The 72,089-nt window shown below is 33.4% G+C and overlaps 2 protein-coding genes and 1 long non-coding RNA gene across 3 annotated transcripts; 1 reads left to right on the forward strand and 2 right to left on the reverse strand.

The window, feature by feature from the left end:
- Positions 1–10,400: 10,400 nt before the first annotated feature.
- Positions 10,401–15,667, forward strand: LOC108467627 (TIP41-like protein; the record flags this gene model as incomplete). The annotated part of the gene is made up of 7 exons (XM_053032106.1): positions 10,401–10,540; positions 10,922–11,035; positions 12,247–12,379; positions 12,845–12,939; positions 13,514–13,557; positions 15,184–15,280; positions 15,416–15,667. Coding segments are annotated over 4 exons (429 nt in total), but the record flags the coding sequence as incomplete, so codon positions are not given.
- A 12,899-nt stretch (positions 15,668–28,566) lies between these two features.
- Positions 28,567–29,847, reverse strand: LOC128296563 (uncharacterized). The gene is made up of 2 exons (XR_008287195.1): positions 28,736–29,847; positions 28,567–28,673 (listed from the first exon to the last, which is right to left on the reverse strand). It is a non-coding gene; the product is annotated as an uncharacterized LOC128296563 (long non-coding RNA).
- Positions 29,848–29,888: 41 nt separating this feature from the next.
- On the reverse strand, positions 29,889–53,078 carry LOC108468643 (probable galacturonosyltransferase 6). Its single transcript, XM_017769517.1, has 9 exons — positions 52,967–53,078; positions 52,653–52,663; positions 52,510–52,566; positions 52,275–52,422; positions 52,108–52,184; positions 51,294–51,526; positions 31,804–32,161; positions 30,934–31,455; positions 29,889–30,164 (listed from the first exon to the last, which is right to left on the reverse strand). Exons 1-9 carry the CDS (start codon positions 53,076–53,078, stop codon positions 29,889–29,891), a joined length of 1,794 nt encoding a protein of 597 aa, XP_017625006.1.
- Positions 53,079–72,089: the final 19,011 nt, after the last annotated feature.

Below are 72,089 nucleotides of genomic sequence, written 5' to 3' on the forward strand. Positions count from 1 at the left end.
AAACTCTTTTTTACTTACATTTTAATCATGTTAATGTTGTTGAATTTCTTTAATTTCTTCTATTCAAAATAATTTCTTTAGTATTCTAGTTTATTTTTCTTGCCTCCATTGTTGTGCTATCCTATCTTTTGCAATAAAGCTTGGATTTTTGCTACTTTTCTTACGGTTTAAGATAATATTCCTTTCATTTAATTTCTTACTGTCAATGGGTTTTAATACAAGCACGAGTGACTAAATATCTAAGGGCTGGTAGATGGAAATGTTGGGTATATTTTTGGGTTTGGGGACTAAATTACAAAATTGGACTAAATCAAATAGACTTAAAAACTTAGTATTGATGCCCCTAAGGAGAAATCAAGATAAGTGAGACTGATACAAGATCTTATTAGGCATCAATTTGGTAAGTCTCGTGTTAGTTGGTGAGCTCAAGAGATAAACCAGACTAATTTATCGAAATTAGTAAAGTTGAGGCCAAGAGGTAAAATGAAGCCAATTTAGAAGTGTAACACCCCAAACCCGGCCTAGACGTTATGGTCGAATCTAGCACCGTCACATGATAGTGCTTTAAAAATCATAATGATGTTAAGAACATTTCTCCGTATGTACTATTTTTCATTATCTTATGCTATCTTCTAAAACGTGTCATTTGTTTTCAATCATTATCCATTTTCAAAACTATATGCTTTGCGGAAGCTTTTAAAACCATTTTCGTATGTGTGGTATTTTTGTAAAACATTCGATTCTTTTGAAAATCAGAGTTTTCCCACTACTAGTAGTAAAAACCGTAAAACATTGCAAAATCCCAAATTAAGCAAAAATCGGTAAAATCCTTAATTACATCAAATTTTCCCCAAACATAAATTAAATCATAAGTAAACAGAAAATAGTCCAAATGGAAAACCGTGTGGCCACTGCTGAGTCCTCCACTGCTCCGATCCGTCTAATGCTGGGGATTACCTGAACAGATAAAATAGAAGTGAGTTTTCGCAAACTCAGTGTGTAATCCCCACAGATAAAACATGCAGATAACATACATCAAAATATAGTCTGGGGCCGGTGCCCATTACAGAACTAGTCTGGGCCATAGACCACTAAGATATAGATGCATAACAGATCATCAAAGCCCTACCCATCAACCTCTACACACCATCTCCGTCCAACCCTACACACCATGTGGGGATAAAATCAACCCATCCATCCCTACACACTAGGCTGTACAAAAATACGGCACATAATCAGATAATTACAGCTGAGCTACCAGATATCAGACTTAAAAGCCTATCAGAATACTTCCTCCAAATAACATCAACTCAACCCCGACGCAATGCAACATACAAATATGACATGTTAATATGCAATTTATCAGATCATATACTCAATTCAGTACAGATATCATGCTCAGTCGAACACCATATGTTCAGATCACATAAATAGGGGTCTAAGTAACACTTAACGACCCTACGGTAGGCCCACAGTCGTCTAAGGTGACCCGTGCAACCTTATAGAATATTCTAGAAAAATGGGCTCACACGCCCATATGGCTTGCCCATGTAGGCCCACATGCCCATGTGGCCTACACGACCCAAATTGGCCTTGGTTGTGTGGATCACACGGCCTGGCCCAGAATCCCACAAGCTCGTGTGGCCCACACGACCCAAATTGGTCTAGCTCGTGTGTCACACAGGGCCTACTTGGCCATCACACGGTCAAGTCTAATGCGTACGACCTAGCCCCGTCATTCACACGATCGTGTTGTCGCACACGACCTACCACACGGGCGACCATACGCCCGTATGGCGTTGATAAAAATATTTTTTGGCTTTTTTGTTGAACCCCGTTTTCTACAATTCAGGTACACATCTGATTTCATTTGATGTGAATATAGTCCCCGAGCACTCTGAAACCTAATATTGACCAAGAAGCGTGGATTAATAGCTTAAAGATTCAAATTAAAACGAACCCCCAATCGAGATACTTATCAATTGATTGACAACCACTTACCCTCGTTCGAACAATCGAAGTTCTACCCCCCTTAAATCACTGAGGAACGATCACCAGCCCCTTGGTTGATACCTACAAACCAACCGGAACCTCTTTTTAAACAATATACAAAAGAACAGTCTAAATCAGTAGAATACCAAAACTTATCAAATTCGTAAAACAGTCGTTAACTCAGAAAAAAGCAGAATAGAATCGAAATAGGAAAGAAATTGAAAAGAACAAATGAGGACAAGATAGAGATTCGGCAAGGAGAAAGGAGAATCAAACGTCAGAATTTTGGTAGAAATGAAAGAATGTGTTGAATTTGTCAAAAAGAAAATCAATCAGAAAAAAATATTCTGATAACTCCTATTAACCATAATCTCTTAATTTTCTCTACGAGCTCCACATTACTTAGAATTCTAAAGCCACTCAAACTCCTCCCCACAACCACTCAAAAATAAAGTCAAAGCAAGGAATCGAACACAGGATCTTCAGCACACTTGACACTCCACTTAGCCACCAGACCAGCAGGCCCGTTCTGATATGAAATTACAAATAATTTAATATAAACCTTCTAACCAGAGGTTAAAGCTTAATTCAGGAAAAAATCAAAATTTGCCAAAGACATGGTTTGAACTTAGGACCTCTTACACACACCCAGAACACTTAACCACTAAAGTAAATACACAATTGTGTTAAAAATTCACAGAAATGAATTTATCAAATTTGGGGCGTTACAAGAAGTAATAGCAATTTAGATCCCTAATTCGAAAGTCAACCAACCACATGGAAACTAACCAACTATTTTTTATTATCGTATTTGCTCATATTTGATAATTGTGTAGTTTGTTTTCTTTACAAATTAGTCATTTTCTCATTTTAGGTAATTAATTGGTATAATCAAACTTTTGAATGGTCTGTTGTACTATAGTATTTAGCGAGTAGTTAATTATACCCCTTGATTCACATATCATTAGTCTAGAAATTTACTTAATGACCAACTCTTGTGGGTTCGATTCGTAGAATACTCGAGTGTTTCATTGAACATTATGAATATTACAACTGACTTTTCACATTTGTAGATACTGCTATATTATTGATTGTTGTAGTTTTGATTATCAGCCCTGATGCATGCACGCTGGGGCATAGTCAGTGTAGAGAGGATTATGAAAGAAAAATATCAATTAAAAATGCACACTATTTATTTCGAAAGGATCAATACAATGGGGAACGAGCATAAAAAAGGAAAGATAGGAATTGGAGAACTTTACAAAGGCTTAAAATTCCTTTCAAGCTTGTAATGTTTGGAAAATTTTGTAAGAATTGTTTGGCCATAAGAGTAGATTTCATGAAGAGAAAAGTGAGATGCCCTCTATGTCAGTGTAGCCTAGAAAAACCTAAACATATTTTTTTGTGTAATGTCCCTCTACAAAAACAGTTTGGTATGGTAGTTAGCTAACAATGCGAATTAATCTTTTAAGTATGACTTGTTTACTAGATTAGATCTCTTAATGGCTACAAATTAAGGATATTGATAGTTAGGAGGAAAGGAATTTTGTATACAGTCACATTCATCTTTTTTGTAATTTGGAGGGCCATGAATGAAGTTATTTTTAACAAAACAAACCTTGGTTCAATGGGTGTGATTTGAAGGCTTAGTGATCTATATACCTTAATAATGGGTTCTTTTGGTAGAGAGGGTTCGTGCACATAAGGACGAGAGTCATACCAAGAGGAGACTAATCTACCTATACATTCAGCTGTAATAGGGATGGTACAGATTGGAGAATATGTCTTTATATTGTCCAAAGCAATGAACGAGAATGGTTTAGCGGAGAAACCATTATTCAAAGTAGGGTGGGAAGTCAATTCATAATTTGCTGATGTTTTAAGTTCTCACTAAGCTATAGGTAAGAATTCTTATTCTTCGACTTGCTTTACTCCTCTTGAGGAAACAACAAATTTAGGTATTTGATATCTCTAACTGGGAAAAGGAATGGACCAATATCATTTAAGGAAAATCAAAACTGGGATAGAAATTCTTCCTTGCATTCAAAGGTGTCTAATCGATGTTATCATGGATTAAACTCGTCCACGGCAATAACCTCGAATGGGCACTAAAATGCAATACCAAGAAATGGGCGATTTGTGTGATAAAACCCAATATATCCTTTACGCGACCTTAAGTATTGTGTTCATTTTAGTACTAAAAGATATCCCTGGAAGTTGTTTTATTTATAACTTTGAATATAGTCTAGAATGTCTCTTAAGGCCAATAAAGCAGTAATATATAATACATGCATGGATGGAGTGAAATTTATTAAATTTTATTCACCAAAACTGTCAATTTTCAAGTTTGAAAAATCAGTCGACTTGCAATAAGTTCTTGGATAGGATCTAAACATTTCTAGGTTGAGATGTCTCATAACGTTCGAAGATATATCTCTTAGCTTTGAAATTCACTTTAAATCACTCGATTTCGAGAGCATAAGTTATGACCATGTTAGTGAAGACTGCGGAGCAAAATTTCTGGATGGGATTATTATGGAAATTACGAGTTTCGAGCTTTTAATTCAAGTTTAAATCATATTAGCTCTGTTTTTAGACTTAATTTTTATTATATATGATCCCAATATTGTATTTCTTAGGTATTATTATTTCATTATTTATTTATTCCGAATTTTGGATATATTTTAAAATATTTTAATTTATTTAAGAATTTTATGTCAACAAGAAAGTTTAATTTAAAACTATTTATTGTTTAGGTTAATTAGAGTTTCAGTATACTTAAGAGTTTTATTTGGATTTACTTAGCTAGTCTATATAAAGACCTTTTCATTGTACACAATTCATAATTCATTCAACAATTTCTCTCTTTGAGTTAATAAAATTCTCTTTGAGTTTTTCTTTTTAATAATTTCTCTTGAGTTTTCTTTTAGAAGAGTTTTAACAATCTTTTTAGATTTTGGGAATCATCTTCAAGCTTTTTCTTTTCAAGTTTTCTTTCTTGGGGAGAAAATTAGAGTCGATTAAAAGGAGTTGTAGATTCATCTGGGTTCCAAGGCTCCTTAGGACTTTTACACGGCACTTTCCATCTTTTCCATCTATCTTCTTTCATTTTTTTGTTTTTTGTTCTGTTTTGTCTTTATTTAATTGTTTTTAAACTTTAATTTGGATTCATTGTTCTTTTTCTATATTTTATTTTCTATATTTTATTACTTATTTTAATTGCTATCCTTTCAATTCTTAAATTTAACTTGGATTTGTTTGCGTTTCAGGTTGGGTCAAACTCCAAGATCCCATTCATTCGTTTAGTACCCTAGACCAATCCGCGACTTGTACAAATTTATGATCCTATTCCACACTCCTAAACAACTTAAAATACTTTAAAAATCAAAATTTAGAATAAATAAATAAATAAATAATAAGACCTAATAAATACAATATTGAGCTTATATATAATAAAAATTAAGCCTAAAAATCTGACCCAATATGATTTAAACTGGAAATAAAAGTTTGAACCTCATAATTTCCGTAATAATCTTGTCTAAAAATTCTACGCTACAATATTCACTAAAACGGTCATAACTTGAGTCTCAAACTCAAAATTGATTAATTCAAAGTGTGTTTCGAAGTTAAGAGATCTCAACCCAGAAATGCTTAGATTCTATTCAAGAAGTCGTTGCAAGTCGGCTGATTTTTCAAACTTAAAAATTGACAGCTTCGGTGAATGGAATTTAAAAAATTTCACCCCATCCGTGCATGTATCAATATGTTTCGAACCTAGCAACTAGAGTTTAACATCACATCATGCACTATCATTCCTCAAGTGACAAAAATTCTCACTTTTCAGTGGCTTTAAGAGATAACTATAAAATCTCTTTAAAGCCAAAAACAAAACAGAAAGAATATGGTAATTTTTCAGTGCACTCGAAGAATACGACACATTCACATTAAGTGTACAATATGCACTAATAAATTCATTAAAAAAATTAGGGTAAATTACACCAACAACCACTCAACTTTGATGTAGATGAAAAAACAGTCACTTTAGTTTTAATTTAGCCACTCAACTTTCGAAAAATAACAAAATAGTCTTTTTAACCATTTTCCATTACAGACATAATAGAAAAATGACATGGCATTTAACAGAGTCCTTGTTGTCAATAATAGACTAGTTGGACGGTTAGCACCAATTTAAATAGCCCCTTTTAGCACTAGTTTAAGGTTTAGGTAGTAGAAGAAAACGAAGAGAAGAAAAAAAAGAAGAAGAAGAAGAGAAAAAGAAGAATAAGAGGGAGGAGAAGAAATAGAGATGCCAACCCTGTGACTTGATTCAAATCCCTTTCTAAGGACTGGGCTTACCTCACCTCGACCCCAGCTTTTGTTGCCAACTATCTCCGCTACTCTTCTTTTTATTTATATCTCATCCTTCTTTGCTACAATACCTAGTCTGATTTCGATTTTGGGATCTCGTTAATACTGACCCGACCCATAATTTCACTTGTCAGCATTTGGTTGTCCCTTTGGAGGAATTGTTTCCTTTGTTCCCAAAAATTATAGGTTCAATCGATTGTTTGGTTTGTCCGAATATTCCCCTTGTTTTGCTTTTGACTTTTTTATGCAACTTGATAATGTTGGAAATAGAGTTTCTCCTCTTTTTTTTTTCTTCTTCTGATTTTGTTTTGATTTTGATTTTGTCTAGATGTTCCCCTTTTGTTTATATCATATCATATCCCAGACTTGATAATGTTGCTTAGGAGGATTTTCCTCTCAACAGTTTTGTTTTGGGTATTGATAATTTGACCCTAAATTGTCTCCAATCTCATACTGATATGGTTTTTTCAAAGTTAACGACTTTAGGCAGCAGAGAAAGATAATCAGATCCCAACCATGGTGGCTCCTTTATTGGGGGGTTGAAAAAGAAAAAGAAGAATAGGGTGGTGGCAGTTTGGAGGTCAACGATGGTGACGCCAAAGATGGTTATGGTGGAAGCATTGACGACAAGATTCATTGGATGGAGAATAAGCATGAACATATTGGGCCATTTAAGCAAAAAGTAACAAATATTTGGTTATTTATTAAAAAAGGAAAATGCGTGACGAAAAAAGACAACCACTCAACTTTGCCTTGTCCAACGTGGCAAGTTAACTGGCACATCACCTGTCCCATTAGGCCTGTAACGAAAAATTTTAATGGGTGACTGCTTTGTCACTTTTCAATAACGTTAGTTACTGTTTTGTTATTTTTTGAAAGTTAAGTGATTGTTGGTGTAATTTACCCAAAAAATTATTCCAATAGGTAATGGAATAAAACAAATAGCTAAACCAATTGTCTGTGACCATAGTTGCTTCGAACTCTAAATCTTTTCAGGACAATGTCATTAGTTTTAATTTGGTAAAGTTAAAATTGAGTAGTTTGAAATTCAAAATTCAAATGTTGATCTTTTGTAGTTATACAAAATTCTAGTATGAGTTATATAAGAAGAGAATCAAAATCTTGCATTCTTTCCTACTTAAATTGCTTGGTAGCTAAAAAGAAAAGGTACCAATTGATGAATTATGCCATTGTTAAGAGTAGACTGCGAGAAGCCAAATTTTCTACAAGAACAATAGAGACGGAGGATGACCTTAAGAAATTGCTAAAGAGAAGTATAAGGCCCTCACAAAAAAATACAAACTGGACATGAAGAAGGTAGTTTTACTGCATTCATTGGAAGATGATATTTGCAAAACAACATCAAAAGGAAGTAAGGTTTGGCTTAGAGCGACAATTTAGATCCTTCATCTTCATCAATGAAGGAAGTGTAAACAATGTAAAAAATCCAAATCAGACTGAAGAGACCCAATAGGATCCATCTAAGCAGGTTGCTACTCATACCAAATAGAAGTCCAATTTCTTTTGTGGACATTCGATCGTCCATCAGACCCATGACTGGGCTTGACATGGTAGTTGCAGACACTGCTGCCAACAATGAAGCACTCATCCCCATACTTGTTAACCCTTTCTACTAGGTACAAGCCTTCTTCTGTATGGAACACATCACTTTCCCCTTCTATGCCATTGCCGACAACCCTGAAAATCGATTTCAGTTTCAAATGAAAAAAAAAAGAAAAGAAAATGACCCATTCATTATTTTAACATAAACACTACAGCAAAACAGGTTTTTAGCAGCGTTTGAATGAAAAACGCCGCTATAGATCGAGCATTAGCGACGCTTTTCTTAAAACGTTGCTAAAAAACGAGCATTAGCTGCACTTTCTAAAAAACGCCGCTAAAGATCAAGTATTAGAGGCGCTTTTTAAAAAACGCCGCTAATGCTTGATTTTTAGCGGCGCTTTTCATAAAACGCCGCAAAAAATTTTGCACTTTTTAGTGGCTTTAGTGGCTTTTTTAAAAACGCTGCTAAAGATCGAGTATTAGCAGCGCTTTTTAAAAAACGCCGCTAATGCTTGATTTTTAGCGGCGCTTTTCAAAAAACGCCGCAAAAAATTTTGCACTTTTTGGTGGCTCTAGTGGCGTTTTTTTTAAAAAGCCGCAAAAACTTTTGCAAAACGACATCGTTTTATATTGAGCTTTTAGTGGTTGTAGCGGCGCCTTTTTTAAAAACGCCGCTAAAGATCAAGTATTAGCTACCTGGAAAAACATTTCATCATCTATATATAATTTAACTGGTTTATTTATATTAAAATACAATTTATTTTAATTGAATATTTAAATTCTTCAAAAAATAATGACACATAGAAAAATTTTGAAAGTAAAAACATAGAAAATATTTGTTAAAATGAAAAAATTAAAATGCTATTATTTAAAATAATTTTAAAGATTTTTGGTATATGACTGATTGTTTTTAATTTATATGTTAAATATTTTCTTATATGTTAAATATTTTCTTATATAATTGTAAAAGGGATAGTATTAATTTTAAAATATTGAATTAATTATCATTATAGTTTAGGGTTTACAGTTGAGGGCTTATGATTAAGGGTTTAAGGTTTATAAGTTACTATTTTAAGGTTTATGGATTATGGGTTTAGGGATTATGGTTTAAGGGTTGAGGTTTAAGATTTAGGGTTAGGGGTTTAGGGCTTATATTTTAGGATTTAAGGTTTATGGTTTAGGGATTAGGAGTTTAGGGTTTAGATTAATTAATTAATTATAATTATGGTCACATAAAATTACAATAATTATTAAAAATTATGGTTATACAATAGAAACACATTGTTTACACAATAATGTTTATTATTTCGAGTTTATGGTTTTGTGTTTTAAAGTTTATGATTTAGGGTTTATGATTTGGGATTTAGTGGTTGATAGTTAGGGTTTTAGTGTTTATGGTTTATGGTATTGTAAATTATTAACACAATTATTGATATAACATCATTTTATATTTATATATTGCATACATAAATATTTATATTTATTCAATATAAAAATATATTGATGTATTTATTTTTAAAATGTGTATGATTAAATAAAATTAAAGTTTTAACTATACATTTAAACCACAATTATAACTTCATGTCTACAATTACACATTAAACCAAAATTCATATATAATTATGAGATGTATCTCTATCAAAATTTAGGTGTATACATATAATTAAATGCCATTTATATAAAAATCTAAACAACTAATGCGACCATACTTAAAAGAATATGCTTGTATTCTTTGTGTCATTTTGTATTTTTTTAATTCATCGATTCCATTTTATTTATGTTAAAGTTTCCTTTTATATTTTGTATGTTAATTTAAAAATTATAAAATCCTCAAAAAATTTAAAATTTAAAAATAAAAAATAAAAATAAAAATTAAAATAAAAATTAAAAATTAAAAATTTAATATTTTAATCCGTATTTCAATTAAAAATTTAATATTCAAAATTAAAAAATTTCAAAAATATAATCTCAGCAGAAAAATTTTAAAAGAAAAATGAAAGAAAAGGTTAAAAATGAAAAAAATTTAAAATTAGACAACAGTGACGTTTTTGAAGAAAACATAACAAAAAATAAAGCTATAGCGGCATTTTTCTTGAAAACGCCGCAAAAGGGAAATCAAAATCCCGCTCACTCCCCCCCCAAAAAATTTAGTTGCCCGCTTTCCTCCCTGTTCTTCTCATCTCTGTCCCTTTTTACTCTCAAAGTTTGCTTCCAACAACACCAAGTCAATACAATCACACTTCTTTTTCATTTTCATTTCACTGTACTAAATTCACCCACCATAGCTACTGCTTTTCTCTCGATCTGTTAGGGTTTCTTTTAATTCTAGGCTTTCAAGGGAACGTACAGTTTCCTTTTAATTTTCCCCAATTCCCTCTCTTCTCCTATAATCCCTAAATTTTCATCCCCAAGTTCCCAACCCATTTGCCACCGAAGACTCCGACCGGACCACCTGGTGCATCGCCCTCGACTAACCACTCTGCTACGTCGCCGTCGCCGTCACTGTCGGTCTCTACTGCCACAACTGTCGTAATGCATTAGATGCTTTTTACGGTTGGAAACATGAAGGTTTGCCTCCTGTTAAAGTTCCTTCTGCTGCTCAATGGAAATTCAGAAGGTAAAAAGAAATGTCAATTATTTTATTTAACGTTTTTGGTGATTTAAATTCAGTTTTACGATCATTTAGTTTGATTTTATTTTACTTTTGAATATTAAACTAAAAGTGAAGCACAATTGATTGTTTGGATGTTTCAGTAAACCGTTCCAGCATGATATTGGACTATGACTGTGGAAGTGACATGGTTGAGCTTGATTCAGACAAGTTGTATTTTCTTTTAAAGGATCTACTAGAATTAGGCTTTTGTTCTATGTCATGCATTAGCTATTTTTGTTTGAGAATTTAGAGACTAGGAAACTTTGCAAAGGTTTATTTTTGTGTCCTAGGATATTTAGGATAGTGATTGATGATGATTTTGTTGTCATTTTAAATTGCAATCAGAACCCAAGGGAAGAAATTTCAGAGGGGAGCTCAGGCCTCCATTAGGAGGATTGCACACTGCAGCTTGATGTCGCTGCGCTCACATGAAAAGAACCAATTCTTTTCTGTGATGAGGTCAGTGTCTTAAACTATAAACATTGTATGAAAAACGATACATTGTATTTTGTATGCTTTTCTTAACATTCTTAAGTTTGCATTTAGGGAAGTATTCATGTTTATTACGCAGGTTTTTCTTGAATGCTCCTCCTAAAATTACATTTACCTTTCTTTTAAAACTTCTTCATCTTCCCAACTTCAATCTTCTTTCATTTTATGTCCTTGGAGATGAATGGAAACATTTGGTTTTGGGGCAAAGCAAAGAAAACAAGTAGAATTAGGGGGAAAAAAAGAGAGTAGGTTGGGATCAACTATGAATATGAACACCGACATAGACAGATTCCTGTTCCAGTCTTGTAGTGGTACTAAAACTAAACTAATACTATGCTTACCGACTATGTATTATTGCATGGTCTATGAATGATCATATAAAATTGCTCCACATCCTTACGCTCTCTAAATCCGCCGATAATCTGCCTTCAGGTAATTGCACTCTATTTTTTACTTTGAATATTTCCTGCATCATTTTCTGGTATTTGGCTAAGTAATAAATTACAAGCGAAAACAAAGAACACTGATTTTTGTTTTAGCTAAATATGCTGGAGAATAAGAAAAACATAATAATATCCTTCTTTATTTATTGCTGAAAGTGCATGTATATTGACGAGAAAGAAAAGAGCAAATTTTGAAGAACCCTATTCTTTTTTCTCGCATTCAAATACTAAAGGAGCATTGTCTTCATCCCTTTCTATTTTATAAGAAATTATCCTGCTTCTTTGATCTCCTGTCCTTTTTCTTTAATTTCTGCTATTACACTTTTATTTTATCACTTTTTGAATTCATCAATTTTAATCACCATACTGTAAATACACTGTGAAAGTGGTAACTTAGACAAGTTTTGTTTTTTTACAATGGGTATAATCTTGGAAAGGTTAGAATGGAAGGCATCTAATTGCATTATTTTCTTTTGTCAAAGAGTCATGCCAAGTTCTTGGTTTCTTTTACAATTTTGGGTAAGTGGGTGACTACAAAATGCTTTTGATTATGCAAATCTTTGTGGTTGACATTTTCTTAACCATCTCTTCATTTTTTTTCCCCTTTGTATCCTGGAAGAAATGCTAATTTCTGGTTCATCTGGTTGCTTGAAAAACTCTTAATACATATGCCACTACACTCTTTTTTTTCTCCTGAATTGATTTCCCCTTTCAGCCACTTGCTCAGTTTTTCTAATTACTTTTGGTTGATAAAGTGCTACTTAGATTGTGGGACACCCGCATCTATTGTGTTTTTGATGGGAGTGCACATCCTGCCATTCTTCGAGATAGATGTTGGAAGGAAAGCACATATCAATCTTTATCTACTGTAAGTATATAATCATTGACTTCCTCTCTGGTTTTTCGTGTTTGCCTATGCCAGACTAGCATGTTCACTTTTATATGACGTGGGAATATTATCTGTCATACTTGTTAATTTCCTTGTAAGTTAAAGTGACAAATCATATTTCCTTGTTACTGCAACTTTAAAATGTACCATTTTAAGTAGCTACTCTCCCCTTCTCCTTTTGGTATGATTGGGGGTCAAAGAGTATACCCTTAAATTTAATCTCAAGTTAAAATTCTATTCCTCGAGAGGCAGTGTGAATGCATACATATATTTTAATGTTTGATTGTTTTCTCAATATATCATGAATTGATAGGTTCAACCACTCTTCTTCTATTGCTTCAATATTGCTATCTTCGTTAACCCTTAGCTCGCTTTGTTGTTTAGTGGATCTACTTTCAGTTTCAGCTCCTTCACTTTGGAAAACCATTTTTTCCCCTTTTGAAGGTGAAAGAATACAAGGGATTTTCAAAATTTGGTATGGTTTGAAGAGTTGGATTAAACTGGGAGAAGTGGAATAAATGGAAATTGGAAAGTATGAGGTATGATGTTTAGCCTTTTCTAACTTTATTTTCTATCACATTTCATTTCTTAGACCCCATATTGCCTGCAATACTTTGGGATTTGACAAATGCTTATATCATCTTCACTGTTGCCACTTACCAACGCTATAGGATTCGCCACTTTTATTATCTTTCTGCAATGAGAACACCTTTACATGGATTCCTTTTGGAGTTGAGTAAGAAATTCAGAGTTGACATATCTAATAAGTGCTAACATTCATGGTCAAAATTATCATACAGTCTTCCAACGTACTGCTTATAAGTTACTGTCACATGTTAAAATTTTTAATATTATGTGCTTGTTTTTAAGCTTTTTTAACGAGATATATGCATTTATTCACTGTTAAGAGTATAGATTTATATACCGACAGTATGAAATACAGACTCATCATCACAAGCTTTGGTGACTTTCTCCCTAGCTGATTACCAGAGTTTGAAGCAGATAAGACGCATATATTCACAGAATAAAACGAACTTTTTACTTGCCAGTAAATCTACCTAATACTTTTCATTTACATTTCATTAAATTCCTGTTTTTGGGGATTTTTGGCAGATAGATTCCTAACTGCTGGGAAACCAGACTACAATCACTTACAGGTTTTTTTTTCTTCTTTTTTTCTTGTGGTGAAATTTCAAGATATTTATTTTTTATGATTGAGTTTGAACTTTTAAGCATGTAATTCTGATATATTGTTTTTCAGTCTAAAAGTAATTTGCTATTTCATATGAGTAATAAATATAGTTGGTAATCTGCTTTAATCATGTGTTTGTTTGTTGAACCCAGAAATCAAAATATAGAAGCTTTATACCATTGAACTTTCCTGTTTAGTTAGTTAGTTAGTTAGTTAGTTAGTTTGTTTGTTTATGATGCGAAAAATTGTGTTTTCTACTTTTCTGTCTGCATAAATTACCATACGTTAGGAAGTAAAATGTTCAAAAATTTGCATCCTTGTTCAGTGATAGAGGTGTGCATGGGCTGATGTGGGAGGGTTTGGGCAAAAATATAGTCCTGAAAAATAGGCTTGGGAAAAAAAGTAAGGCCCGTTTAAAAAATGAGCCGGGCCTAGGGTAAGGCATTTTTGGCCCGGGCCTGGCCCGAATTTACTAAATGAAAAAAAAGCTATTTTTTTAATATTATTTTCTCCGTATTTTGCTACTATTTTAGTATTATGTTGCTACTAATTTTTTTATTATTGTTTGTATATTATATAAAACTTATTTTATTGTTAAATTTTTATTATTTTAAAGATATTTGCTAATTTTGTTATTATTTTAGAGGTATTTGCTTGTTAAATTGCATCTATTTTAATGTTATTTAAGTATACATATTTTTAAATTTATTTTCAATTTGTTGAGAAATATTTATTTTGATTTTTAGTATTTTGATGGTTTACATATATTTTAAAATTATATAAAAATAATATAAAAATTAATATAAATGGCTGAGTCGGGCTTGGGTTTTAACATTTGTATTAGGGCTGGGCTTGGGCAAAATTTTAGGCCCATTTTTTGGGTCGGGCCGGGCTTGGGCCTAGCAAATGGGCCTAAAATTTTAGTTGGGCCCGGCTTCAGTGAAAAATGAAAATTGCTTGATTTAATGTGTTCTGTTTAGCTTTATTTACTATTGCCTTCCGTTTTTTTTTTGAATTTTTCAGATCTCGTCTATAGGCTATTTTCCAGCAGGAATTTTCCCTTTTTTTTAATATTAAAATCTATTTATCTAACAATTAATTATTTGAGAAGCTCTATCAACAGTCCTTTTAATATGTATTTATGATCTGAAATTTAAATAATTCATTTGGATGAACAACTCATGTAATTGAGGTGTATAAATGTTGTTAATTGAGATGTTAAAGTGCTGCAAATTGAAGTGTTAAAGTGCTGCAAATTGAAGTGTTTGAATGCTGTAAATTAAAGTGTTTAAATGCTGTAAATTGAAGTGCTTAAATGTTGTAAATTGAAGTGTTTAAGTACTGCAAATTGAAGTGTTTAGTTGCTGGACATTGAGATGTTTTATCGCTGTAATTGAGGTGTATAAATGTTGTTAATTGAGGTGTTAAAGTGCTACAAATTAAAGTGTTTAAATGCTGTAAATTGAAGTGTTAAAGTGCTGTAAATTGAAGTGTTAAAGTCCTGCAAATTGAAGTGTTTGAATGCTATAAATTGAAGTGTTTAAGTACTTATTTTGAGTTTTTTAACTTGTGTGATTATTTGTGTTTCTAGCTATTGGTTTCAATTAGATGAGGCTAACATCTCCATCACCGGTGTATAGTGGTATCTTCGCCACGGTTCCGCAGGTTCAAGACAGGTTTCAGGGAAGGTAGGAAAATGCTAATGTCCTTAGGCTCATTGCTTTCTGATTTTAGTTCCATTGCGTATTTCTGTGCTTGTAAGAAATTTTGGGTTTTTTTTTTCTTTCAAAATGTTCTTATTTTTGATTGGGGGTGATGTATAGGTATTGAAGCAGCACCAAGAAAGAAGGTTGCAGCAGCTTCTGCTAAAAAGGCAAATTGTAATGGTATGAGGTTTTGTTTTGGATGAAGCCATGTTTATGAGGAAACATTTAGTGATAAAGAGTGAAATTATGTTCCATTGGATGCTTTAGTTGTTATTTAGTTTCTATTTGAATGTAGTTGTCTTAAATTTTGAACAATTATTGGAGCTAATGTTTGACCTTTAATTTCTTCATTGTCTTTTTTTTTTTTAACTAGATCAATGTTCTTGTTTTGTTAATTTAAATTCATTAATTTTTATATTTAGTTTTGAAATTTAAATTTTAATAGAAAATTTAATTTAATTAATATTTTTATTTATCCTTAAAAGTATATAGTTTAAAGTTCAAATTTTAAAATTAAACATAATATAATATTTATCATAGAAATAAATATTATTTAATTAAAATAAAATATATATTTTAAAGATCATGTTTTTTAGCGGTGTTTGTGAGAAAAGTGCTGCTAAAGGTCTATTTTATAGCGGCTTTTGTAGGGAAAGCGTCGCTAAAGGCCATGTCTTTTAGCGGCGTTTTCTTCACAAACGTCGTTAAAGGCCATGACTTTTAGCGGTGCTTTTCCTTACAAATGCTACTAAAGGCCATAACTTTTAGCGGCGCTTTCCCCACAAATGCCGCTAAAAGTTATGATTTTTTTTTGGCTTTTTTTAAATAAACGCCACAAAAATTTGCAGCGTTTATTGTAGCAGCATTTTTTGCGGCGTTTGTGAAAACGCCGCAAATAATTTTAGCGGCACTTTTAGTAAAAAAAAAAAGCCGCTAAAAGTCTGTTTTCCTGTAGTGAAAGATGGCAAAAAAAAAAAAAAGAACTTACCCATGAAAATGGAGATGCCATCCTTAGTGATGATGATCTGTGTGAAAGAATTGTAGGGTTGCAAGCTAAAATGGTTGCCATATCCATCTCTTCAATTGGGAGACGACAAGAGTGATTTATTTTTTTGCTACAATGGAAATCTCTGATCCAAAGGTTATCAATTTATTTCAAATAATTCTGCAAGGAATCTACAAATTAATACCATTGGTCCACAATCAGACTAGATTGATGGACAACCATTAGTTTCATATCCCCTATATTGTGTACAGATATTCCTGCAACCGAATCTAACAATTTCTAAAACGGGATAAGCATAAATTGATGAAAGTTGGTGATGAAATTTCTTCCAGTGAATATGACCAACAGTACAATCAGAGAATAAATGTGAGAAAAAAGAAACAAATTTCAATTGACAATAAGCATGCTGTAGCCATAAGCCTTTTGTTTTTCTTGTTGTACCCTTCCAGCCGTTATGCCCTTGCTGCCGTGGGCTACATGACAAAATCCTGAAATTTTAGAGGAAGCTTTCTTTGACGCGTAGCCCTAGCAGTTTTTAATGGAGGCTCGGTCTAGTTCCCTGGTTCAACAGCCACGGGTTCATTAGTAACATTACCCCCTGTTCAAGTGGAACCTTGTCCTCAAGGTTCCAGTCAGGAAAAGTTTTCAAAAGGTGGTCCTTATCTTCCCAGGTGGCATCCTCGTTGAAAAGACCTTCCCAACGAACTAGAAACTGATCAATGAACTGGCCGGAGCGCCCGATGACTCGTTTGTTTAGGACAGCTGTTGGATTCAAAAAGAAGGTGTTTGTTGAGTCGACTAAGTGGAGGGGTGTAACTTGTTGATCGAGAATGCCCTTGCATTGGCGAAGAATGGGAATGTGGAAGACAAGGTAGATTTAGGCATCCGCGAATAGGTCCAGCTTATAAGTAACTGCACCAATGCGACTGATGAATTTGAAAGTGCAACGACCTGAAAGTTAATGGAGTCGGAAAGGATAGTTTCGGAATACTGTTTTCTGAGAATAGGATTAGTGAATATCATTTATTAATATTTACGAGGATATTACAATATTATATTGAAGTTTGGTCCAATAATTTTGGTTATTTGGAAGGTAGATATGGTACAAGTGTATTGGTCTTAAAGTTGATGGTTTCAAAAAATTGAGGTATCGGGACCTCATTTTTGTAAACCAGACTTATAAATATTTTTATTAAATATTTACGAAGTTATTTTAGAAACGAATTGAATTTCAGTTAGATAATTTCGTTGAATTAGTGTGTAATTTAAGTACGGGGACTAAATCAAATAAGTGCTAAAAATAGGCATTAATACCAAATTATAAGGTGGATTTAGGTTAAAGGACTTATTAAGTAAATAAGCCATTATTTATATAGGTATGTGATAGTGAACGGTTATAGTAATATTGTAAGTATTATATGTTAAGTTATTATAATACTTAAATTATAATTATGTTATAAAAGAATATATAATGTTAATAATAATAATAATATTAGATATTAGTGAATGGAAAGAAGAAAGCCAAGCATATTTTTCTTTTAATTTTCTTCTTTTCGAAACAAAAGGAAAGGGGTAGAAGTCACGCATGGCCAGGAGCTAATGTTGCATGTCTAATTTGGTTGGTAGATTTTCGTTATTTTTACATGAAATTTATGTTTTTGAAGTCTTAATCTCATGAGTTAACGTGCCCATGTTCAAATTTTTAGATTTAGTAAAGTTTGTGGGAATTAAGTTGTTGGTGTTATTTTGTTTGGTATTAAGTTTGATAATTAAATAGATATTTTATTAATGATTCTTGATGATTTTAAAATTTAGGGATTAATTATGGAAATGATAAATTCAAGGATTAAATATGAATTAATTAAAAGTATGAGTTAGTTTGGACCTTGTGGAATAATTGGTTGAAATGAGATTTTTTAATTTTAACTAAATAAGTGGGTGATAAATTAGTAATTAGTATTAAATTTCAAAATGGGATTAGAATAAGGGACTATTTAAATAATTAGTCTATTAGTTCATTAATTTGATGAGTTATGGTTAGGGATAATTACGAGGAATTATATATATGTAATATATGTTAATTGTATAATAATGCTTAAATTAGTAATTATGTTAAGTTATAATAAAATGAAAATGAAATGAAAATATGAATAAAATAAAATAAACAAATAGAGAAGTGGGGAAAAAAAAAGAAAGAAAGAAAAACAAAATTAAAGCTTTATCTCTTTTGCATGCCGATTTGGAGAAGAAAAAGGTTAGCACCATCTTGCCCTTAAGTTTCATTTTTGAAGCTTAACTTTATTGGTATGTTTTGATAATTTTCAATTGAACTTTAGATTTTTGGAACCTTAAAATCATGTAGTAGATTACCTATGTGGAAATTTAGAGAAATTATGATATTTGTGGAAGTTGCCATTGTTGAAAAATTTTAATGTTTGAAGTTGTTTTGATGGAATTAGGGGTTGAATTGTTAATTTTTGTGAAGTCTAGGGACTGTTTTGGTGGATTGTTCTTTGTCCTCCAAATTTTGAATTGAATTACTAAATTTAGTGAGCAAGTAAAAAATTTTGTATTAAGAGTTTTATTAGTATTAGCTTTCAAGGAGTTAAATGCTGTAAATTAAACTAGCATGGTTTTAAGTTATAAAGTTCAAGATTTTAGGGATTGTTAATAAATTATATGTATATGTGGTTAGTTACGGAAATTAGATGAAGATGCAATCAAGCTAATTTTGATGTTAATGATTTAGTTGAGTAAATGTCAATTGTTGAGGGTAAAAGTATAAATTATGATCTAGGGTTAATTGATTTAATCAAAAGCAAGTATGGTATTCAAATCAAGTAATGAAATTAATTTGTTAATTTGATCAAGAGAAGAATAGATCAAGTATCAACCGTGGGAAGGAAAAGATTATTGAGTAGATGTATTTGATTTGTAGTATCCATCGTATTTTGGTAAGTTCATAGTCTTGAACTTAACCTTTTATCTATTTATTTGACTATTATTAGATGTTATTTGAATACTTGATATACAATATTTTGTCTATATTTGAATGAAAATGATATTTAATGAATGAGGAAATTGTGGAATGAAATAGTGTCAATTTGTTGGTTAAACCAACTAGAGCTGGGCTCACATTTAATATCGTCGGTTTATCTGATTAACATTAGGTGCAATTTCTATTAGTTTATCTGACTAGTACTCGGCACACATTCGTCAGTTTATCCAACTAGCGCTAGGTGCAAATATCGTTGGTTTATCCAACTAGAGCTGGGCTCACTAAATACATTCGTTGGTCTATCCGACTAGCACTGGGCGCAAATATCATTGGTTTATCCAACTAGAGCTTGGCTCACTAAATACATTCATCAATTTATCCAACTAGCGTTGGGCGCAACTTCCGTTAGTTTATCTGCCTAGTGTTGGGCACACATTTATTAATTTATCCGACTAACGCTAGGCACAAACTCTTTCGAAGATTATCCGCTAGGCACCGGGTGTCGTGTATCAACTGGGCTATACAACAAGGTTTTATGAATCATCTAAGAAGGATGGTTATAGGTATTACTAAAGAAGATTATATTTACTTATGTATATACATTTATTCATTAGAAGATATGATATATTCTTGAGTTAGATTATTAAAGTTGTGAAATAAATTCAAATGCTTTAGATAAACTTGTGGTTATTCGAATAAGTAAAGTTGTTTAATGTAGATTGGTTTGTGCCATAATATAAATAAATTATTGATTGATCTATGCAAAGTTATTTATATAACAAGCGGTGCAAATTGAGATATATGTTCAAACCAACTTAATGTGAACACTTGTGAAAATTGAGTATAGCATGAAATAATGTGATGAAACGCATGAAATTGAAATTGTGATATCTTGTAATTGTATGTTTAGATAGTAGTATGATGATATAATTCAATTTGAGCATTCATGTATCATATCATGTCTTAAAATATTCGGATTATAGAAATATCACTGAGTTTTACTCAGTGTGTGATTTTGTTTTCCGTGCACAGGTTAGGTACTCTTTTTTGATCGTTGACTTACCATCTAACAACAATCCCAGTCTCAAGTGTGGTGATGTTTAATTTTGTAATGGCATATACCTAGGATGTCTTTGGTTGTTAGTTGTTTTGTGAATGTGATGTAAATTGAGTTATAAGTATATGTTTACGTTTGAAGGTAAGTATTAGTATGTGTTTTAACCAAAGGCTTGATATGTGTATAAAACTTAGAGCTTGATGTCTTAAGTAGCTTTATGTTAGGCTAAATTGAGTGATTTTGGCATACTTTAAACTTTTATTTGGATGATGCATTGTTGATTTGTTTTGATGATATAAAATGTGGTATCAATAAAGGTACATTGGTTAGGCACTTAGGATGATTGTTTTGGCATGTTTTAAGTATGTTGAATTGTATTTTGAATAGGTTAAATGATTGGTATTTGAATTACTTAAGGCTCCGGTAAGCTTGAAATGGTAAACTTGTTGTTTAAGGTACATTTTAGGTCCACACGGCCAAAGATGTAGCACCCCAAACCCGGCCTAGAAGTTATGGCCGGATCTGGCATGCCACATCAAAACGTAAAAAAATTTCCATTCTAAGTCCGAAAATCGTACTTGATGTTCAAAAGATTAATTCATTAAGGGTTAAAGTGAAAGGAAGTGCACCGGTAGGAAACCGGAAAAGAGGTGGTGAGTCCATCGGATCGCTTAAGTACCAAGCTCCTTCGGATCCAATCCTAGACGTGCATACCGCCATTGCCACACCTTAACGTCATGGATATTTCTAGAAACCGATTTGATTAAGTCATTTTAGGAAAAGTGATTAATTTTGGAAAATACTTTCATTGGAAGCTTTGCTTGTTGTCGTGTTATTTTGAAATCAACTGTTGTTTTTGAAAACTCGCCTAAAGCTATCCAATTTCAACAGTTAAAATAAATATTATCTATCTTAATAAAACATATAAAACCATCAAAAATAAATAAGCGGCCTTATTACATTTAAAAGCCCAAAACCTCAAACGTAATTAAAAGGATGTCCAGTTCACGGAAGAAAATCAAACTTTCGAACGGGTGGCCACTCCAATTCCCTCACGACTCCAAGCCCACTATGGTTGGGGATTACTGCGTGGATGAAAATAAAAGGGGTGAGTTTGGGGAAACTCGATGTGTAAAATAACCCAACCATAGTCTAAATCAGCTCAACCCACGAAATGAATAAGTTGGCCTTAGCCCGCAATGAATTGAGAATAAAGCCCATAGGCCCATAGCGTAACGTAATGATATTACATGTTTATGCGAAACCCAACCATATCCAACCGTATACACCCCATACCAACCTTACACCGTGGGGAAACAACTCGACCCACCCAACCGCTACACACCACGTAATTTGCAGCATGGCTGCAGAGCGAATAATGTGACAGAGTCACCAGATCTGAATAATCGTGGCGAGCCACGATCAGATATATGTGGCGAGCCACCGGATCGAATATTTGTGGCGAGCCACCGGATCGATATTTGTGGCATAGCCACCAGAACGCTTCCTCCATAATATAACCCATGTCCCCATGCAACAGATATATAGTCATGGCATACATCATACAGAATCAGATCGTCATGCTTTTCAGTCAAAATTAACCCTAGGGGTATAACGGTAATTTTGCACCTAGGGTATAACAATAATTTTCCATACATAGGGGTATTATAGTAATTTAGCTACTTTTAGGGTTTTCATGCATATCCTAACTATTTACGTACTATCAAAACACTTATCACAAGATACTTACGAATTGGGCCGTTGGCCCATGAACCCGATCTTTGGCCCATTAAGCCCAAATTATCAAAATGTATGAAATCGTATGCGTACTACAGTTTATTACTTTAGATTACCAAATATACAAACCCAACTATCTTACGAGCATTCGACATCATAAATTCCTAAAATACCGACTTTTCGGCATTTCGCTTTTCGCTTTTGCCAATCTAGTCTATGAGAGGGTGTCGATTACACACAATTTTTATGACGATATCGACGAGATCCACACACGAACCGCCTACAATTGGATTACTAACACGTTAATCTAACTATTCAAATACAAACTACATATTAACCCCTTACAATATTCGGCCAACCACACCTATAGATCATAGTAAGCTTATAAGAAATCAATAAGCAACTCATTAACAAATTTTTGTCAATGTTTACCACATAATCATAATTTCACTGCAAGCTGTCTTCCTGAGCAACAGTCACTAAATTATTTATAACTAGAGCTACGAAACTCCAAATCAAGTGCCGTTAATTTTACCTGAAAATAGACTCATATATCTTTTATCCATAAAATTTTCAGAATTTTTGGTATGGCCAATCAATACCAGATTTTTCTTAAAGTTTCCCATGTTTCACTGTTTGACTAATCTGACCACTCTTCATTACGAATCAAATTTCTCATTGTACAGAATTCAAAATATGTTCTCGTTTATTCCATTTGAAACTAGACTCATTAAGCTTTAATTACATAATTTATGCAGCTTCTAACTCATCTCCCACAATTTATGGTGATTTTCCAAAGTCACGTTACTGCTGCTGCCCCAAGCAGATTTATTACCAAATCACTCTTTCACACCTAACTTGCATGCTTGTTATTTAAACATGTATATCACGAATCAATCATCACATATCTATGATTTTACTTAAGTATAATCTCCATTTCATCATTTTAAAGCACAACATGTTAGCTGATTTTTCCCTTTAACATCTAAGGCACATGCATGCTCATTTGTTTGGCTCAACTTCACCTATCTTCCATTTTTCATCAAAAGAACATGAAACAACAACCATTTCCTTCATTTTAATTCATGACTAAATGCTCACAACACAACTAAAAATCAAAATATGCTTCAAGAGTTAAGGTAGAATCAAGAAGAACTCATGAACCTCAAAATAGAAGCAAGGTACCAAGAACTTACCTTCAATTTTCCTCTTCCTAATGACCGAATACTTAAAAGCTTTCTCCTCTCCTTTCTCTTCTCTAACTTTCAGCTATGATGAACAAAGATGGACAAAACTTTGTTCTTTTCACCCCTTTTTCTTTTAATAAAACTTCATATTTCATCCATTTAATTCTTTAATACAAAAGACATGAAATTCTTATCATGAAACATTTACCTAACCCATTATCATGAAACATTTACCTAACCCATTATCATGAAATATTTACCTAACCTATTATCATGGAACATTTACCTAACCTATTATCAATTTGTATCAATTTGTACCATAAATTATGGATATCAAGTGTACATTTTGTCTACAACAACATGATGACTAGCCACTACATGTAAAATGGGAGGTTTGTCATGCAAATCCTCCTATTTTGCACTCCTATTTATTTGGCCACTTCAATTTAGCCTATAGCATTTTCAAATATTTTCACATAGGTTCTATTTCATAATTTCACCCCCTTTTTGTTATGGAACAAAAAAAATTAACTAAAATTGTCGGGTTCTATCTTAAGTTTGGGCTTTCTAGAGGCCCACTAACATAATTAAACCTATGCCAACATTCACAGGATTCCCGAAAATTGGGGCGTTACAAAAGACATAGGCGTATCTCACACGGCTTGGCGACACGGCCGTGTGTCACCTGTTGAATGCTTAAAGTGCAAGTCAATTAGTTACACAGCCTGACACATGAGCGTGTGACATAGCCGTGTGACCCTACTCAGTAAGGACACGGGCTGGGACACGGCCATGTGTCCTAGTTTGAAGGTTACATGGCCTGAGACACGGGCATATGTCTCAGCCATGTGAGGCACATGGCTTGGCCACACGATCGTGTGACCCCTATTTTCAATTTTTTTGAATTTTTCCTAAACTTTCCAAATGATTTCAAATTGGTCCCGATTTGTTTCTAAAGTATTTTTAGGGCCTTGAGGGCTCGATTTAAGGACGATATGTGTATGTAGGAATGGTTTAAGTTATTTTTTATGATTTTTGAATGAAATTAATTAGAAATATTCTAATTGTACGATAATGCTCGTAACCCTAATTAATGACGGAGAGGGGTTAGGTGGTTATAGAAAGGCCCAAAGAAACGTCGACTGAGCTTATGATGATAGTGGAGTCATAACGAATTTTGGTGAAAAGGTTGGAGTTTGACATTAACCCAATCACCTTCTTGAAAGATTAAGTCTCAACAGTATTTGTTCACGATAAGTTTCATCTAATTTTGTGCCTTTAAAATATTCTACTTTAGGTGAGTAAGGACTGCATCTCGATCAAGCATGTGTTGCTTTACTAAAGGCGTACCAACTTTTCTTTTGATATACCTAATAAGAGTCAGTGGTGGTTGGCTATAAAGGGTTTCGAATGGTGTCATTTGAGCAGTGGTTTGATAAGTAGTGTTGTACCAATATTTAGCCCAAGCTAACATAGCAACCTAGTTGTGAGGGGTATTGGCTGTGAAGCAACAGAGGTACATCTCGAGACATTTGTTAAGAGCCTCCGTTTGGCCATCTATTTGAGGGTGATAAGGGGCACCCATTGCGAGAGTTGTGCCTTTTAAACGATTAATCTCCTTCCATAAATCTTTTATAAAATGAGGATCCCGATCTATGACTATTGTGCGAAAATTTCATGAAGACAAATGATTTCCATAACAAAGGTAGATGTAACCGTTCAACTTGAAAAATCACTAGGAAGAGCTAGAAATGTCCATATTTGGAAACGCGGTCAATGACCACCATGATAGTGGCTTTCCCCCATGATGGTGGTAATCCCGTAATGAAATCCATAGATATGTCTTCAAACACCAAGGTTCGAATTAAGAGAGGTAGAAGTAAGCCAACTGGGCGCAATGAGGAATCTTTCATTTGTTGAAAAATGGAGCATTCGGAGACAAATCGGTGAACATTACAAGGCATTCCTTTCCAAAAAAAAATTAACGAAAGTCGATAGAATGTACGAGTGATTCCTGTATGAGCACTTACATGCGAAAAATGAAACTTACTTAACAGTTGTTGCTGAAGAGGGGAGTTAGTAGGAAGGATGAGGCAATCCCGAAAAAATAAAAGCCATCACGAGTCGCATAACCCGGAAGGGAGTGGGGTTCGGCACGAAGTCGAGCATACAAGGCTAATAACTCAAGGTGACATTGGTTGGCCTCACATATTGCCGTGATGATGACGAAATCTAGACCTATAATAGCAAATAAAAAAGTTGCTGGAGGTTGGGAAAGGGTATTTACGATGTGGTTATGCTTGCCCGGATGATATACGATGTAAAATCATAACCCAATAATTTATCGACCCATTTCTATTGGTAAGGTGTTTGGATGATCTGATCGGTGAGGTTCTTCAAGGGTTGTTGATCAATAACAATAATGAATCAACGACTTAATAAATATTCCTACCATTTTGCGACGGCTTGGGTAATGGCATACATCTCCCGATTATGGGTGGAGGCAGATTGCTGACAAGGAGAAAGTTTTTGACTGAAAAATGTGATGGGGTGGCCATTTTGAGACAAAACAGCGCCAATGCCTATAATTGAAGCATCAGTTTCCATGGTGAAAGGTTTAGAAAAATTTGAAAGCAGGAGTACGAGGGCTGATGCCAACAATTTTTGGAAATTGGAGAAAGCCAGGCTTGCTGCAAACATCCAATTGAAAGAGTCATTTTTAAGTAGATCAGTCAATGGGCCAGCCATGGTTGCATAATTTTGGATAAAATGCCGGTAAATCCAGACAGGCCTAGGAATGCTCGAACATCTTTAACTGTTGTGGGAGTGGGCCAATTGACAATTGCCGGAATTTTATTTGGGTCAACTGCGACACCCTGGGCTGAAACAATATGGCCCAAGTAACCTACAGAATCTTGTCCAACTAAACATTTGAACTATTTTGCTGCCAATTGGTAAGAACGTAGGAGCTGGAGAACTTGTCAAAGATGGTCCAAATGCAAGGCCCACGCTGCTCTATAGATCAATGTCGTAGAAAAAAACTAGATCAAATTACTAGAGAATTGGTCAGAAAACGTCGTTCATCAATGCTTGAAACGTAAAGGGTGCGTTTGTAAGACCAAACAAACATTACCAAGAATTTGTAGTGCCCATCGTGAGTTTGGAAAGCTGTTTTAAATTCACCACCTACACGAATTTGGATTTGATGGTATCCGGCTAAAAGATCCAATTTTGAAAATATCGAGCTCCATGCAATTAGTAAAAAAAGTTATCTATTGATGGAATAGGAAAACGATAAAAAATCATAACAGCGTTGAGAGCACGGTAGTCCACACAAAAACGGCAAGTACCCTTTTTTTGCGGATAAGAATAATCAAGTCGAAAATGGACTGGTGTTTGGGCAGATAATCCCATCGTTGAGCATTTCAATAACAAGTTTTTCCATCTCTTTTTTTTTGAAAGTGAGGATACCGATAGGGTCGTACCTGAACTGAATTTGTGTTGGGCAGTAAATGAATTGCATGGTCACAGGTCCGTGATGGAGGGAGACCCTGGGGTTTAGTGAAAATATTTGAAAATTCAGCCAGAATGGAAGCAATGTCAGTAGGATAGGAAGAAATTGAACCGTTGGAGGTGGGTATCACTTCTAACCAAATTCAGCAATAGCTTATGTTAAAGATAATCGATGTAGGGCTTTGTATTGGATGGACTGAACCACAAGAAATCGATCTCCTTATCAACATACTTTGTGACCCTTATACGTAAACTGGAAAACCGAAGTTGCTTAATCTGTAATCACTGGTCTCAAAGTAGCTAACCACTCAATGCCTAACACATATCCCAACCTTGTAACGGTAAAACATAAAAATCCATAGAAATTTCTTGGCCTTGAATGATGAGTGGTACTTTTCGACTTATTCTAGAACAAATCAAACGGTCGCCATTGCCAACCAATATAGAAAATTGAGCAGTTGTTTCGATCAGAAGCCGGAGATAAGTTGCGACTCGGGTTTGCACAAAATTATGAGTGTTACGCCCATCCAAAAGAATCTGAACAACTTTTCCATGAACTTGACCAGTGAATCTAAGCGTTGATGTAGAGCAACCGCTTGCAAGAGCATTAATGAAATCGCCGATTTGGTCAATACTTCCTGAAGTTGAAGATTTTCGAAAATAGTAGAATCAGTAGGAGATTCAAGAACTGGAGAATTGTGTTTATCTTCCTCAAACAAAAGCAATTGGGGTTTTGATTTGCACTTGTGATCCCAAGTGTATTTCTTGTCGCAATGATAGCAAAGGTTTTATGCCCGGCGTTGAGCCACTTTCGAAGGTGAAAGCCGACGAAAGGGAATCTTAACACTGCTTAAAAGTGTGGCAAGGCTCTGGGTCGATGAAGACAGTGAGGGAGACTGTAGTTTAGGAGTGGGAAGAAGTGGTTTGCCCGTGGCCAAAGAAGGTCGAACGGAGCCCTTTTCCAGGGCCAACCGTTGTTCATGAAGATAGGCCAGCTCGATGGCATCTTCTAAGTTTGTGGGCCGATGGATCAAGACAGCTGTCTTAATATCGGGTCGAAGGCCCAAAATGAAACATTCGACCAGAAACAACGGAGGTGAAAACATAGTATGGTTGGTTATAGCCTCAAACTGTGCTCGATAGTCTTGAATAGGGGTGAGTAGTCAATCGAGTAGAGTCGAATCAAGTAAAAAAATTCGAGTTATTCGAGTTAAAAAATTATACCTTAGCAATTAAATTCAATTTTAATTTTTTTCGAATCGAATCGAGTGAAAAAATTTCGAGTTAAGTTAAGTCGAGTTAACGAATCATATTATTTATACTCAATGTTACATTTACGTAGAACGATTATTTAATTAGTAGATGAAGTACAAGATTATTTAATTACATAAACAATATAATTGTTTTACCTTTTAACTTAATGAGTAAATATTTATTAAAATAACGTAATTTTACCTTTTAACTTAATAGTTTTAACTTTTAACTTTAAAAAATATACATTTATCAAAATAAAATGACTTAATTTTACCTTTTCTTATTCAGATTTTATTAAACCAAAAATTTAATTTTTATTCGAGTTAATCTAAATAACTTGATTAACTCAAATAATCCGATCTATTTAATTTAATATTTAAATTTTTTATTAAATTTTTTGAATCGAATCTGACTTTAGTCACATCTAGTATTGAACCATGGAAGTCTATTGCAGCTTGGCAAGCCGTCCTTCGTGACTACAAGTCACAAGACTGGAAACGCTTGATAAGAACCGTCTTAAAATGAATCTACCCGAAAAATTGTTTGTTTCTATACATCCAATCAATCCACTCCGCAGCATCATCATCAAGATAGAATGAAGCAATGGTAAGCCTATCCTGTTCCTGGATATTATAAAAAGTAAAATAGTGTTCTGGCTGCAAAACCCAGCGATCCAGATTCGTACCTGAAAACCGGGCAAACTGAATCGATACGGGTTTGTGGGAGCCAATGGAAGAACCAGTTGGTTGTGATGCGATATGTGGCCCTGTTTTGGGAGGTGAATCCGTGGAAACAACTGGCAGACAAGTTAGGATTTCTTACAGCATCTGGTGTTGAGAAGCAAAGGATTTAGTAATACCATCAACGTCTTTGCGGAGCTGCGCATGCGATTCTTGGATGGCTTTGACATTTTTATCGAGTAACTTGAGTCGGTTACCATCTGCCATATTTGTCGATGGTCAATGAAAGCACCAATGTTGTGTACAGATATTCCTACAATAGAATCTAATAATGTCTAAAATGAGATGAGCAGAAATTGATGAAAGCTGAAGATGAATTTCTTCCGGTGAATATAACCAGCCGTACACTCAGAGAGTAAAGGTGAGAAAAAAGAAACAAATTTCAATTGACAATAAGCATGCTGCAGCCATAAGCCTTCTGTTTTTCTTATAGTACCTTTCCAGCCGTTATGCCCTTGCTGTCGTAGTCTACATGACAAAATCCTAGAATTTTGGAGGAAGCTTTCTTTGACGCGTAGCCCTAGCAGTTTCGGATGGAGGCTCGGTTTGGATCCCTGGTTCAACAGCCACGGGTTCATTCATAACACCCTACCCACATACGTCCAATCAATTTCGTCCACCTGTCATGTTATCTGTATATAAACAAAGAACAATGACCCTGACGCTAAGTTGGGCTAAACTTGAAATTAAACTTTGTAAAAATGGAAAATATATTCACTTAAAATAATAATAAAAAAACATCTTTTTAAGATGTTAAAAAGACGTTTAAGGTTTATAATTACAAGAAAAAGTACAAAAGATAAAAAATAAATTTTAAAAAATCCCATAGGGCTATATCATTTTTCCCCTTTTTTTTTTACCAAAAATAAAGAAAAGAAAAATCAAACTCAGTGAAATGTACAATGTATAACTGCAATGGAGCCTCCCTGCATAAACTTATTGCCCTTTGGGGACTGCCATAAATTGAACTAATCCCCAAAAAGATTATGGCTGGGAAAGTTGTGGGAAAAAATGAGTTGAAATTTACAAAAACGATTTGGGGCAGTTTTGGGGAGGTCCAATGAATGAAAGAATTCCACTTGTATGCTTGATCTTCAATTATTCATGGATATTACACTCTTGTAAGTAAGGATGGTCATACTGCACATGTTTGCTCCAATAGCCTTTATATTCAGCAATTCCTATTTCCAACCAGGGTTTCATGATTCCATCATAGTGTATGACTGCTGCATGCTCGATATCACCTTGACTAAGACCTGAGTTATGACCTAGCCCAAATGCATGCCAGCTCTTTTCTAAAGCTACAGTCTGGTCGTAAAAGGTAGTCCAAACTAAAGGCAAGCTCTCTGTCTTCCACAATGGCCTCTTAAGTCCCTGTAACAAGACACCAGGAAAATAAGCTTTAGAAACACATATAAGGTGCAGTATCTACGATAAAATAAAATCACATCAAGTATATAAACATGAAAAAAGTTCATAATAAATCTAGACAACCAAACAACATAAGTGAAAAGAATTAATAAGAGAAAAGAAGAAATGATACAATTTAAAAAATCTAATCATACTTATATCTAACACTCAAACCCAAATCCGAGGAAAATAATTCGTGATGCATATAGCACAAGTTTCACAATCATAAAATTCATTTCAGAACTTCAAATTAGGGGAAAGAAAGTACTATTGGAAGATTTTAAAAGCAGATACAACATGCAGAATACATCCCATAGAAACTGATATGTAATGTATGTATCTAAAGCAGAGTATTTACACCTCCTACAAGATTTATAGAGTTGAATAGTTCCAATTAACCTGTAAAACTTTTTTGTGTATCACTCGTAGGCCAAACTAAGACAAAGCTATTGCTAATTTGCTATAGACAGAAATAGAACTGTGGGAGAAAGAGAGAGAAAGGGGTAAGAAAGATGGTCTATATTGAAAATTTAGACAGAGAATCATTAGGTAAAATCTCAACCGCTTCAAATGATAACAAATTTCAATCAACAAAGATGAGTCTGTGCATATGATATTGTTAACCATAATTTCTGGGAATTAAACCAATAAGCACGTTATTATATTAGCATGAAGCAATATATATACATATATATGTACAGAGAGAGAGAGAGAGGGCAGGATATGCCTATACCAGTTGCAAGTAATCACGATAGAGGTTGGTTAAATTTTGTCTTCTCCATTCTTGGAGATTAAAAAAATTCATTCCAAATGCCCATGTGCAAACACTAGCATTAAGCCTCTTTGCTGAAAATTGATCTAAAAAGTTCATAAACAAATGCATGGAATGAAATGAAGCTTCACTTTCATGACAAGTCTCTACTGCTGCATGTACTTTTCCGTTCAAGTTAACACCCCAAAGTCCAGTTAAATCTCTTTGTACTACCACATCATGATCAAAGAGCACAATCTTATCCAGTGCTGGAAAGATGTCTGCCAGATAGAACCGAAGATGACTAAGGGCAGATGTATATCTAGGATCATTGGAATTTTGTTCCTTCAATGCTGAAGAATATTCTGTTGACAACCATTCAAAATTTTCTATGCTCTGGACATCAATTGTAGCTTTTCCAGGAGGATTTAATAAAAACCACATTGAAATTGCTGGAAGGTTAAGAGAATCGGTCACTACATGGAAAACAATTTTCTCCGGCTCCTACATAACCAATATTATTTATTAGATATGTAACATCACTAACAGGAATAAGTGGCAAAATCCTGAACTAACTGTAGCTAACTTATAAAAAATAAGGAGAATAATGACCGAAGACTATTATCTCTCTAAAAGGGAACTTATTTGGAGGCTCCAGCAACGTAATAAGACAAGGCATTCTAGCATGACTTTACACACACAATTTTGAACACAACTGTTAATAATGACAATCGCTTTCAACAAGCAAAAACATGTTTAACATCACTAAAATAAGCAGATATTGAAAGTTAATGAAAATGATAAAAAAATTTAAAAACAATAAATAGTGTACAAGGGGCAAAGTCGGTTTACCTTTGCAGAGGCAGTTGTGGAGTTAACAACAACTGCACAAGCCAGAATTTCGTCAGAGAAAACTGCATAGTGATAAAAATCTAGATCTTGCAATTTATGTTGGTTAGGGAATTGTCTTTCCTCAGGTTGAAGTAAAAGATATTCAGTTGTCAACCGTATGGAGAGGCAATGAAGGCCTTTAGGGGTAGTCCTTCCAGCAAGCTGAATGAGATATGACTCTTCATTCTTCTCTACTTGAACCTGTTCTTCAGTATCATTAGCCATGGCACGAAGGGTTTCAGCTATTTTAAAGCAGTCAGTGAATGCATGATTTGCTTTGGCCAACAAAACCTCCATAGATCTAATTTTCTGCGATGCACTGAAAATTCAAATGTTCTTCAGATATAAAGTTCTATGGAAGCATAAACCCTAAATATAAACTTAATTACTTAATGGTACTTAAGAATTTGAATTTCAGCTTTCATATTGTAACTGAAGAGGTCTTTTTCTCTGTGGTCAGGTTACTGAAATGGAGATTAAAGAGGCTCCCTGGAGCATAGAGAATAACAAGGCACCTAGAGTGGATGGTTTTAATAGTTTCATTTTAAAGAAAGCTTGGAATATTATCAGTCATGAGATTACTATAGATATCCAGACTTTAGAATGGAAGAATGCCTAAGCAGGTGAACTCTACTAATTGACCATGGTACCCAAATGTCAAAATCCAAAGGGGTTATCTGACTATAGGCATATTGCCCGTTGTACTGTAAAATCATTACTAAAATTTTGGCTCCAAGGTTGGGCAGGGTTCTGGATAGACAAATCTGCCCTATGCAGTTTGCATTTGTTGCTGGGAGGAATATATTAGGTAGCAGCCTTAGGGCTCATGAACTTGCAAGGGGCTACCGCGAAGAAACTAGAGATATGCCGTGTGCAATTAACGTGGACTTACGAAAGGCATATGTTTCTCTCTGTTGGGACTTCCTTGAAGAGGTTTTCCTGGGTTTAAACTTCCTAAGGAGATCTATTTCTTGGGCTATTGAGTGTGTTTGAAGTGTGACTTTTTCTAATATGATTAACAATTGCTTGGAGGGATTATTTCCTGGAAGGAAAGGCCTTAGACAGGGAGACCCAATGTCGCCACTTTTGTTCATATTAGTTGCTGAATATTTGTCTAGATGCTTGACTAAATTTCCTAGAGACTCAGTTTCATAAGGGCTGTAAAGACATGAGGTTAAATCACCAACGTTTCGCCTATGATCTATTCATATTTTGCAAAGGAGATGCCAAGTCTGTTGTTTGGATAAAAGATACATTGAATCGTTTTCATGTAGTTTGTGGTTTGCAGGTAAATGATAAAAAGAGTTATCTCTATTTCTCCGGTGGTACTGATCTCTTGAAGCATGAAACTCTTCAGAAAATAGGTTGTCAAGAAGGCGAATTGCCTGTGAAGTATTTGGGCATCCCGCTAAGTTCTACTAGGTTGAAAAAGGAAGATCGCGATGAATTAGTTAAAAAGATATAAGCCAGAATTAATAATTAGATTGTAAAATTCCTTTTATATGATGGACAACTTCAACTCATTTTGGCTATGTTGAGAAGCATACAAGTGTTTTGGTGTTCTGTGTTCATCCTCCCAATGTCAATAAGTACAGCCATTGATATAAAATGCAGGAACTATCTATGGAGGGGCAAAAATGAGGGGAGCAAGGAAATTGTTGCCTGGAAAGATATTTGTTTGTCGAAGAATGAGGATAAGGCTGTCCTGGGAAAACAATTATGAAAGGTTCTTACCTCCAAGACTTCTTTGTTGGTAGTGTGGGTGAATAAGACTAAACTTTGTAAACTCAACTTCTAGGTAATTTCGAAGTTGACAGACAGTAGATGGGCACCTTCAAGCATTAGTATAAGTGACTCTGATATTAGAAGAGCATTAGTTGTAAATGAAGTTTGGAAAGATATTAGATGAAGGCTGTTAAACTTTGGCCTGCAATGCAACAGGAAACCAGCAGCAAACTAGCGTGCAGACCAGCATCCAAGCTGAACCAGAGGAGTAGCAGCATTTTGTTTATTTTGTTCATATGTAACTTTCTTAGTTGCTTTGTAATTTGACTTTAAACTTAGTAGGATTTGTTGATGATTTGAATTTGATGTAATGGTTGATATGTCAACTTCTTTTGTGTGTAACTTAAGCTAAGTTTTAATCATGTTAGTGGTAGCAGTTATACATTAGGTAACTGTCATACCTTATTGTAACGTATATGTTACTTTTGCTAAATGAAATGACTGAGATGCCAACTTCATTTTTCTTCTTCAACATTTTTGTTTTTTATTCTATTTTCGTTGGTTGTTTCTCCTGCAAGTCTCAAGTTTTTGAAGCTCAAGCTTCTTTCATTCTTCATCCGAATTTATTGCTTTGTTGATCTAGCTTCAGACAGAGCTTCATACTTCATCCGGATAAATTGTTACAAAACTCCAATAAATGGTAATCAGAGTCTGTCATATTTGAGGGCCTTTGTTGTTGGTATCTTTCTTTGTGGAGAAAACTTAAAAGAGAAAGAAGTTGAAGTTGTTGTTTTGTTATTGTAAGATGAGCTTCACACCACTACCTCCACCACCTGTGTTTGTTGGTGAGAACTACCACATTTGGGTAGTGCAGATGAAAACTTACCTGCAAGCATATGACCTATGGAATGTGGTCGAGAATGACACTGAAATAGCTCCATTGAGGGTCAATCCCACCATTGCACAGATTAGGCAGCATAGTGAAGAGTGTGCCAAGAAGCACAAAGCAATGACATTTTTGCAAAATGGAGTATCCGATGTGATTTTCACTCTGATAATGGCTTGAAACTCACCAAAGCAAGCATGGGAGAAGATGAAAGAAGAGTTTATGGGGTCAGACAAGACAAGGCAGTAGCAACTTATCAACCTCGGAAGAGACTTTGAGAACTTGAAGATGAAAGAGTCAAAGACCATCAAGCAGTACTCTGATAGGATAATGGCCATAGTCAACAACATTAGGCTCTATGGTAATGATTTCAGTGAGAGCAGAGTTGTTGAAAAGGTCATTACAACTCTCCCTGAAAAATTTGAGTCAAAGATCTCCTCTTTGGATGACTCGAGGGAATTATCAACCATCTCATTGTCTGAGTTGGTAAACTCTCTATATACACTTGAGTAGAGAAAGGCCAACAGGCTGGAGGAGCATCTAGAAGGAGCTTTCCAAGCTAAAGCCAAAAAAAGCTCAAGTTCAAGCTATAGAGGAAAGAAACCATGGCTTGACAAAAAGGAGAAACCACAGAGGGATGCTGGAAAGAAGAAATTTCCACCATACATTCACTGCAAAAGGTCCACACACCTAGAGAAGTACTGCTGGTACAGGCGAGATATCCGGTGCAGAAATTGCAAATAGTTTGGTCATGTTGAGAAGGTTTGTAAGAATAAAGAAGGGTACAAACTTAACAACAAAACCAAGCTCAAGCTACTGAGGATGTTTAAGCTCAAGAGGAGCATGTTTTCTCTGTATCCTGTTATGCAACCTCAAGCAAAATCAGCAAGAACTGGTTAGTTGACAGTGGTTGCTCTCACCATATGGCTTCAGATGAAGGGCTGTTCAAGAATCTCGACAGAAGGTTTACTTCTAAAGTCAGAGTTGGAAATGGCAACCTTATTGAGGCCAGAGGCAAGGGAAATGTAGTGATCAGCACACACTCAGGTAACAAAGTAATCTCAGATGCCTGATATAGATCAAAACTAGCTTAGCGTTGGTCAGTTAATTGAGAAGGGTTATTCACTTGTTTTTAAGTATTACTTTTGCGTGAAGATCCACTTGTCCAAGAATTAGTCACAGTAACCATGATTGAAAGATGCTTTGTGTTGAACATGAATCAGTTAGAAATGAAGGCCTATACTAGTGCTACTGACACAACTAGTTTATGGCATAAGAGGTTAGGCCATGTCAGTAATAGATCACTTGGTCTGCTGTACAGATTGAATTTGGTTGAAGACATGTCAAGAGTTAAAGTCAATGACAATATTTGTGAAATTTTCCAACTTGGAAAGCAGGCAAGATTGCCTTTTTCAAATCGATAAGGCATGGAAAACTCGAGACAAGCTCGAATTGGTCCATACTGACATATATGGACCAATGAAGACTTCTTCTTTGAATGACAACAGATATTTTGTGTTGTTCATAGATGATCTAACTAGGTTCTGTTGGGTCTATTTTTTGAAGCAAATGTCTAAAGTATTTGAGGCATTTGACAAATTCAAAGCTTTAGTTGGAAACCAATCAGGCTGTAAGATCAAAGCTTTAAGATCAGATAATGGTGTTGAGTACTTATCAGATAAGTTCTAGAAGTTTTGTGAGCAAGCTGGAATTCATCATTAGCTAACAATAGTCTATACTCCTCAGCAAAATGGAGTTTGTGAAAGAAAAAATCGAACAGTACTTGATATGGCTAGATGCCTGTTATTTGAAAGCAAATTGCCAAGAGAATTTTGGGCTGAAGCTGTGAACACTTCAGTGTACCTGCTCAACAAGCTGCCAACCAATGAAGTTAAAGAAAAGACTCATTTTGAAGCTTGGCATAATCTCAAACCAACAGTGTCACACCTAAAGGTGTTTGGTTGTGTCTGCTATACTCTCATTCCAACTGATAAGAGAACCAAACTTGAAAAAAGATCTGTGCCAGGGATCTTTGTTGGTTACAGCAGCACCAAGAAAGCCTATTTCATCCTTCAACAAAGAAGATCATAGTGAGCAGAGATGTGAAATTTGATGAAGGAGGAGTGTAGAACTGGAGTGATACAGATGCAAGTCTAAATGAAGAAGATCACTAGACAGCAATCTAACCAGCTGAAGAAGGGTCAGTTGATGATAATTTTGATGTTGAACCTGTAAAAGGCACAAAAACTATTGCAAACATTTATCAAAGATGTGATGTTGTAATAGTTGAGTCTTTAAATTTTGATGAAGCTGCTAAAGAAAAGTGCTGGAAAAGGGCCATGGAAGCTGAAATGCAGATGATTCACAAAAAATGACAATTGGTAATTAGTTGAAAATCCAGACCAAAAGAAAGTTATCGGTGTAAAATGGGTGTTTAGAGTTAAGTATAATGCTGATGGCTTTCTAAACAAACACAAGGCAAGACTTGTGGTGAAGGGATATAGCCAACAGTATGGGATCGACTTCATTAAGACCTTTGCTCCTGTTGCAATATTAGACACAATAAAGCTTTTATTTGCCTTAGTAGATCAAATGGGTTGGAAAGTGCATCAGCTAGATGTTAAGTCTGCATTTCTGAATGGCTTCCTCAAGGAAGAAATTTTTATTGAACAACCAGAGGGGTTCAAGGTTCCTAATGAAGAGAACAAGGTCTAAAAGCTAAAAAAGGCCTTATATAGTTTGAAGTAGGCACTAAGGGCCTGGTATGACAAGGTTGATGCATATCTGTCAAGGCTCGGGTTTGAGAAAAGTGTTAGTGAACCTACACTTTATGTGAAGAAATCAGAATATGAAACTCTTCTGATTGTCTCATTTTATATGGATGACTTACTTGTAACAAGAAACAAGGGAGAACTGATTGATGAGTTCAAAATACAGATGCAGAATTTTTTTGAGATAATTGACTTGGGGGAAATGGCATATTTTCTTGGCATGGAAGTGAATCAATTAGACCATGCCATCTTCTTAAGTCAGTATTTGCATTGAAGATCTTATACAAGTTTTGTATGTCCAATTGCAAAACTGTCAGTACACCAATGGCTCAAGGTGAGAAATTAACAAGCAATAGCTATCATGAAAGAGTTGATGAGAAGGAATATTGAAGCTTGGTAGGTTATTTACTTTACTTAACAACTACTTGGCCTGATATCATGTATATTGTTAGCTTACTATCCAGATTCATGCATTGTTGTGATGTTGTCTATTCTAAAGCAGCAAAAATAGTTCTTCGATATGTAAAAAGGACTTTGAATTATGGAGTGAAGTTTGAGAAGGGAAAAAAGCTCAAGCTAACAAGGTATTCTAATAGTGATTGGGCAGGGTCCATTGATGACATGAAAAGTACTTCTGGATATTTCTTTACACTTGGCTCAGGAGTTTTCTATTGAAGCTCAAAGAAGCAACAAACTGTTGCTCAACCTATAGTAAAAGAAGAGTACATTGCAGCTTCTGTAGCTGTTAAGCCATTTGGCTTAGGAAGTTGTTATGTGATTTGAATGAATAACAGATTCTAGATACTGATATCAGAGTTGATAATCAATCAGCAGTTGCCATAGCCAAAAATCTTATTTTTCATGGCAAAACTAAACATTTTAAGATTAAATTTCATTTTGTTCGAGAGGTTGAACAATTGAGGGAAGTGAATTTGGTTCATTGCAGCTCAGAAAATCAGTTTGCTGATATTCTAACAAAGTCACTAGGTGCCATACGATTTGATGCTTTGAGAAGAAGGATTGGTGTTTGTTGCATACAATCCAAGGAGGAGTGTTAAAATTTGGCCTACAATGCAACAAGAAACCAGCAGTAAACCAGCGTACAGATCAGCATCCAAGCTGAACCAGATGAGCAACAGCATTTTGTTTATTTTGTTCATATGTAACTTTCTTAGCTGCTTTGTAATTTGACTTTAAAGTTATTAGGATTTGTTGATGATTTGAATTTGATGTAATGGTTGATATCTCATTATTCTTTTGTGTGTAACTTAAGCTAAGTTTTAGTCAAGTTAGTGGTAGCAGTTATACCTTAGGTAACTGTAATGACCCGAATTTTACCATTACCGAAAAAGTGTATTTTTGGTCTCCGTTTCGAAAAGCATTAAGTAAATATTTATTAAAATATTTACGAAGTAAAATGAGTGGTTAATTAGAGTTTAATTAAGTGAATTTAATTTAATTAAGAGTAATTAAGTAAAAGGACCAAATTGAATAAAGTGTGAAAGTTGAATTATAGATTAAAAGAAAATAAAAAGGACTAAAAGGGCAATTATACAAAAGTATAAATTGAGGCGGTTTATCGTGAAGAAAATCTAAGATTTTTTTATGTTTAGTATATTATTATATTATTATATAATAAAGATATTTTATGTTTTAATTATATTATATTATATTATATTATATTATATTATATTATATTATATATATATAAGCTAAAGAAACAGAATGAAATTGAAACGAAACCGAGAAGAAACAGGGAGAAAGAAAGAAAGAAAAAGAAAAAGGAAAATTTGAGGTTTGAAGGTTCAAAGTTAATTTGGTAAGTCAATTTGATCCCTTTTCTTGCAATTTTGATGTTTATGGAATTCTAGAGAAGAGTACTACATGAAATATATCAAAAGTTAGGAAGTTAATGAATTTTTATGTGTTGATTAAGTTGAACAAAAAGATGAATTAAGGGCTAAATTGATAGAAATTCAAGTTAGAAATGAAATAAGAATTGAATTGTAAAGTGATTCATAAGTTTTATGCTTTAAGGACTAAATTGAAAGAATTTCGAAATTATGGTTTTATAATGAAAATAGATAATTATGTCTAAGTTTGGTTAAAAATTGAGTAGAATAAAGTATGAATTAAGATAGAAAAGTAAGTGAATTTAGTTAAGATTAAATTGAAATTAAAGTAGAAAATCAACATTTTGTACTAAGACTATTTTGGACAGCAGTAGTAGTCTAAGTTTGAAAAATCACCAAAAATTTTAGAAATTGAATTAGAGGATGAATAAAATATTGAATTAAATCCGATTGAGTGTAGTTTCTTATAGAAGAAACGGTATAAGTAATTGAATTATAAATTATGAGATATAATGAATTTTGTGAGATAAGGTCAGAATGAATTCGTGTTCCCCTGTTCTGAATTTGGAAAATCACAAAAAATTGAAGAAAAATAATTAGAGGCTTAAAGTTATATTTTTAGAATCCATAATGAGTCTATTTTTAGGAGAAATCAACAGGAATATTATTTGAGTTCTGTACTGTGAGATAATTAATTTTTAGTGAAAAAGGGTCGAAACTGTCAGACAGCAGAATAATGGTGAATTTAAAGAATAAACTGAATTTAATGGCTAAACGAAAAATTCTGAAAATTTTATGATAAGAAGATTTGTAAGTCTAGTTTGAGGAAAAATTAGCAGATCTTAATTTAGACTTCTGTAACTCAAGATATAAATTAGTAATGTATTAATGGTTATGAATTGTATTAAATTATGAATTAATGTGAATAATTGAGATATATATATATATATATATATTGAATTGAATGAGATGGTGAAAATGTGTGAATATATGTAATTATTGGAATGGTATATTAAGAAAAGAATTATTGAATTGAGAAAGTGAATTATAATTGATCTTGAACTAAGATAGAAATTATACTAAAAGTGAATTAAATACCTATTAACTAGTCGGACCGAGTCGGATATAATTGGCATGCCATAGGATTTGAAGTGTTCAGCAATCGAGTGCCATCTTGGTGTGTTTGGTTGGAATCAGATATCCGCCAAAGTCCCAGTCTTGTTAATAGGGTAAATATGAATATTAAGTAAAATTGAAATAAGAATTAAATTCCCTATTAACTTGTCGGGCTAGTAGGATATAATTGGTATGCCATAGGATTGGAAGAGTACGAGATTTATTGGCTTTACCGATCGGGCACTTTATGTGTTGATTCTTATTATCGCCATCGCTATATCATACCGATTCGGCACTTTGTGTGTCGAATATTATTCTTATTCGTTATCGATTCCTCACTTTGTGTGTAGGATATTGTTCTGCATCTTTATTCGTTCGAATTTGTTCATATGAGGTACTGTGTACCGCATCGCCATCGTTATTATTATTTTCCGGCCGGCCGATGAGGCACTATGTGCCGCATCTTGGTGTGTTGGTTGGATCCGTGTATCCGTCTGAGTCCGAGTCATGTTAATAAGGGTAAATAAAGGTATAAAATAATTGATTATTACTGAATAATTGATGTTAATGATAATTGATCATTATGGATATTAGATTCTTGAATAATCGAATATTTCTGAATAATTGATCATTACTGAATAACTGATTGTCACTGAATAAATGACTGTTACTAAATAACTTAATTGTTACTGAATATCTGATTTTACTAAATAATTGACTGTTACTGGATAACCGATCGATTGATCGATACTGAATAACTGATTATTATTGGATATTTGATTGTTACCGAATAACTGACTGTTACTGAATAAATAATTATTCTGAGAGTTAATGAACATTACTGATTGATTAATTGCTATTGAAAAATAATAAATGAATTTGAATTTAAAGTAGACCAAAACATTGGTTGGAAAGTGAATGTTTGAATTCTCATTGAGTTTGAATAGTTCAATATATATATATAAATTAATATGTTTTATAATTTTTTAAGTGTTCAGATTATAGAAATACCACGAGTGTATACTCGATTATACGGTTTGTTTCGTCATGTGAGTTAAGTTAAGGCTAGACCGTTGAATCAGCATCCCAGGCCGATCCCGAATTCAATGAGTTAAAGTATGTTGAGCATTGGTAATGGCATGTACCTAGGATATTTTATGAGAGTCATTTAGGTTGTAGAAGTATTGATGAAATGAGTAAATTATGGTTGGCAACGGTATGTAGTATGAATTTTGAAATTTACTAAAAATTCGTAGTGATTCTAAATTAGTCCCAAATTGAATTTACTGTTCATATTGGACCTCGAGGGCCCATTAAAGGGACGACATCTTAAAACTAGGATGTGTGTGAATATTTTTTTTAATTAATGACCGGAATTGGACTGTACTGACTGGTAATGTCTTGTAATCCTGTTCCGGTGACGGCATAGGGTTAGGGGACGTTACATTTAGTGGTATCAGAGTTATTCAGGTTTAGCCGATTCTCGGACTAAATTAAGCCCGGAATTGAGTCTAGAGGTACATGCCATAATTGAGTCAAAATTGAGTCGGGATCGGATGCTGATATATTTGTTTGGTACTGTTTTATAGTGAAAATATTAGACGAAAATATCGATGGTATTGATTATGAAATGTATACTGGAGACAAATAGTCTCATGAATTAGATGAAAACTGAATCAACAACACCGGTATAAACTCAATGGGTAATTAATTCTTGAATGATGGTGATGAAATAATAGAAAACAAATGATACATAATTATTTAGAATTATAATCGATGTTCTTGATGAGTAGAAGAAATTGTATTCGCCATGATATCTATCCCTTCTTTCTTAATCGGTTCCAAGTGCTTCAAGGTATAGAGCTTGTCGAACGGGTAAGTTATCTGCTGTTAATGATCTCGTACATGTATATATATGGTGTGGATGAATTGAGAATTACAGTTGAGAATGATCTTGAAAGAACTGAAATCTGGTTAGAGAATATTATCGGGATTGTAAATTAATTGTTCTATTCACTGATTAAATGTTAGAAGGGTATGATATTTCTGTTAAAAGATTTAGGTTATCAGTGGTAGAAAAATTGATTATGTTGTGATTAAAAAAGGGTTATTTAGAAATTTTCTGAGATGAGTTCTGAAAGAAATATATATATATCAGTCAAAGATTTCTTGATCAGAAACGTACAGAATTCTTGAAGCTTAAACAAGATCATATAACTGCAACTGTGTATGAAGGGAATTTGTTTGATTAAATAAATATATCAGAGGGTATATTCCGATAGAAACTATAAGGTACAAATGGTTTGAAGATGGTTTAAAAGAAGATAAAAAGCTGAGGAATGTATAATAAAGAGTGAAATATGTGATTAGATATGATTCTTCTGATTATTATCTTAGTGATTGCTTGAAGAAAATTGAAAAAGACATTATTCAGAGTTCAAGATCGAGTAATGTAGTTAACAGAGGTAAGTTACCCTGTAATCTCAAAAATACGAGTGAAAGCCGATGTGTGACAAATGACTTCACTATAAAATCTGGAGAATGAACATCAGCCAGGGTATATGTTAATTGTATATAAGAAGATTTATCTCTACCAGATGTCATTACAGGTACCTTCTTCTTTATCGACACTAATATGATTATTTTAAATTGATCTTGGTTTGACTATTCCTATGATTACATAAGTTCAGTATCTATTAAAGATTTGCCTGTTGAGTTTGCTGAAATTTTTGGGTTGAAGCATTAAATTTTTCATATTAGTATTTATGGGCTAATAAGATCTACAGGAACTGTTTGATAATGATACTACTGTTTTCTGATCGATTTGATGTTCTTACTGTTTGATATAATCTCAATAATGGAATGGTTAATTCTGCATGATATGGTGGTAAATTATAAGCAAAAGTATATTATACTGCAATGTTAGAATGATGAAATATTTTGTTGAATCAGAGAAGATTAAGCTAATTGTCTATTGTGATATTGAACATGCCAACACAGATATATACCGGAAAGGGGTCATGGTATTTACCTTGTTTATGTATTGAATATTAAAGTATTTAAGTTAAGGTTTAAATCAGTGGCAATAGTGCAAGAGAATTCTAATGTGTTTCCAGAAGAGTTGCCCAAACTACTGTTGATTGAAGAAGTTGAATGTGCTATAGATTTTGTAACTGAAATGATAGTGAAAAATATATTTGAAATCAGAGGTTTTCTAAAATTAGTCAGTTATTACAGATAGATGTGGAATTGGAATGATCTGATGGACGTTAGCAAGGTTCTGATTAGTTGAAAGCTCAGTTAACTGAAGCATTAGTTCTGGTTTAGTCAGAAATCCGGTGAAGAAACTTGTGATTTACAGGGATAGCAGTGTTTTGATGCAAGAAAGAAAACTAATGAATCATGTTTTGGAGAGTTAGAATTACATGAGAAAAATTATTTGATACATGATTCGAAAGTGATAGCTATTGTATTTGCACTAAAGGATCATGATTTGATAATTGAATATCATCCAGGAAAAAGCAAATGGAGTTATGAATACTCAGAATTGAAAGTTTTGCTTTGTGTTATGAGCTATGAACACTCTGTTGTCATTATCTGATGATCGCTCAATTCTAGTTGAAATAAAGGTTAAACTTACTTCTCTACAGGTCTGCAAAGTTCAGAAATGTGATAATGAGTTACTGGTTAAATGGGTATAGTGTATAGATGATTTCTGATTAAACATTTCGAATTGGATATGATGGTTGTTTGCTATTTAGAAATAAAAACTGAACAAAGGGATTCAAAACTTATACAGAAGAATTTGCATGAAATTATAATAGTACTATGTCTATGCATTCTGGAAGAATAAGATGTACAGTGATTTAAGACAGATGTGTTAAAAGACTGGGAAAAGAAAAGTAATACTTTGAAGTTGTATATAAATGTTTATATCAGATAAAGATACCTTCAGAACTGTTACAGGTAGAAAGGATATCAGAATAGAAATGGGATATAATTTCTATGAGTTTGAACTGGAATTATCTCGATCTTCGAAAAAGAAAGACAGTATTTAAATAATCGTCGAAAGTATGGCAAAGTCTGCATATTCTATTCAGGTATGAATACATTTCTTACTTAATAATTATCTAAAATATGAGTTTCTGAGATTGTTAGATCATATGGTATGCCAATTTTTATTATTTCTGATCGAGATACATGGTTTATATTATGATTCTAGAATGAATACAAGAAGTTCTGGGTACTTAATAACAGTTTTCAGCACTGTATGAAGTTCTGAATGATTATGAATATAAAACTGCATGGGATCTGATTGAATACTGTGAGAAAATGAATATGCAGAGTTGTTTGATTTGTGAAACTGAAGAAAAAGTGCAAGTAATTCAAAACAGACTGAAAGCAACTTTTGATAGACAGAAATTGTATGTAGATTTAAAATGTCAGGATATCGAGCATTCTGCCAGTGATGCGGTATTTCTTAAAGTTTCACATTGGAAGAAAACTTTGAGATTGGGATGAAAAAGGGAAATTGAGTTCTCGTTCTGTTGAGCCATGTAAAATTTCGAAAAAAAAAAGTCAGACTAGTAATGTATTATTGGGTTTTACTTCCAAAATTACAAGAAATTTATGGGGATTATCAGGATTTGGTGCTCAAAAGATGTAAATCAGATATTTTACATGTTAATACGATAGAGGATATTAGAAGTTGGTCTGATTTATCGTATGAAAAAGAGTTAGTTGAGATATTAGCTTGAGTGGTAAAGTCATATCATTGAGGAAGCAACATGGGAACCGAAAGAAACAGTGAGATCACTGAACCCGCACCTTTCTTTTAGGCAAATTTCGAGGACGAAATTTCTTAAAGAGGAGAGAATTGTAATGACCCGAATTTTACCGTTACCAAAAAAGTGTATTTTCGGGTCTCCGTTTCTGAAAAATGGATTCGTAAATATTTATTAAAAATATTTACGAAGTAAAATGAATGGTTAATTAGAGTTTAATTAAGTGAATTTAATTTAATTAAGAGTAATTAAGAAAAAGGACTAAATTGAATAAAGTGTGAAAGTTGAATTATAGATTAAAAGAAAATAAAAAGACTAAAAGAGCAATTATACAAAAAGTATAAATTGAGGCGGTTTATCGTGAAGAAAATATAAGATTTTTTTTATGTTTAGTATATTATTATATTATTATATAATAAAGATATTTTACGTTTTAATTGTATTATATTATATTATATTATATATATATAAGCTAAAGAAACAGAATGAAATTGAAACGAAACAGAGAAGGAACAGGGGAGAAAGAAAGAAAGAAAAAGAAAAAGGAAAATTTGGGGTTTCGAGGTTCAAAGTTAATTTGGTAAGTCAATTTGATCCCTTTTCTTGCAATTTTGATGTTTATGGAATTCTAGAGAAGAGTACTACATGAATTATATCAAAAGTTAAGAAGTTAATGAATTTTTATGTGTTGATTAAGTTGAACAAAAAGATGAATTAAGGACTAAATTGATAGAAATTCAAGTTAGAAATGAAATAAGGATTGAATTGTAAAGTGATTCATAAGTTTTATGCTTTAAGGACTAAATTGAAAGAATTTCAAAATTACGGTTTTATGATGAAAAATAGATAATTATGTCTAAGTTTGGTTAAAAATTGAGTAGAAATAAAGTATGAATTAAGATAGAAAAGTAAGTGAATTTAATTAGGATTAAATTGAAATTAAAGTAGAAAATCAACATTTTGTACTAAGACTATTTTGGACAGCAGCAGTAGTCTAAGTTTGAAAAATCACCAAAAATTATAGAAATTTAATTAGAGGATGAATAAAATATGGAATTAAATCTTATTGAGTCTATATTCTTATATAAGAAACGGTATAAGTAATTGAATTGTAAATTATGAGATATAATGAATTTTGTGAGACAAGGTCAGAATGAATTCGGGTTCCCCTGTTCTGACTTTGGAAAATCCCTAAAAATGGAAGAAAAATAATTAGAGGCTTAAAGTTATATTTTTAGAATCCCTAATGAGTCTATTTTCAGAAGAAATCAAAGAGAATATTATCTGAGTTCTGTACTGTGAGATAATTAATTTTTAGTGAAGAAGGGTCGAAACTGTCAGATAGCAGAATAGGGGTGAATTTAAAGAATAAATTGTATTTAATGGCTAAACAAAAAATTCTGAAAATTTTATGGTAAGAAGATTTGTGAGTCTAGTTTCAGGAAAAATTATCATATCTTAATTTGGAAATTTGTAACTCAAGATATAAATTAGTAATGTATTAATGGTTATGAATTGTATTAAATTATGAATTAATGTGAATAATTGAGATATATATATATATATATATATATTGAATTGAATGAGATGGTGAAAATGTGTGAATATATGTAATTATTGGAATGGTATATTAAGGAAAGAATTATTGAATTGAGAAAGTGAATTATAATTGGAACTGAACTAAGATAGAAATTATACTGAAAAGTGAATTAAATACCCTATTAACTAGTCGGACTGAGTCAAATATAGTTGGCATGCCATAGGATTTGAAAGTGTTCAGGCACTGAGTGCCATACTGGTGTGTTTGGTTGGAATCCGCATATACTGGTGTGACATCGCAAGCTTATGTTGCAACCAAGCTCCTGGGCAACCCAACAATTACTGTACGTTTTAATTATGTTTTGGAAGGAAATTAGGTGTATTTATCCTAATTGAACTCTAAGGACTTTAAGGATAATTTAAGCACTTTAAAATTCCAAGTTGAGCCTATATAAAGGCTATTGCAATAAGGTTAAACACACAATTTTTTAAGGTTTTGATTTTTAGGTTTTTCTTTATTCTTAGTTTTTACTTAGGTTTTTTATGTTCCTATAATCCGAAAATCCTATTCCAAAGTGAGACTTCCGCAAGAGGAGATAGTTCTGAAACCACGTTTTCATTAATAAATCCATGATCATCTCTTTTCCTTATCCTCTTCTTTATAGTTCTTTATTTAACATTGTTAGATGAATGTTTGTGTAAAGATTAGAATCAATTTATGTTTTCTACATATTTTCATGTTTCAATTGCTTTAACTTAATTAATTGATTAAATGATAGAGTTTCTTAATAAGTCAATTGTCTAGGAGAGGAAAAACTTAAACTCTAAGCTTGACAACCCTAGAAAGTCATTTAGGAAGGAATTAACCTAAAATTGGTATAACATACTCGTGAACACTTAACCCCGAACCAGTTTGGACTATAAGATCAGAAGATAAATAGTTCTCGCTGACTCATTATTCTAGTGGAAGATCGGAAGATCCTGCTAGGGTATCGACTAGTTGATTGATTAGAACCCTATATCAATAATTAATTAGGTAAAACAATTGAATCTAGTCAAAATAAGAATTTGGAAAAGCCGATACATGAATCTAGGAGTAGATTTATGTTTAGTTAAATTTATTTAGTTTTTTATTATTATCATCTTACTTCTTGATTAACACTACTAATTTGTGACTCGAGTCAATTAGTAATTATTCCACGTAATTGGCTTGATAATAGTTTTCCCCAAACTGTAATCCCTTGGGTATGAACCTTAGAATACTTACCAAGTGTTTTGTTGTAAACAAACTATATTAAAACATAACCCGTATACTTACGAACACCGCCTCAAATATATATCTTTAGTTGTAATATTTACACTTTGAACGTTGGTACGTCCGGAGGCAGTCAAATCCCACAAGACATCTTATTTCGATTAAAATGTCAACCAAGAGGCCATCAGACTCAATTTAGATCTAATTAATGAAATTAGGGAGATAGAAAAAATCAGGAATGCTACGTAAGCTCAACAAGTCGCTTGATATTATAACTCTAGAATAAAAAAAAAAGTAATTTCAAGTGGGTGATCTAATCTTTAGAAATACTGAAGCCGATTTCCAAGCATTACAATAAGAAAAAATGACCCTTAATTGGGAAAGACCCTACAAAATTGTTGAGAAAGTAGGCTATGCAGCTTATAGGATAACAAAAATAGATGGCCCTGTTCTACCACATACATGGAATACTCACCATTTGAAAAAATATTACATATAAATGTTCCACTCTCTTTTTCAATAAAGATACATTCTTTACAAATGTTATCTAAATTGTCCAGACAGGAAATACTGAAACATGCAAAACGACTCGCTGATTTAAGATTACAGCCTAAGTTAATTGGTTTACGATCATGAATAATCTTCTATGAGATAGCTGATTTACTATCGCTACTCTAAACAGCTCGCTGATTTACGATTACATTTAATATCATTAAGACTCCCTAATTTATGATCATAGCCTAAATTAATTGATTTACGATCATGAACAATCTTCTATGAGTTAATTGATTTATTATTGCTACTCTAGACAGCTCGCTGGTTTACAATCACACAGAAGAGTTACAAATGTTATCATCTACAATCTAGAAAGTATTATGTAAATATTGGTGTAACATTTCGTGAGGATGAATTCTACTTTTCTTTATCACCACCATCTCTTCAGGGGAATGTTATTGAAAATGAAGAGATGACACTTCGCTCTTTTACTCTTCTGAGAGAGAATTTAATTCCAAGAAAGACTTTGGTTCAAAAGAATACTAGTGGACAATTGTTGGATAGACCTGATTTAAGGACATACATTAGAAAATGCAATAAAGAAGATGCCATCATACAATCTACAGTGGGCCCTAATCTTTATTGCCAAGTGAGTCTTCTTTACCTGAATTTGCTACTGATTTAGAATTACCAATAGTCCAACGAAAAGGTGTTAAAACTTCTACTTTACATCCTATCTCTGACTTTGTCTCTTATAATTCCTTCTCTCTATCCTATTGAGCTATTTCTTTGTCCTTGTTCTCTATGTTTGTTCCATAGGATAAGAGAAAAGTATTACTGATCTAAGATGGAAGAAGGCTATAATTGAAGAAATGCAAAATTTAGCAATAAAATAAGACGTGGGAACTGGTTAATCCTCCGAAGGGCAGAAAATGGTTAACTGCAAATGAGTGTTTACTATCAAGTATAAGGATGATGGTTCAATTGAAAGACTCGAAGCCAAATTAGTAGCACAGGGATTCACTCAGACATGTGGAGTGGATTATCAAGAAACATTTGCCTCGATTGCTAAATTGAACATGATTAGGATCCTTTTATAATGTGTAGCAAATCTCGATGGGGACTTAGAACAGTTTAATGTAAAGAATATCTTCTTACATGGAGACCTGGAAGAAGAAGTGTATAGGAAAGTTCCTCCGAAATTCGAGGATAAAGGTACTGAAGGAAAGGTGTGTAGACTAAAAATGACTTTATATGAACTAAAACAATCTTCCAAAGCCTGGTTAAGCCAAAATACCAAATGAAAGTAGATCGATTTTTTTTCATTCCCGAGGAAGTGCATATTTTATCCGAATCTTCTTCCATAATGGTACGGAACAATAGTATCATTGGAGTAGATACCCCAATAGATTTAGTAAGACAATGGTGTCGTTTGGCTATCGACAAAGTAATGTTGATAATACCTTCTTTATAAAACATCACAAAGGTAAGATTACTCTTCTTATAGTTTATGTTGATGACATAATTATGATAGGAGACGACAGAGAAGAAATGACTCGACTTAAGAAAAAATTGGCTCAGGAATTCAAAATCAAAGACTTGGGAAAGTTACAATATTTCCTCAGAATAGAAGTGGCCAAATCGAAAGAGAGAATCTTTATTTTCCAAAGAAAGTATGTCTTAAATCTTTTGACAGAGACTAACATGTTGAGTTGCAAACCAGCATAATCACTTATTGAGAGCAATCACAAGTTATAAGAAGGGATTGGTGAAATGGTGGATAAAGGGAGATATTAAAGACTCGTCGGACGATTGATTTATCTCACTCATACTCAACCTAATATAGCACATGCAGTTAGTTTGGTAAAGCCAATTTATGCATGACCCTCACAAAGCCCATATGCAGGAAGTATAGTAAATTTTGTGCTATTTGAAGTCTACATAGGACAAAGATATTCTCTTCTCCAAAAATGGTCATCATAAGATAGAAGTATTTACAAATGCAGATTGGGCTGGCTCTCTCGATAACAGAAGGTCTACAACGGGTTACTATACTTTTGTGGGAGAAAACTTAGTCACTTGGAGGAGCAAGAAATAAAGTGTTGTTGCTCGATCAAGTATAGAGGCTGAATATAGGGTCATGGCTCAAGGTGTCTATGAGCTTTTATGGCTGCGAAAGGTAATGGAAGAGCTAAAGTTGTTGAATGAAAATGGATCATCCTTGTATTGTGACAACAAGGCCACCATCAACATAACTCAAAATCCAATGCAACACAATAAGACCAAGCACATCGAAATAGATTGTCATTTTATCAAGGAAAAAGTAGCCAGCGGTGTCTTAAGTCTATCTTATCTAGACTCCGAAAAACAGTTGGCTGATGTTTATACTAAATGGCTTAGCTGTAAGACTTATCATAATCATTTTTTCAAGTTGGGTATGCAAGACATCTATGCACCAACTTTCAAGGGGTCCTGAGAATCTTTAACTTATTTGACAACATAGAATAGCTAATCTTTAGGGATTATAGTTGATTTTTTGAAATTCTGATTAGAGATATTCTTTCCTTACATGATTCGGTGCTTCATGTATATATACCTGTGCATATTTCTGAGAAATTGAGATTTTAAGTGAGATTTTCCTTAATATGTTTAGACTATTAATCTCTACTTTCATCAATATACTTTATTTGGCAGTAGAGCAACCTAATCGTATTTCAAAATTCTGATAGTAATATGACTAGTGATTTAGAAGAATAAAGCAATGGATTGTAGTAAATTTACTATAGAGCTCAGATTGTATCTACTTACAGTATATAGAAAAATGGAGATAGGATAATAGGTAGCTGCTTTTGCAACTTATTTTTCTATTTTTGGCTAATGTTTGTTGAGTTAATTTACTAGTTGTCTGATGTATTCTGTTTTTTTCTTTGGTAAATAAATGCAATATTGACCACAAAAAAAGTTTCTTATTGAATATAAAATACATTGGTAAAATCATTGCAAAGCAAAAATACATTTCTTTCTTACCTCCTTGGCAATTCTGAATCCTTGCTAGCTTTACCAACTGCTTGTTCCCCTTCTTTGATTCGCATTCTCATATCCTTTTCCAATTCAGGGTGAGTACTTGGTGATGCAAGACTTAAATACGCTTTCGCTCTACTGAGCTGATAACTTATCTTCTTTAGCTTCTTATCCTTTACCCTATGGGACTGAGATTGCGAGTTTCTATGATGTCTACCTGCTTCTTGATTGAATTGCTCCTGCAATCAATAAATTAGTGCTGAATATATAAAACTAACAGGACTTGCTCCGGCAGTGACCATTCTCACAAACAACCATTCCACCCTAATATATAAGCATAATACATACATGTATATGCATATCAGATATAATATAAACCTTCCAGGTGATGTCAATATTACCAACTACCAAAACACTTTTGGTAAAAGACAGACCTATGGCTTTATTCACATACTTTCTTCTGGTATTGCTCAGATTTAGAGAAGAGCCATTGCTTCAGACAAAAAGAAAGCACAATGTCAAAAACTCAATTTATTTGGAAGCAAATTAAAATATCATGGCAGGGTCCTGTGCCATAAATGGATAGAGGGAGCATCATCTGCTGAAATTTTCAATACCAGCTCAGTTTTATCTGAACTGTTTGGTGTAAGCTAAACAAATCCTTCCACTTCATATAGTTTTCAAAACCAATAAGAGAGCTAAATCTCCAACATCTGTTTTCCCTCACAAAGATTAGAAGTAGACATCACTGCAACCATCTATAATCTAAACTTTATTTAAAAGTATAGCATATTGTCATACTTCAGACACTCAGACAAACCTGTTTCCTTGACCTTATTGGCATTTTCTTTTGCTGAATTTGATACCCATCTTTGCCTTCATCATTAGTCTCTGAATCTAGAAATTGGAGCAACTCAGAGTCACAATCAAATCGATATACCAAATGTCAATGATAGAAGATACTACAGGCACCCAAAGAATACAAACCATTTGTTCCTAACAATTTGGACACATCTTGAGCAACCTTAGATTGATTTGAATCAGGATTCTCTTCAGAACTGCGACTAACTACGGAACTAAACTCATTCTCATTCAAGACAATTAGTTTTGGCCCTTTTAAGTCCTCGGCACCTTTCTAAGCAACAAATATCTAACTGTCAAAAACACTTTGAGATACAATGCTCAAAGCAAAATACAATAAACTCATAAATCTTAAAGCTACCTGTCCAGTTGCATTCAACTTAAAATCATCTGTCTTATATTTCTGCATGGAGCAAAGCTAAACCCCATAAGAAATCTAACAAAAAAAATACCATAGATTCAAGGTAGAAAGATCCATACAACACTGGCCAAATCCTCTCTAACCTCGTACAGTCCTGGTGTTATAGAATCATAAATGCAGACAAAAAAAAAAAAAGATCAACCAGCCTCTCAAAATTTTAATTAACACAAAAGGAAATCAAATCATAAAAGGTTAAAATAAAATATAGGGAAATTTTTCATTTAGAAAAAAAAGCAAATATGTACTGCTAAGTTATCCTCATTGGCTTTCTAGTATGACCAACTACTCCATTAGCGTTAACAGCATCCGACTTTTTCAGCAAAAAAAATATATATATATATATATATATATATATATATATGACCTTCAAAAAATCTAAAGATTTGAAGAAGATTACCTATTGAATTGAGAGTTTTGAGTTTCGGAGACAGCCAGACGATTGGAGCAAACAAAGAGAAAGATAACAAAGAGAGGATCAGAATCCTCTGCTGTCGATAACGCTTCTTCATCAATCGATAAAAATGATAGAGAAAATTTCATAAAAAAAAAAAAAACTCTTGGCTTGATGAGTTTCCTTTTACTCTCTTACGTGTTCTCCATAAAACACATTTCACATGTTCGGAATGAAAACTTAGTGTTTCTTATTTCTTCCTTTCTTTTTGTTCTTTTGGATTTTGGGTTTGCCGCTCTTTACAGAGGAAATTGGTTTTGAAGGTTCGTTTCAGGTTCTAATGTTTGTATAATTAACGAAAGAAATTTAATGTTATTCTTTTTATGATATGGGATTCTAGATTTGCATGGCTTACTCGCCTTTGGGCTTGCATTTTTGCATGATAATTTGAACCGCGAGAAAGCCGAGGGGGTTATGAAAACGGTGGTGGCTCATCCAGTGAATAATGATAAGGACGAGGAATATTGGCCGCTGATTTCAGTGAAAATTATACCAATATTAAAATCTACTATAGGTCTCTGAACTCTTCATAAATTTAAAATTCAGTCCCTATATTTTTATTTTTAAGAATTTAGTCCTTTTATTTACAGATTTCAAAATATAAATCTAACTATTAACACTGTTATATTTATTGGTCTGATATTTTAAAATAAATAAAATACTCATATTATAAAAATGTAACTGAAAAAATGATGTTGTAATAATAGTTGTTGCAATAACTACACCAAAGGATATCAGCAGCCACAGTTTGTGGGGTGAGTTAAAGTTAATATTGATGGCAGTGTACCAAAACATGCATCATTTGATGTTATGGGTGGTGTGATTTGGAATCATAAGGAGAATTGGTTATTTGGCTTTGGCATGAGAATTGGTAGATCTGTCATTTTCCAAACGGAAGCAACAGCACTTTATGAGAGACTTGTGGTTGCTTGGCATGAAGGGTTCCGACAAATTGAAGTGGAAAGTGATAATGCTATCTTGTTTTATGTGGTTAGTATGTGGTTAGTAATGGATACGCAGTTGGCAGTAATCTTTTGGAAATTCAACTTATACATACTATGATTTTGAAGGAATGACAAATTAAATTTCGGCATGTTCTAAGAGAGCAAAATAAGGTTGCGGATTGCATAGCAAAGATGTCGAATGGAGATTTGAATGTGAAACGTTACTTTGTTGAGCCACTTGAGGGTGTTCAGAATCTACTAAAGAATGATATTCAGCAGTTTGGAATAAGGTTTAACTCTTAGTAGAGTCGTGCAACTAGAAGTTTACTTCTATTTCTTTTAACCAAAAAAAAAATGATGTTGTAATGAAATTGAATTTAACAAAATAATATTAATAGTGTTAACAATTAGACTTGAGTTTTAAAAATCAGAAAAGTAGAGGGACTAAATTCCTAAAAATAAAAGTATAAAAATTAAATTCCAAATTTACAAAGAGTATAGAGATTTATAACATATTTTAACCTTATATCAACTATGATGATTTTTTATTTGTTTTTAACCATGGTGATATTGAAAGAAAAATGTGTTCTTTTAAATAAACACAAGTGTTATATATTACTTTCTTTTTTGTGTGTTTTTATGGGTTAAAACGTAAGTGTTATATGTTAATATATCATATTAATCTTAACATCTTTCATTTTTTTATGTTTTTCTTCTCTTTTTTATTTTTTTAGTTTTAACATTCATTTTAGTCAGGTAAACTATACAATTGGTCAATCAATTTCATAAGTTTTCATCAATATTTTTGGCACTGAATCTATTATACATCGATTCTCGGTTCAATTGGTTCAAAAATTTTAAAAATTGAAAAAAAAACAAGTAATAATAATTTAAAAAATATTTTCTCTTGAGAGTTATTTTCCCATGAACATGACAATATGATTCCCATAATAGAAAGTGAGAAAGTTATTTTCCCATATAAATTTTAAAATTTGCAAAATGAACATTGTCGATACATACTTTCATCATTTTAGTCACTATTGTTACATATTTTTATCATTTTAGTTACCCGTTGTTATTTTGCCATTGCATACACTTATTTTAGTCACCTAAATTTAGTAAATTTTCATATTGGTCGCTCATTGAGATTTGATTGGATGCTATTAGGTGATGCCAAGTTAATTAGTGATCTAGTTTAAAAGGCAATCATAATTGAAGTTATTGACTTGATTCGAGTTCTTCTTGTTCATAAGTCTTTCAGAGAATTAAATTATGGGAGATAATCTCAGGTTGCTTGTTTGGCAAGAGTTAATTGTCCGGTTGTTCCCACGATTAATTTATCACTACAGAAGAATTGGAGGTTTGAGATTGTTCCTTAACCTCTATAACTAACTTATCATCGAGTGGAGTGGAATCCATAAGCCATGATTAGTTTAGAGCAGAAATTGAAGTTGTGTCAGAAGTTAGAGTTCAAAATATATTGGTTAAATTTATTTTTATTTCAAAATTCTCTTATTCCACAATCAAACCTCAAGTTGTGTCTAAAATCAAAGTAAGTTGGCCCTTTTAGATTGGAATAAGAACAACTTTGGCAATCTTAATTTGAGAAAAGCAGCACTGTTGAATAAGCTAAGCTTGATTCGAGATAATATTGAAATTCCTGGAATGCTTAATCAGGAAAAAATCTGTCAAAAATGAGTTGGAATTACTCCTTAAGCAGGAAAAATTGCAATGGCAACAAAAAGCTAGAATTGATTGGACGATCAAGGGTGAAAGAAACACTAAGCATTTTCAGACAGTTGTTAATAAAAGAATAACTAACAACATAATTTGTTTCTTGAAAGTTGCTAATGGTAATGCACTTGGAAGGAGATGACAGTATTCTCATTGCCTTAATTAATCATTTCAACTCTATCTTTGGTGTTGGTAATTCTCAAGTTAAAATCTCCACGTTAGCCTACCTTAAAAATCTAAACTTTCCTATTTTAGATAATGAACAGTGGGAAGCGATTTGCCAAAGATTTTTGGATGAGTAAATTGAAGATGCCCATTTTTCTATGGGACCTCTTAAGGCTCTAGGTCCAAAAGGCAAATCAGCCCTCGTCTTTCAATCTAATTGGGAATTCATGGGAAGACACATTATCAGAATGGTAAGGGACTTCTTTGAAAAAGCACTCCTTAAAGAACTTAATAAGACTTTTATCACCCTTATTCCTAAAAAGGCTTTACCGGAGTCTATTAATGACTTCTGACCGATTAGTCTTTGTGTTGCGAAGTGGTCATTCATGTAGTAGCGAACTCAATATGCGAAGTTGTGAGCTCATTAGAAGATGCAAGCTTAAACAAGCGTGCGAGCTCTACATTTGTGAACTCGATTAAAGCTGCAATCTCGACAAAATAATACAAGCTCATCTAGATATGCAAGCTAAGCTAAGTGCGAGCTGTTATATAATTTGGTGAACTACAAGATGTGATGCAGTAGAGTTTGCATGTGTTTATATTTTGTCTAAGTCTTCTTATTGAAGATTAGTTGTTAGTGCAAGCAGAGTTAGTATTGAAATGACCCTGATTGGTGCAGATTTACCTAATCAGGTTGTATACAAGTTTTATACTTATTTTTCCTAGAAGATTTGGTAGGATTAGTCAAAAACTTGTAATCACCCTCTGTTATATATTGTATTTTTTGGAATGAAAAAGTTGAATGAATGTACAAGCAATTTATTTCATTTGCTATGTTATTTCTTTGTATTCTGCACTTGGTTAAAAATGCCTACAATTGGTATCAAGAGCTTAAGTCTTTGAGGGCCTTTTGTGAGTGTTCACTATTAAAAAAGAGAAGTTGTTTGTATCTTGTTAGTGTCACCATGTCATCTAAAAGCTTCAAACCACCTCTACCTATTATTTTTGTTGGCGAAAACTACCACATCTGGATTCAAGCATATGATCTATGGGAAGTGGTTGAGACAGATAAAAAGCCAGCACCTTTGTGAGCTAATCTAACGATAGCTCAAATCAGACAACATAGTGATGAGTCTGCTAATAAATATAAGGCTTTGTCATGCCTTCAAAATAGTGTGCCAGATGTTATCTTCACAAGAATTATGGCTTGTGAGACATTGAAACAAGTCTGGGACAAGCTAAAAGAAGAGTTCCAAGAGACCGAGAAGACAAGGCAGCAACAACTCTTGAACCTAGGGAAAGACTTTGAGAACTAGAAGATGAAAGAGACTGAAACGATTAAGTAGTATGCAGACAAGACTATGTCCATTGTCAACAACATAAGGCTACTTGGCGATCAGTTCAATGATAGGAGGATTGTTGAAAAAGTCATCACAACCTTGCCTGAGAAGTATGAGTCCAAGATTTCATCCTTAAAGGTGTAATATCCTAAATTAGGGCTTAACCGGAATAGTGGTTTCGTGACCACAAATCCGAGATAGAAATAATTATTTTACAATGATTTTGATGTTTATGATATGATTTCATGATTGTGTGAAAATTTCATGATGAAATTCTATGCCTAAAGTGCTTAAATTGAAAGTAGGGACTAAATCGAATAAGTTGCAAAACTTACATTCTAGAAGTTTTTAGTATGAAATTGTTTTGGAATATTAATGAGGAGGTATTAAATAGAAATTTTACCAATTTTAAGTTCATGGACAAAATTAGGACATGGAAGGAATTTTGGAAAGTTTAGTAGTAAGGGTATTTTGGTCATTTAGTTATTAAAATGAATTAAAACAAAATTAAAAGCCAATTTTGTCCATCTTCTTCATTAGGCCGAAATTTCAAGGGTTCTCCATAGCTAGGGTTTGTTTCAAGCTTCCAAGCTCCATAGTAAGTGATTCCAAGCCCCGTTTTTTAATGATTTTTACGTTTTGAGATCCCAGTAACTCGATAAAGCTTATGTTAGCAATAATTTAACCTAGGGTTTATATTTGGAAAAATACCCATAGGTGAAATTTGTGTATTTTGATGTTTTATGATAGAATATGAAGTTTTAAATTATGTTAGACAACTTGTACTACTCGATTTTAAGCAAAAACGAGTAAAGGGCTTAATTCAGTAAAAATACCTAATAGTCACAAGTACATGTTAGAGTGAGAATTTGATGTTGCCATAGAAGAGAAAAGTGATTAGAATGTTGTAAAACATAAGAATAAGGAATAAAGTTTAGTCCCGAGCCTAGGGGCAAAAATGTAAATATGCAAAAGTTTAGGGGTAAAATTGTAATTTTTCCAAAATTTGAGTTAAGGATTAATTTGATAATGTGAGTATTAAATAAGCTAAATGTGTTATTTTAGATCAAGAAAGACGTGGAATCGACCTCAATCGAGGAAAAGAAAAGATTGTGGACTAAATTGCAAAATCTTTGTATTTTGGTACCAAGGTAAGTTCATGTGTAAATAATGTAGCATAATTGTTATTTTTAAGTTATTGATATTAATTATGTGTTATGCTTAATTTTATTATGAAATGTATGCTTTGTGGTTAATTTCAAATAATATGTAAATTATGTGAACTACTTGTTAAATATAATTGTTACCGAGTATTGATTTGGCATTCTACGGAAACGACAAGGATAAGTGTTCGAGGAAAATGCCCGCTTGAACCTTAGGAATAGATTAGGATACAAGTGACATGTCACTAGGATGGTTGAGCATCCGAACTCGTTGAGTTGAGTCCGAGTTCACTTATGGATGCGAATGTCCGAACTCGTTGAGTTGAGTCCGAGTTCGTGAGATGTAACTAGGCATCCGAACTCGTTGAGTTGAGTCCGAGTTCACTTATGGATGCGAACGCCCGAGCTCGTTGAGTTGAGTCCGAGTTCACTTATGGGCGGGTTACATGATTGCTTGATTGCATATATGGCACTTATGTGCAAGTTATCCATGTATCCAATTATATTCGATGTGTTCAACGGGTAAAGTTCTACTCAAATGGAGGAAAATTTCGAGATGTAAAGAGACGTATTGGTAAGTGATATGAAATGGATATTTTGGACAGGTATGTATTTAACCCTCGGGTTGAGTATTGATACAACCACGATAAGGTAATAAGATGATGAAGAATGATTAAAATGTGATATGTGTTTTAGTGATGTATGCTAATGTTGGTGGTATAACTGTTTGTTATGTTACTTATTATTTGCATATGAACTTACTAAGCATTTATGCTTACTCCTCCTTCTTACTCATTGTAGTTTTGGACAAGCCATTTCAGAGTCGGGATAGGTCGAAGGCTCACCACACTATCCGTAAGATTTTTGGTAAATGGCTTGTAAATTTAAGTATGGCATGCATAGCAATATACCCATTTTGTGTAAATGATCTTATGGTATGGTTGTGAAATGGTTGAGGAAATGCTTGATAATGATAAATTATGAAAATGGTTAGTTTAGATTATGTTTGATGTTAAGGAAAACTATTAAGATACTTAGTGCATAAAAACTCATAAAAGGATGAAATTTACCATAAATAGAATACGCAGCAACACTAACGCGAGCTTGAAAATTTACTAAAAATCATAGAAATTGAATTTAGTGGTGAAATACATATCAAATTGAAGCTTATTATGTCTAGTTTCACATGAAACAAATGAAACAAGTAAAGGAAGTATATGTTAGAAGATATTTTAATTTTAGTGAAACAGAGTCATAGCAGTTTCTGAATCCCTGTTCCTACTTTAGAAATTCACCATAAATTGTAAAGATATAATTAGGTGGTGTATTTTATATCCTCAGAATCCTTATTGAGTCTAGTTTTAGTATAAACAAACCTCATAGTCATATGAATTTTTTACAGAGAGAAATGTGGTTCGTAGTAAACAGAGGTCAGACCAGTCGAGTCTTGAAATAGGGGTAACTTTAACTAATAAACTGTACTAATTGGCCCAACCAAAAATTCTAGAAAAAAATTAGTAGATAGTTTTATGAGTCTAAATTCAGGGAAAATTTACGGATCTTAATTTTGAGTTTCGTAACTCGAGATATGATTTTTCTTGTGACTGTGACGCAAGTAGCTTAAAAGCTGTGAATGTAGAAACAAATAATTCAAAGTTCTAAAAATGTTAAACTAAGCTTAGTAACACCTCATACTCGACTCCGGCGACGGTCTCGGGTGTGGGGGCATTACAAAAGGACTCGAGAGACTAAACAACAATCTCTCTATTAGAGCTTATAAATGCTATGTATGCATAGAAACAAAGAAAAGCAAGCAGAGAAGAGGGGCACACTAAAGGTTCTTTCCAAGCAAGAAATAAGGAGAGTCCAGGTTCTTTTAGTAATAAAGGCAAGAAGAAATGAAATGAAAGAAAAGATAAACCAAAAAGATATAGAGAGAGGAAAAATTATCCACCATGCAGTTATTGTAAAAAGGTAGGTCATTCAAAAAAGATTTACTAGTTCAAACCTAGTGTATAGTGTAGAAACTACAAACAATTTGGTCATGTTGAAAAAGTTTGTAAAAACAAAGAACAACAACAACAACATTACACCAATCAAGCTCAAGCTACTGATGAAAATCAAGCTTAGGAGAAGCTCGCATTCACTGCCTCATGTTTAGCAGTCAACAACCAAACAAAGAAAAATTAGTTAATTGACAGTGGCTGCACAAACCATGTGGTTTTAGATGAAAGCGTGTTCAAGAGAATTGACAAGTTCTTCAGATCGAGAATCGGAGTTGGAAATGGCCAGATCATTAAAGCAAAATGAAAGGGAGATGTTCAGGTTAGCACTCCAATAGGTATAAAAGTCATTACCAATGTTTTGTTTGTACTAGATATTGATTAGAATTTGCTTTGTGTTGGTAAGCTTGTTGAAAAGAACTATTATGTCGTTTTTGAAAATAGAAAGTGTATTATATCTGATTTACATGGTCATGAGCTTATGTCAGTTGAGATGAAGGATATGAATTTTGTTCTAAATTGGAACTTAATTGCTTTAAAAGCGTACTCTAGTTCTACTGATGATTCTGACTTATGGCATAAAACATTTAGGCACATCAACTATAGGTCACTAGATATGTTGTACAAGCATGGTTTATTTAAGAACATGTTTGAAGTTTGTGAGCAAAATGAAGTTTTTGAAGTCTATCAGTATGGAAAGCAAACAAAGCTCTTATTTCTTGCGAACAAGGCTAGGCGAGCTACTGAGAAGTTACATCTAGTTCACACTGATGCATGTGGGCCAATGAAGACTACTTCACTCAGCAATAGTAAGTACTTCATTCTGTTTATTGATGATTACACTAGATACTATTGGGTGCATTTTTTGAAGGCTAAATCTGAAGTTGCTAAGATCTTATGGAAGTTCAAAGCTACTGTTGAGAATCAAGCTTGTTGTAAGCTAAGAATACTTAGGTCTAATAATGGGGCTAAGTACAATTTTGAAAAGTTTCAAAAGTTTGTGAAGATGTTGGAAAAACGGGTTTGGAAACGCAGCAAAAAATAAATTTAGAAAAAACTAGAGTTTTTAATTTTTTTTCCAAAACAAGATCTTGATTGTAACATCTAAAGTAATAAACACTTAATCAAAATTATACATTTTCAATTCGTTTAAAATGAGCACTTCAACCAAGTAGTCTTCTCCGCTACCCCTAAGCTCACGTCTGCCAAGTGTGGGCTCGCTTTGAATTAGAAAATTTTTCACAAAAATTACCAATGGGGTAATTTTGCAATTTTTGTAAATTTTTGGGTTAAGTTGTAAATCAGAAAAATATCTCTAGAAATTTTCTGGAATAATCTCTTCAGAGAATATTCTCTCTACAACTTTTGCTTGAATTCAAGTGTGTGTAAATAATGGCCTAAGACTTTTTATATAGGGAAAGTTTAGAGAGTTCACCTATGATTAAACTTAATCACTTTAATATTAAATTAATATAATATTTATCAAGATAAATATTAGATTAAATTTAATATTAAATCTTATTAAAATAATAGAATGTTTATTTACAAGATAAAGATTAAATTTAATTTAATATTAAGATAATCAAATTAATATTAAATTAATAAAATACTATTAAAATAAGTTTGAAATTAAATTTAACATTAAACTATTAAAATAATATTATTTTTAGAATAATTAATCTAAAATCAAATTCTCTAGTACAGTCCCAGTAGGAATGTAACTCTTCCACTGCTCAACCACTGATGACCAACCATTGTTGGCCATCGGGACATTGCCGTTGTAGCCACCGGCACCGCCGTGTCTGGTGATGCAAGTGTGACACCCTTACGACACCTCGAGCTGGTTCGGTTGTTGCCGATTTGGTTCGGGTCAGTGACGACCCGACTAGTCCGATCTAGCCACCGATTGGACCATAGGCTCGGTTTCACATACTGAGCCCGACTGAACTAGTTTTTGGATCTTAGGCTCAGTTTTAGGCTCCCGAGCCCAAATTACAATCTCAGGTCCAAATTTCAAGTTCAATTACCCATTGGTCCAATTGTCTAACTTGAAAATTAACTTCCAAAAATATCAAATTAATTTTAATTGATTTGATTAATTTAATTTAATTTTATCAAAATTAATTTTTCCAAAAATCACTTAGATTTTCCAAATTAAGTTTCAAGAAAATTCTTTAATCAAATATTCTAGTTGAACAATTCTTTTGACCACTTAATTTATTTTCACATCTAATAAATTGACTCAATTAAACTATTCCCAAAGTCGTTGAAGTTTCTTCCAATTCAAATGTAATCCGATCAAGCTTTTGTTGAGCTAGCGAAGGGGCTAATCGGACATATACAATTAGGCTCTAGTGATTACAATTATGTCTAGAAGCATCGTTCCGATAATTCACAATTACTTAATTATGGAGTTAGTCCATAATAAGTACCACGACTAAAAACTCCTTATTGTATACTTTTTACGAAAGCAATTCACCCAACCGATTTGTCCAATGACCTCGTCATGTATGTGTTACCCTCATATGATACCCTTGATTCCTTTAAGTTAGATTCGTTCAATCAATACATTCTTATTTTATCTTATTGTCACCATTGTGTGTTCTTAATGATTAATATGGTCACTGTTAACAAGTGACTGTGATAAATTGCTCGTTCGAGAACAAGCAACTCGTGGCCACATTTCATATTTATCAATCTACACAATGCCAATGAGAGGATATCATTAACAATTTAATTGAGCTATAAATTCCATTGTTGCTAGTGAAGTCATGCCATACACAAGTCATGTACCTAACATATCGGCTATGGGTTCGATCATCTTTAGAGCATAAGCCTCCACTTATATCAAAATACATGAGTTGCATATGCATGGTCAGTGACTAACATAGGATTTAGGTAAATCACACCATGGATGTCACAAGTGAATTAATTCAAAAACAAATTTAGAATTAATCCATCTTGGGTCCAGTCCAATGTATTATTATACCAATGAATACATTTATGTTCCTACTCGTGGAGTCGATTGCTCCAATAGCCAAGATTAGCCATCTCCCCAATTGGAATTGTAAACGACATAATAATCTTTCTTAGTATTTTAATCAAATGCTCATTTTGATTCTTTTACGGGATTACAGACTCATTTAGAATATTTACTGAAGTAAGTTATCTTTCTCGTAATGTAAACATTCTTTACAATACCACTTATCTTTAGTTTGAACTTTAGACAATCAATAAGCTAATAGTTTCTTGTCACAATTTTGCTATGTATGCAAAATATAAAAAGACATAAATACAAAAGACATAATAGTGAAATGTGAAATTAACTTTATTTATTTATTCATCATTGAAATAAATAGAAAATAGTTACATGTTTACTACAATATGGGCACATTTCCCAACAGTTGAGAATCAAGCTTGTTGTAAGCTAAGAATACTCAAGTTTGATAATGGGACTAAGTACATTTCTGAAAAGTTTCAAAAGTTTTATAAAGATGTTAGGATCAAGCACCAATTAACAAACACATACACCCCACAACAAAATGGTGTATGTGAAAGAAAGAATAGAATAGTGATAGACATGTCAAGATGTCTGTTGTTTGAGAAAAAGCTAGCAAACAAGCTGTGGACTAAAGCCAAGAACACCTCTGTGTATCTACCTAACAGATTGCCAACCAAAGCTGTGAAGGATATGACACATTTTGAAGGATGGTTCAAATTTAAGCCATCAGTGTCACACTTAAAGATTTTTGGTTGTTTGTGCTACGCACTTATTCCTGCTGTTAAGAGGAACAAGGTGGAAATAAGAGCATAACCAGATATCTTTGTTGGCTATAATAGTTACAAAAAAGGGTATAGGATTTTTTATCACTTCACTAGCAAAGTGTTTGAAAGCAAAAATGTCAAGTTCAGTAAGGAAGCCTTGTGGAATTAGGAAGCTACAGAAGCATAAATGGTTGAATAAAGTCAGATTGAGATGAATATGTGAACTGATAAAGTTCAACACCAAGATGGTGATAGTGTCGATGATTTGCCAGTTAAAAGCACCAAGCCTATATATGAGATTTATGAAAGCTGTGATATTGTTATGCTAGAGCCTGCGAGCTATGAAGAGGCAGTAAAAGAGAATGGCTAGAAAGAGGCTATGGAAGCTGAGCTAGCCATGATTAAGGAAAATGATGCTTGGGAGTTGGTTGACAAACCTGTTCACAAAAATGTTATTAGAGTAAAATGAGTTTACTGAGCCAAGTTAAATGTTGATAGTTCAGTAAACAGACTCAAGGCTAGGCTGGTCGCAAAAGGTTATAATTAACAATATGGGGTAGACTACGCAAAAACCTTCGCACCAATAGCTAGATTGGACACCATCAGGCTGTTACTAACAATGGCAGCTCAAAGAGGGTGGAAGATACATTAGCTTGATGTAAAATCAGCATTCCTCAATGGTATTCTAAAAGAATAGGTATATGTTGAACAGCCACAAGGATTTTCAGCTGATGGTGAAGAGCACAAAATATGCAAGTTGAAGAAGGCTCTGTATGGCCTCAAACAGGCTCCGCGAGCCTAGTATGAAAGAATTGATATGCATCTGGTGAGCTTAAGATTTGAAAGGAGCATCAATAACCCACATTTTATGTGAAAAAAGAAGAAAATAAGACATCGCTGATAGTATCCTTATATGTTGATGACTTGCTGGTAATTAGGGGTTGTAAAAAGCACTTGATAGAGTTCAAGAAATAGATGCGAGATGACTTTGAGATGTTTGATCTAGGAGACATGACCTATTTCCTTGGTTTGAAAGTGTTTCAATCTGAACAATGAATCTTCATCAGCTAAAAAAGTTTTGTTTTAAATATCTTGAACAGGTTTTGCATGGAAAACTGCAAGCCAGCGAACACTCCTATTGTCCAAGGAAATAAAGCTTGTAAGCCAATGTGACTTTGAAAAAGTTGATAAAGGCACCTATGGAAGTTTTATAAGATATTTGCTTTATTTAACAGCGTCAAGGCCAGATGTTATGTTTAATGTTAGTCTACTTCCAAGATTTATGCATTGCTGCAATGTGGTTTACTACAAAGCTACGAAGTAAGTTCTCAAGTATATTAAAAGAACATTGAGATATGGTATTAAGTATGTGAAAGAGAAACAGTGATTGGGCTAGTTCTGTTGAAGATATAAAAAGCGCTTCAGGGTACTTCTTCACTTTGGGTTTGAGTGTATTCAGTTGGAGCTCAAGGAAGCAAGAAAATGTTGCACAATCAACAGCTGAAGCTGAGTATATCGCAGTAGCTGTAGCAGTAAGTCAAGCATTTTGGCTAAGAAATTTAATGTCTAATTTAAATTTGAAGCAAGTGGAAGCAACAGAGATACATTGTGGCAATCAATATGTTGTTGCAATTGTCAAGAACCCTATCTTCCATAGTAAAACAAAGCACTTCAAGATAAAGTATCATTTTGTTAGAAAAGTCAAGCAATCAGATGAAGTTAAGCTGATTCATTATAGTTTAGATGTTCAACTTGCTGATATTCTTACAAAACCCCTTAGAAGAATAAGGTTTGAGATGTTGAGAGATGATATTGAAGTTTTCATCATTATGGCCAACGAGAAGTGTTGTAAAATGGCCATTCATGTAATGGCGAACTCAACATGCGAAGCTACGAGCTCACTAGAAGATACGAGCTCAAACAAACCTATGAGCTCTACATTTGTGAGCTCAATTGAAGTTTCAAGCTCGAAAACAAAATGTGAGCTCATCTAGAGGTGTGAGATAAGCTAAGTGCAAATTGTTATAGAATTTGGTGAACAACTAGATGTGATGCAAGAAGAGTTTGCAAGTGTTGATATTTTCTCTAAGTCTGTTTACTTAAGACTACTTGATAGAATAAATAGAGTTACTATTGAAATGACCCTGATTGGTGCAGATTTACCTAATCAAGTTGTATACGAGTTTTATGCTTACTTTTCCTAGAAAATTAGGTAGGGTTAGTTGACAACTTGTAATCACCCTTTGTTATATATTGTAATTTTTGGAATGATAAAGTTGAATGAATGTACAAGCAATTTATTCCATCTATGTGTTATTTTTGTGTTCTGCACATAGTTAAAAATGCCTACAATTTGTAACGCCCTTTATAAGATCATCTTCAAATTAATGATGAAATGATTGCAGAGTTATTGGCGATTTAGTTTCTCCCCTACAAAATGCATTTATTCGTGGACGACAATTAAGTGATAATATTATTCTTGGGGCTAAGTGTAATGCCCCCAAAATTTATATTTTTGATTCTATTAAAATATGACACAACTGTTTATCTGCTTCAGTGGTTAAGTGTTCCGGGTGTGTGAGAGAGGTCCCAAATTTAAGCTCTAGCTTAGGCAAATTTTGGTATTTTTCTAAATGAAGCCTTAATTGGGTTCAATAGGCTTATAATTGATTTTTTGTAAAATGCTAACAGAATAGGCCTACTGGTCTGGTGGTTAAGAGGAGCGTTGGTATGCTTGAGGTCTGGTGTTCGAATCCCTGCGTGTGCAAAGGGGATAATTTTTGGTATCAGTTTTGGCAAGAGTTTGAGTTAGTGTAGATTCTGAGTAGCTGGGTATAGTTCGGAGTTAGGTGGAGAGATCTTAGGAGTGAATTAGAGGATGTTGGGGATCATCCAAAAATCTGATTTTTTTGTTTTTATTTTGTATTTTGAAATTCCCAAAATTTTCCCTCTTTCTTCTAACGTCAATTTCACTACTCCCTTGCCGAAATTCTGCTTCTTTTTCCACTTTTGATCTTTGTTTCATTTTTCCCCCATCTTATCTTTTTTCTTTTCGTTTCCCTTGCCATTAACTCATTTGGTTTTGTACGACGTCGACGTGCTCAATAAGTTTTGGGTTTTTGTATAAGCATTGATGTTTTTGGACTAAGTGTTGATGAAGGATTGTTTTGTTGTTTTCGTTAGGCGAAGGTCAATAACCTATTGGTGCGCCACAGCAATTAGAGCGTTAGGAATTTTGGTTCATTAACGGTAAGTGCATGTTAGCGCTAGCTAATTTGGTGAGTTTTTTGTAGTATTATAATCCCGATTCAAGTTTCATATATCTCTAAATCAGAATTGGATTATTGATTTTTAGGTTCTGGAGCGCTCGGAGTTGGTATAGCTTCAAACAAAACCAGGTGTGTACCCAGAAACACAGAAAACGAGGTTTTGACGAAAGCCGAAAACCATTCTGTCGATGCCACACATCCGTCTGGTAGGCCGTGTGCCATAACACGGGTGTGGGATCGACGAGGCCAGGCCGTACGCACCAGACACGGCAGTGTGATGGCCAAGTAAGCCATGTGTGACACACGAGCTCGGCTGATTTGGATCGTGTGGGCCACATAGGTGTGTGGGCCCACACACGTAAGCCACATCGACATGTGGAATTCTAGGCCAGGCCGTGTGATCCACACGGACAAGGCCAAATTGGGTCGTGTGGGCCACACGCGCGTGTGAGCCCATTTTTACTACTTTGTTGCCAAAGTTGCACGAGTCGCTTAGGACGACTGTGAACCTACTATAGGGTCGGTGAGTTTACTTAGACCCCTAATTAATTGAAATGACTGTATGATTGATACGATTGTACATGTTATTAAGCATGATGATGTCCCACTGATTTGAAATCGTATGCCCTGATTATTTGCGTGATATTATGTTATAGCATGTCATATTTGTATATTGCATTGCATTGGGATGGGGGTTGATATTGTTCCGAGGAAGTGTACTGAAATGCCTCGAGCCTAATTTACTGGCAGCTCAGCTGCAAACTACTGTCTAGTGTCGCATTCGGTACTTTTTGGAGTGTAGGGATGGGTGGGTTGATTATATCCACACGTGGAGTGTAGGGTTGGACAGAGATAGTGTGTAGCGGCTGGATGGGTAGGATTTTGTGATTGCATATCTGTTACTGTATTGATTATTGATACTGCAATGAGCCAAGGCCCTAATGCATGACTGCTCCTGTACTGAGATGGGCTAAGGCCCTAACTGAAACTGAATCTAGTACTGAAAAGGGCTTAGGCCCAGACTGTAATTGCTTTCTGTCTTTTGTTTTATATGGGATTACACACTGAGTTTTTTTAAACTCACCCTTTTGATTTATCTGTATAGGTAATCCCTAGACATAGGCGGATCGGTGTGATGGAAGACTCAGCGGTGGCCACACGACCTATTTCATTCTATTTAGTACTTAATTATGTTTTTGATTTTATTTTGGGGTATTTACTGTATCATGGCCTCTTTGGGATTTTTATTGTTTGGTTTATAACTGCTAGTACTAAGGAAAGCTTGAGTTTTCAAAAAAACCAAACACTTTAACAAAATACTCACGAATACGCAAACGGTTTTAAAAGCTTCCGCATAGAATAAATGTTTTGAAAGCTTTTTAATGATTAATTAATGTGATAATAGAATTAATAAGTAATAATGAAAAGATTCTAAATGGAAAATGTTTGTCAGAAAAGTTCAGTTTTCTTCACAAGCTACAGTTTTCAAACACACTGCCGTGTGACACCATCGGATTTGGCCATAACGTCCAGGCCGGGTTTAGGGTGTTACACTAAGATAGTTAACACAATTAGAAAAAAAAAAGACGAAAGTGAATGGGATTCTTGGTTCGATATTAATAAAGCTTTTGATAGGCTCAGTTGAACTTTCATTGAGTGTCTTCTTAAAATAATAGGATTTCCCAATTGGTGAATTGAGCAAATTTTCACTTGCCTAAACTCTATCAGCTTTCAGGTGCTGGTTAACGGTGTGCTTTCAAATTCTTTCACTCATTTTTAAGGTGTAAGGCAAGGTGTCTCTTCATCCTTTACCATAATTTCTCTTGAAAGCAATATTGCAAATTGAAAATCAATGCCTCATTTGTGGAATTAAAATTAGTAGAGAAAGTATGCCCATCTCCCATCTCCTATTTGTGGACAACAATTTCATTTTTGGGACATCTCACTAACAGAAGCTATTTGTTCAATTCATCTATTAATAAAGTTCAAAGCAAATTATAGGGGTGGAAAGCAGAGCTTCTTTCACCGGGTGGTAGGCTTACTTTGATTAAGTCTATTCTATCTAACATGCATGTTTGCCAAATGTCTTGTTTGCAAGCTCCTGTAAGTGTGTGTGATTCAATTGATAAAGCCACGTGAAATTTCTAATGGATGTATGATGAGGAGAAAAGAAAAATTCATTTCATCAAAAGAGAATACCTTTTTGCTCCAAAATATGTTGGGGGATCAAGATTGAGATCATTCAAGCATTTTAATCAGGCGTAGGCTTGACGAATCCTAGTAAAGGAGGTACCTCTGCTGGAAAATTCCTTAGTTAGGAAATATTGTAAAAATTCAAAGTTCCTATTGGTTGATTCAAAAGATTCTAATTATTGTATGTGGAAACGTTTACTCCATGGTAGAGATATGCTAATTAAAGGTTTAGATTGGTGTGTTAGAAGTGGAGATAAATTGGAAATTGTTAATGGAAAATTTTGTCATGAAAATCTTCTTCCTCCAATATTCTTGGATAATTGCAACAAAGTCAACTCTCTTATTTCTACTCTCTATAGATTGAAAAAAATGATGATATGAGACGACTTTTTGTTGGAACATTTACAAAATATATATAGTGTTTCAATAGTTACAAATGAAAAGGTGCAATTGATCTAAAAAATAATGTCACTTGGTTATTAAGTAAGAGTTGTCACTATTCATAGTGATCAATTATGTCTCTTGTTACCAAAAGTTATACCACTTAATTAATAATAAAGGGTCATAATTATTCAAGTATATACCTATTGAATAATTATGTTTATGGCTAAAGATATGACTATGAGACATGAGACCTCCTATAAATAGAAGAGGAATTTCATTTGTAGGATATACCCAAAAACATAGAAACTAAGTTTCTTTCTATCCTCCTACCATCTTTTATATTCCTAGAAACAATTTTATGGTTCTAATTTCGCAATTTATGAGAAATTCAAGGAGGTTTGTCTGTTCACCACACATTTACATGCACTGCAAGCATAGTACTATAAAAATGGACATCGGTAATTGTGGTTGCATGAAGATCAGTGATGTTGTCAAATTTTAACTTAGAAAAATCTTTCTCGCAAGAAAAGGTATGTCAATTTTTTTGTTTTCCTTTTATTTCATAATTAGATTTCAATTGTTATGTGTTTTATTAAATTACATTATGCAAAATATGTGGGTGTCTCATGCATCAATTACTTGACAAAAAAAAATCAAATGCTAGTTCATTGTATACATGAATTTTTGAAATGCATGGTTCTAATTGGTATAAAATTATATAATATATATTATATATCATGCAAGAAAGAAAGAAAAAAGAAAGAATATGGAATGAAATTGCATGTTTGGGAAAGAGTCTATTAATGGATCGAAAAATTACTTTTATTTTGAATGGTGATGACATTGTTTAAAAAAAAAAATTAGTTGAACATGTTTCTATTCAATAAAAGCATTATGATTATTTGGGTGAGCCTTCCCAAATCGAAAAGTTGCATCACTAGGTCCAATGAATACTTTTAAAAGATTGGATGAATGGTTTCTTGAAACCAAAAAAGTTCAACTTAAAAAGTGATATATTTTTAAAGAATCACCTAGGCACCTATTAATGCTTTATAAATAGAAAACAATTTTGGAGAATTGAAATATAACTCGCTCCATCTAATTTGTAAGTGAAACTCTTTGGTTCAAAAATATTCTTTCTTTTACATGATATATGTTTAACTTGAGATATGAAACTATTTGTTTATTCAAAACATGATATTAGTAACTAGCATTTGGATGATATTGATGAGACATTATTTTCATTGTTAAAAATAAAAATTTGTAAATGATTAATATAAATAATTTTGGTTGTTTTAGTTAAATAAACTTAGCTAAATGAGTTTTATATATGATTACACATTTTTATTCTTTTTACTAGAAATGAAATAAGTCATATGTATATGCATGGTTAATTTTCTAGTCAAGGTAGAATAGTTTAAAGCATTGGCTTATTGTAACACCCTCGAGCTATGAGATGCTACGAATAACTCCAGAAAATCACGAGCAATTTAAAAACATTGAATGATCATATTATTACACACATTAATTATTAAAAATGAAAACAAAACAAAATCAAGCTTTTAAAATACAATAGATTAGATTCTCACCCCTTGCGCACAAGGGAAAGTATTATTTTAATCATTCAATAATCACCAAATTGGTTTACACATATATACAAGTTCCACACTTGATTCCCAATCAATGTGAGACTAATGCTTTTTCATTTTCCTCAACATAATTCACAAGTAGCTTACTTTGAGCATCAATTTCTCATTCATCACTCAACCATTTTAAGCATATGATATATCGTCGTAAAGGTATCATGGAGAAGAATACAAAACCATAATTTTATGATTAAGCTCTCCATCTTTACCAATAAAAAACTATGCCTCAAAGTTTCCAAAAAATTATATTTTTCCAACAATCCCCCACATGAATGAAAATTGATAGTTTTAATGAAAAATATTGACTCGATGTGGTGATAGAATCTACGATTGGTAGTTGCATAGGATAGGTAGGTATACACCCTTGAACCTTCCCTTGTGAAAGTATATTGATCGCGTGATTTCGTGATAGGTTTTAAATATTTATAATTACTCGTTCTTAAACTAACTATTATTGCGATGT

The sequence above is a fragment of the Gossypium arboreum genome, chromosome 8 (assembly GCF_025698485.1).
Source record: "Gossypium arboreum isolate Shixiya-1 chromosome 8, ASM2569848v2, whole genome shotgun sequence".
Taxonomy (NCBI): domain Eukaryota; kingdom Viridiplantae; phylum Streptophyta; class Magnoliopsida; order Malvales; family Malvaceae; genus Gossypium; species Gossypium arboreum.

Excerpts from the sequence above, each read along its gene's own strand:
- LOC108468643 (XM_017769517.1), bottom strand. The coding sequence starts at position 53,078 with ATGAAGAAGCGTTATCGACAGCAGAGGATTCTGATCCTCTCTTTGTTA. Across the intron at positions 52,423-52,509 it reads AGTTGAATGCAACTGGACAG|AAAGGTGCCGAGGACTTAAA; the intron begins GTAGCTTTAAGA and ends TTTGTTGCTTAG. Across the intron at positions 52,185-52,274 it reads CAAATTGTTAGGAACAAATG|ATTCAGAGACTAATGATGAA; the intron begins GTTTGTATTCTT and ends TCCAATTTCTAG.